Below are 68,763 nucleotides of genomic sequence, written 5' to 3'. Positions count from 1 at the left end.
CAACATATCCTCAGAAACGTCTTTTGAAAGGCAGAGTGATACAGCAGGAGAAACCAAGACCAGAAAAACCAGAGTGAGAGCTTCCATCCCTGGGTTCACTTCTGAAATGGTGTGACAGCTGGGGCCAGGGGCTCCACCTGAGTCCCCGACTTGAGTGTAGGGACCCCAGCACTTGGGCCACAATCCGCAGGTGCCCAGATGCATCAGCAGGGGAGCTAGGTCAGACACACAACGTGTGGGCCTGGACCCGGCACTCCCCCCGCCACCCCAGCCGTGTCCATGGAGTCCTCAGTGGGCTGCTCCTCACAGACCTTGTCTCTGCACCTGTGTGTAAACCAGGCCTCTCCGGCGTGGGAAACCCACCCCACCCGCAGCTCTCCTGCTGGCCACGCCTGTGCATGCTCACTGCCACTGGAACCTGGGGAAAACACAGGGCGCTACTGGCCACTGCGCCCTGGGCACAGCACGCCTGCTAGGCTGCCCTCCATAACCCAGACCTCCACCTTTCCAATGGACTGATTTCCACAAAGAGTAAGATAAAACATGTCAACACAAGCCAAACTGGCAAATTAAGACACACAACCCGGATTCCTTAGAAAACTAGACGGGGGCAAGGACGCACAAGAGACCCACCAGGGCAGCTCCTGTTGCAACTTGGTGACCAAGAGCAGCACGAGCTCTCTGTCCACGAGGACCACGTGACTTCAGAACACAGGACACTGTACCTTAAGGAAAGACCCCCATGTTGTGGAAAGACAAACACGGAGGTGGGCGCTGGGCCTCACGCCCACATTCCGCACAGATGCCTGGCACCAGGGCCTGGCTCCTCCCCAAGCCCAGCTTCGTGTTAACATCACCCACCCTGGAAGGCCGCAGGTGATGGCTCACGCACTTGGGCCCAGGCACGTGGGAGACCCCAATGCAATTCCCACCTCCTGTCTTGGGCCTGCCTTGGGCCTGCCTTGGCCCTTGCTTGCTGATTAATGTCTTTCCAAAGTCAAGGGAAATGGAGACTCTATGGGGAAGACACCAACGTAGAAACAGCAAACGTCAGAGGCTCGTCCGGCGAGGCACGGACAAACCGCCTAGGGCTGACCATGAAACAGATCCCCGGCTCAGCAAAGTGGCGAGAGGCCACACCAGGTGGGAAACGTGAGACGAGAGGAAACCTGCCTGGTCAGCTGTGCGGCCCACTCACCCCCACGGATAGAGATCCTTGGCAGGTGAGGCACCGGCCACCCTCCCAGGGCTCACCCCTGGACCAGCAGGCAAAGCACGTGCACATCAGGTTCTCCCTGGGCGGCAGGCCCTGGGCTGCTGTGAGCCGCACGGAGGCGCCTGTGGCAAGGACGCCACGGCTCCTACTGCACAAAGTCACAGGCCACTTCACTGGCTCCCGCCCAGAAACACTTCCAGGAACGTGGCAACAGGGAAAACCCACCAACAACAAGAAGTCCCTCAGGCACCCCGTGACCCCTGCCTGCATGCAAAGGTGACCCAGGGCTCTCAGCTCACCCACCCTCTGCAGGGAAGGTGTGTTTCACGTGATCAGGAGCTTCATCTTTCTTCAGAGTGGGAGCAAACACACAGCACACGGCAACTCACCTGCGATCGGCTCATTTTCGGAGGCTTCTGGGTCAGCGTGGGGCCGGCTGACGGTGGAGCTAGGGGAGAGGAGGAGGCAGGCACTGAGCTCGGGGGCCTGGCGGCCTGTGCAGGCAGACATGCCCGGCACACGGAGGCCCGCTGTGGACACTCGGCTGGGGCTCCCAGGGTGACTGTGGGCACACACACCTGCCCCTGCAGGCCCCCACACCATCAGGTGCTGACAAGCCGCACGAGCCTCTCTCTCTCTCTGGTCAGGACTGACCAGGGCACCTGTCACAAACAGATGTCCTCGTGCAGTACAAGAAGCAAATGGGAAGGGTCTGGGTCTGTGGCACGACAGCTCTGGCCCGCCACCTGCTGTGCCCACATCCCACCTGCTCACTGGCTGCAGTCCCAATGCCCCACTGCCAACGCAGCTCCCTGCGCCTGGGAAAGCAGCGGGAAACGGACCAAGGAACTCAACCCCTGACCTCCATGTAGGAGACCCTGAGGGACCTCCAGGCTCCTGCCTCCTGGCTCCAGCCTCGCCCAGCACCCCAGCTGGTCCTGGGGACAGATGGGGTGGGCCTGGCAGCCTGCAACATGGGCGTCCCACATCTGAGCTGCATGGAGTCCCAGATGCTATGGTTCAGAACCAGCTCCCAGCTGATGCACCAGGGAAGATGGCCCGAGTCCCAGGGTCCTTGCCATCTACCGGGGAGACCGCAACGGAGCTCCTGGCTCGGGCTTGGACCAGCCCCAGCCGTGGCAGCCGCGTGCCAAGTGAAGCAGCACATGGAAGCTTCTCTCTGCCTCTTGTTGTCACTCTGCTTTTCAGGGAAATGGGGGTCGGGGAGGGGGAAGAGAACCAAGGGGGACATGGTGGGCAGGACGCTGGCGAGGTTAGACTCCGCAGTGGCACCATGAGCCAAGCCACACACACACACTCAGTGCCCTCTGCCAAGTCACCCCAATTCTCAGCACCCCTCACCTTCGTCCAGCAGGAGGCAGCCTGCCACTCCGCCCCGCACAATCACTTCCACAAGCTGACACAGGACACTGCCAAGGGTGCCTGTCGCCTTCTTCCTAACCTGCTTTGCCACTAAGCCATTAAAGCCGCTACCTGTTTCCCCTAATTCTAACGTGGAATGCCATCAAGGCGGACCCGAGGGGCACCCGGGCACGGAAGCACGTTTAGGGACACCGAGGACCCGACAGTGAAGGGAGGAGTGGGAACGACCTTGCAGGGGCAGCTGGTCCAGAAGCGACCCCAACCCTACTGTGCACTCCCAGCCGGTACCCAATACCTGCCCCGTAGGGGGCTCCGGGCCAGAAGCACACCTACCCAACAGGGGGCTCCAGGCCATACCCACCACAGGGGGCTCCGGGCAGTGCCCATCAGCTACCACACAGTGGGCTCCGGGCAGTGCCCACCACCTGCCCTGTAGGGGGCTCCGGGCAGTGCCCACCACTTACCCCGCAGGGGCTCCGGGCCTCTCCGAGGGGCCGGGTCTGCACCTCCGGGGCTCAGCTGGGGCAGGCGGCGCTCGGCCGCCCGCAGGGGACTTACTGTCCACTCACCGTCCCAAGCCGTGCGCGCCCGGAGCTCACGCTCCCGGTTCCCCGTCCGACTTCGGCCAGTGCAGGCCAGGCATCCGGCCAACTAGCCACTCAACCCCGCAGGGGCTCTCGGGACTCATCCACGCAAGGAAAGCCCGGGAGATGGAGCCTGCAACACCACAGGGACAGCACAGCAAGCCTGGGCAGTGCGGCTGTGCTGCGCAGGCGTGGACACCTCGAACGCGTTGAGGGCGTGCACATGCGCGACGGGGCACCGGAAGCTGCCTCCCAGGGCTCATCCTGAGGGCCCAGGGCAAGTCCCAGGACTACATTTCCCAAAAGGCAACGCGCCACGCCTGAAGCAACCACTGAACTGGCTGTTGCTACTTAACCGTTAAGGATGTTCATGCTGCAAGTACTGGCCCCTCTAACTGTAAAGTCGAGTGTCTCGTTAGTGGGGAGTATTCCCATCCAGATGTCTGCTAGTGTTCCTGGAAAGGTGGCCGAGGAAGGTAGAAGTGGCGGGACCCCAGCCGCTCAAGTCCCGAACAGAAAGACTGGCTTCTGGCTCTAAACAGGCCCAGACATGGCCTGGAGCTTTAGGGACCAAAAGAGGAGGTGACTCTCCTTGTCCCTATCATCTAACCTACAGGCACCTGCCAGGTTTGCACCCTGGGTCCCTGCACTCCATGCAGGCCAGGCCTCCTGCTCCAAGGCCCTTTGCAGGTGAAGAGTCAGTCACCATTAATGCTCCTGGTCCAGCGAGGGAGTCAAGGGCCCACCACCCCATGGCACACCAAGACCACGTGACAGCACGCCAGATGGGACAGAAAAGCCAGCATGCATGGTGGAGGTAAGAAGACTGTTTTATTACATGTCCCCAAGAGGTATAATTCACATTCTCCCTTCACATAGAGACAGACCACGGTCCTCATGCAAGTTCAAGGTGTCAAGGCCAGATGAACCTGACAATGGAATCTTGGCAAAAGTCACTAACAAACACCCATATCTCCACAAACAATCAGGAAATTGCAGGATTTGGTATCTAGTGGACTATATAATCATAAGATGTAAAAATTTCTTATGTAAAACTAAATTATATGTATATACATATAAACTAACAGTCAAAATGCCAACAAAACTATACAAGCAGTGTTTCCACAACAGTGGCAATTTCAGAACTCTGTGCAATAAATTCAATAACTTATCCCTAAAAATAGATTTTATAAATATTTTCCTAAAAAATACATTATAATATGTATACATGATATGAGAGCTACGTATAGAATATGCACTCCATTAGAAATATGACTAAAATTGGAGTGCAATTCATCCCTATGATGAGTCCAAATGCTAGTCCCTTCTGATGGTTTTCGACCGTGGGGACCAGACAGATGAAAATGAACTCATGAAATAAATAAATGGATAGGGCTGCAGCTGCTGTCTCAGGGGAGGAGATCAATTGTGCCAATTTGTTGGAGTCTCGGGCCAGATGGAACTGGATAGGATGCCTGTCCCACCGCACAGCCCCGAGAGTACCCACAGCACCCAGAAGTGCTTGGGGGAGATGCTGATCTAGAAGAGTCTGGGTTGTTTTAGACTGCCACCCAGCAGGCCTCTCCCCTGTCTCGCAGTGGCCCTTGGTGTCTTGGCTGTTGCTGCTGCTGCTGCTGCTGAAGAACGTGTCCCCTTGGCTCACCGACCTGGAAGCAGGAGAGACCCAGTCAGACGTGACTCTCACCCAGTTCTGTCTGAACTCTGGTCCTTAGCCATGCTGGGCCTGTCCGTGGGGGTCCCTGACCCTGGGTCTGAGGTGGGGCCACTCGCCAGCCTGAGAGCCCATGCCCAATCCCGGATATTGGTCTGTAGTTCTCTTTTGGTCTGTAGTTCTATTGGTCTGTTGTTTCTCTATGCGACTTTGGAGTTAAGGTAATAGTGGCTTCCTGGAAAGTGTTGGGAAGAATTGCTTCTCTGTCTATTGTTTGGAAAAGCTTGTGGAGGACTGGGGCTAGTTCCTCTTGAAATGTTTGGTAGAATCCAGCAGTCGATCCAAGTGGTCCAGGACTTTTCTTGTTTAGGAGTTCTTTAAGTACTGATTCAATCTCAGTACATGTTATAGGTCTATTTAGATTGTTAATTGCTTCTTGATTCAGTCTTGCTGGATTGCATGTATCCAAAACTCTATCCATGTCTTCTAGCTCTTGTGATTTGTTGCTGTATAGTTGCTTGTGATAGTTCGTACTAATTCTCTGTGTCTGTCTGAGGTATCAGTTGTTATATTTCAATCCCAAAAGGTCAGATACCACATGTTTGCGTTAATTTAAGAGGATATGATGTTATGTAAAACATGTTACTTTATGTATATTATGTTGTATGTTGTGTATAAACTAAAACTGAATTGACAATGAGGTGATCACAGAAGATGGTTAAGAAATCGCAATTGTTTTTAACATAGTGGTTACTCAATACTAGAACTATTAATTACACAACGAAGTTAATTGTTGCTGAGGATATGTTGGAGCCTTTAATTGATCGAGTTGATAATCTGATGATTCTGCCCTCGGACCGGACAGGGTCTCCCCAAGAAGCTGAGGAACTAGACTGGACTATAAGATGTTGGACTCTATGTTTAGTTTATGCTTGCAAAGAGGGAATTTCAACAGTACTTGATCAGTGGATATGCAACAAGGTGGAATATTCCACATGGGGGGAGTGTGGGGGGAAGGGTGGGGTGATTCCCAGTTCCAACGAAACTGTATCACATAATACAATGTAATCAATGAATAAAAAAAAAAGAAACTGTATTATAAAATACTAATAAAAAAGAAGCCCCAGCACAACATCAACAACAATTTCCAACTTGATGGAATTGATTGACATGATATTGAATAATCAATATGCTAAAACAATGCAAGTCCTTAACCACATCCTGTGACTACTTCATTGACATTTCCATTTGTGTTTATGCACTGAACTGGCTGCTATACACCTTTAAGTGGCCATCGGGTACTATTCAGCTGTCTCGTGTCTATATTTTCATTTGAGTATTTAGCAGTTTATAGTGTTGAAGCATAATTTTGCTGAACTTGGCAGATTTTAGGATAGTCTAAACTGGCTTATAACTCTAACAAGGCCTCTGTCAACAGTTGAGGTGCAGAACAGTTTTAGGAGGGGTGTGCTGAGAAATCTGCAATACCCTAGTGAGGAGTAACTAATCATTTGTGTCCTACCTAGTAAGGTCCATGTGGATCCACGGTGACCGTTTCCTGTCTGGTTCTAAGCTTTCCTTGTACTTCTGTGTCTATCTATTCTAGTTTTCTTTTGTGGGGGTTGTGTGGGGGGAATCTGGAGCGACCCTGATGGTCCTTGCAAGAGAGGGTGGGGATCCAAGCTGGAACTAAGTAAGGACCAGAAAACGCTCCTCTGCCTAGTCCCGAAGGCAGTTTAGTGTTCTTCTGTTTCTGCAGACCGCTCAGGGGTCTGGCTGTTGTTGCGAGGACCTTGGATCCTGCAAGGAAGGAAGGATTTGTGCATCTTCGATCCCATGTAGTAGATCCCAACGGGGCTGGGTGACCTCGGAGTTCTCGGCCTCCAAAGGCACTCCAATTCCCCGTGTTCTCCTTGGCTGTTGGGATGAGGGCCACATGTACCTATTTTAACGCGTGCAATGCCAAAGTCGGTATTCTTTCCCTGTGGGACCAGTGCAATGCACTGAGCTCAGTGAGTTCACCCCAGTTCAGCACATGCACAGCTCACTCTTGTCCCTACAGTCTTAAAGTCTTTCCACACTGGACAAAGTGGCACGTGATGTGCCACGTTCTTGATCTGCTGGCTATCAGGTTGAGGATTACCTGTACCTATCTTTTGATGGCACTTTGTTGCAGTTCACTCAACAAATGAGCCAGAAATGAGTTCACTCCCAGCTCAGTGCATGCACAGTCCTGTCCCATAGCCTTTGCCTCCCTATATAAAATGACACCTGACTCGGCTTTATGGGGCAAACTGGGCTGTTAAATCCACCCTGTTCCCTCACTGTCCATCTGGGATGTACTGCTCTGTCTCTGCTCCTGGTCAAACCAAAGAGGCCAAACAGGCCAGCAGAACGGGCAGTTGTTTGTGTGGGTTCACCTTCTGAGCTCCTGGTGAAAGTCCCTCCCACCTTGTTGCTGGTGGGGTCTGCCAGTGGTGTTCTGAAAGCAGCTGGGATATCGGTCTCTGCAACACCACACCGTTGTGTCTGCTGCTTTCCTGTGTGTGACAGTCTCTGGGTGCCCCTCTGCTGTGATTCAGTCCTCTCCCATTTGCTGGAATGTGCCCTCTCTGCTTCACACTGGCTAATGTTTCTCCATCTGTTTCAACGTGTCCTTACCCTATTCCACCATCATTCCCCCCCTTTAATGTACATATAGCATCTGCCTTTTATGTTTGCTTTGCTTAACAGTATGACCTATAGATTCTTCTACAGACGTTTGTTTCTCATTGCTTTTTTGTGAGCTTTGAGTTTTCCACTGTATGCATGTACCATGATCCATCGATAGGTTACATGGCAATGTCACGTAGAACAAACAGTGCTTTTGAAAGTCACGTGGTGCACGGACTCCCTTGAATTGTGTGAATGGCTATATATTCATTCTGCAGTGACCACACAGCCAGAACCAAGCCAATCAGAACCAAGGGCTGGAAGCTTTGTCCAGGTCACCCACAGAGGTGCAGAGGTGTGGGAGCCTGTCCCTGAGGGAGGGGTGGCCGTGTCTTCCCTGAGCACAGGTGAGTGTCCCCACTGCCCGGTGCTGCCTACAGAGGTGTCAGCCTCCCGCGTGTTCCTGTGGCCCAGCCCTGGTGGCTGTGGAGCTTTGGGCACTAAACCAGGTGCTGACTTTTCTTGTCCCTATCATCTAACCTACAGGCACCTGCCAGGTTTGCACCCTGGGTCTCTCTGCACTCCAGTGCAGGCCACACCTCCTGCTCCAAGGCCCTTTACAGGTGAAGACTCAGTCACCATTAGTGCTCAGAGTCCAGTAAGGGAGTCAAGGGACCACCACCCCATGGTGCACCAAGACCACGTGACAGCACGCCAGATGGGACAGAAAAGCCAGCATGCATGGTGGAGGTAAGAAGACTGTTTTATTACATGTCCCCAAGAGGTATAATTCACATTCTCCCTTCACATAGAGACAGACCACGGTCCTCAGCAAATTCAAGGTGTCAAGGCCAGATGAACCTGACAATGGAATCTTGGCAAAAGTCACTAACAAACACCCATATCTCCACAAACACTCCATCAGGAAATTGCAGGATTTACTATCTCGTAGATTATATAAGCATTAGAGTTTTAAGAAATTTCTTTTTTTTTTTTTATAATTTACTTTATTGTGTTGTTGTGAGTTTTAAAAAATTTCTAAACTGGAACAAAATTATATGTATGTATCATGTATGTAAGAATTAAAATGCTGGGCCCGGCAGCGTGGCCTAGCGGCTAAAGTCCTCGCCTTGAAAGCCCCGGGATCCCATATGGGCGCCGGTTCTAATCCCAGCAGCTCCACTTCCCATCCAGCTCCCTGCTTGTAGCCTGGGAAAGCAGTCGAGGATGGCTCAATGCTTTGGGACACTGCACTCGCGTGGGAGACCCGGAAGAGGTTCCAGGTTCCCGGCTTCGGATTGGCTCAGCTTCAGCTGTTGCGGCCGCTTGGGGAGTGAATCATCGGACGGAGGATCTTCCTCTCTGTCTCTCCTCCTCTCTGTATATCTGGCTGTAATAAAATGAATAAATCTTAAAAAAAAATATTTAAAAGAATTAAAATGCTAACAGAAAGCTATAGAAAAAACATTTTTAACAACAGTGGCTATTTTTTTTTTTGCTAGTAACACTTTTATTACATCATCAAGATGACAGAAACACAAAACACTTAATCTAAGGAACTAAGAAAACATCAGGCAATTGCTAGAGCACTACTACAAATACAACCTTGAGCTACAGTCAAAATGAGGCCATTCAATCATTTTGGTCATCATCCCAGTCTTTCTTCCCCCCAGGAGGCTTGGGTCCACCGGCTGGTTTTGCCATGATGATCTGATGCACTCTAAGCACAGTGACTGCAGCATTTGTGGCCAGTTTGATAGCCCAGTACTTTCCTAGGTAAGTATCTAGAACACCAGCTTCCAACATGTCCTTTACAGCAGGAACTGCTGCCTCAATGTCCAATCCAACATTCTTATTCCCTTCTTGATGTACTGCATAAAGTTTAGAGATTACTTCATTGGCCTTAACAGCGGTGTTTTCTGCCAGTGCCCGGGGAATAGCTTCGAATGCCTCAGCAAACTTCTCATAGCATACTGTTCCAGGCCAGGACATGTCTCTCCATACGATGTGATCTGTTTGGCCAATTCAATTTCTGTTGCTCCACCTCCAGGTACAAGACGTTTATCCCTTGTCAGAACTTTGAAAGTATTAACACCTTCATCTACTGCTCTTTCTATATCGTCCATCAAGTTGTCCGTGGAGCCTCGAAGTACTATGGTGGAAATAGCAACATCTTCCTTTTCATGCTGAAAAACCACCACTTGTGTGTCTCCAACTGCTGAGAGGTAAACACTATCACACTGCCCCATTTCTTCAAGGCCAGGAGGAGTCAGTCTGGGAAGAGCCGCAGCACCAATGTTTTACAAAGTCTTCTGAAATCCCATTTAGAGTTCAGCCTTACCAACATAATATTGTATTTCTTTGCATAATGAAGAGCCATGTCTGCCACTTTGCCACCAGTCACTATTACATTTGCACCAGCAGCAGCAATAGCTTTGACTTGTGTATCCGAGAGATTTTCTTCTCCCTTACTAAAATGCATCAATTCCTCAGCAGTCTTTATCAATACAGTTCCCTTGGTTTCTGTTATCAGGCCATCAAAAGGACAAGAGTATACTGCTATTTTTGAGTCTTGGACAGATGTTACATCACCTTCGGTTTCTTTCTTAAAAACCATGCCATGTAAAACTGAGGAGGAATAGATCCCAGGGCCCAGGATTTTACAAACTCTGATGTTATCAACATTGAAATGGCCAGAATCAGGAAAAAAGCACATGCCTGAGCAATGAGCTTGGCCAGAAACCCTTCATTGCCGTACTGTTTACTCATGATGGAGGTACGAAGTAAAGATGACACTTCATCGACATTGCGAAGGTTTTTAGCAGAACAACACACCAAATCAGGAAGGATCTCATGAGCTTTTTTGCAAGCTATCTCGTAACCTTCTATGACCTCTGAAACCGATAGCCCGTTCCTCAGAAGCTCTTCAGCTAGCTCCAGAAGAGCTCCAGCAAATATAAGAACGAAGTTTGTGCCATCTCCCACCTCTTGCTCTTGCATGTGAGAGGCCATCACAGTCATTTTTGCAGCAGGATGCTGTACTTCTAGTTCTTTTAAAATAGTTGCCGCATCATTTGTCACAAACAATTTCTCTAGATGGTTGATAACCATTTTGTTCTTCCCATCCGGTCCATACGTAGTGCGTCGAGTGTGGGCAAGCTCTTTGCAAGCTTGTATGTTGCTGTACACAGCCTCTTCTAATCCCGAGAAATGTTTGGCTCCTTCCTTGAGCATCTGGGCAAAGCCCGGAGCTTTGGGGACGTGATGCGCCATGACCAGGCTGCAGCAAACCGTTCAGGCACTCGGTCAACAGTGGCTATTTCAAGACTCTGTGCGATAAACTTAATTATCTCTAAAAATAGATTTTATAAATATTTTCTTCATAAAATAGATCATAAATGTATACATTATATAAGAGCTAACTACAGAATATGCACTCCATTAGAAATGCAATTGGAGTGCAATTCATCCCAATGATGAGTTCAAATGCTGGTCCCTTCTGATGGTTTTCGACCGTGGGGACCAGATAGATGAAAACGAACTCATGAAATAAATAAATGGGTAGGGCTGCAGCTGCTGTCTCAGGGGAGGAGATCAATTGTGCCAATTTGTTGGAGTCTCGGGCCAGATGGAACTGGATAGGATGCCTGTCCCACCGCACAGCCCTAGGAGTGCCCACAGCTCCCAGGAGTTCATGGTGGGGATGCTGATGTAAAAGAGTCTGGGTTGTTCTAGACTGCCACCCAGCAGGCCTCTCCGCCATCTCGCAGTGGCCCTTGGTGTCTTGGCTGCTGCTGCTGCTGCTGCTGCTGAAGAACGCCTCCCCTTGGCTCACCGACCTGGAAGCAGGAGAGACCCAGTCAGACGTGACTCTCAGCCAGTTGTGTCCCCATGCACGGGTGGGCTGGGGGACAGACTCCCTGGTGCCCTGGCCCTTGGTCCTGAACTCTGGTCCTCAGCCATCCTGGGCCTGTCCGTGGGAGTCCCTGACTCTGGGCCTGAGGTGGGGCCACTCGCCAGCAGGAGAGTCCATGCCCAATCCCGGACCCTCACCACTCAGCTCACGGCTCAAGGTGCGTCCTTGCCCAGCCCACATCCCTGACGTGGTGGGATGTTCCAGTGCTTACCCTTCCAGCGTTCTGGCAAATTCCATGAGCATAGGAACACTTGGAAAGTAGATAGAGATGTTTAGCTGGTGCCCTCCCCACCCACAAGGAGACTCATGCATGCATGTCCCACATGTGCACTTGCCACAAAAGTGTGCAGATCCAGTGGCCATGCTGGAGGTGTTGCTGGGGTGGAACCTTGCAGGAGGGGCCAAGGCGGCAGAGGTGGGAGTGAGGGGGCAGTGTTGATGCTGGTGTGGCCAACCTGGTGAGGGGTGTTGGAAAGTGACTGTGGGTGACTGCAGAGCACGGCAGAATTGAGTGGCAGGTTTGGACGTGCACACAGTCCCATGTAATGATCTCGCAGTGTGGATGTGGACAAGGTTTTAGAAAGGCGGGGATGACCAAAGGGAGTGCAGCTCAAGGGGCCCCCAGATCTCGCAGACTGGACACAGCCCTCTGCCAGCCCACCTCAAGGACCTGCACGTACCTGCCCTCTGGCCGGTGCCCACTGGTCTCAGTGCAGCCGCTTAGCAAAGGAGGGCCCGGTCTCGCCCCCACACCCAGAGCTCTGGGTCATAGGCTTGGATCTGGAAAGACAAACGCTCCCTCAGAGGCTCCTCCCTGGCCCTTCTGATCTGTCCCCACATCCCAAGCCCGGGCCCTGCAGCCCGGCTCCTGGGCCCTGCTCAAGCCGCCACAGCCTCACCCACCTACCTCCTCACACTCCTCCAGGGTGACCCTGGCCTTCCAGCCCATGCAGCGCATGAACTGCAGGCGCAGTTTGTGGAAGAAGGGCCGCTGGGCGTAGTTCCTGCCATAGAGGAAGGAGAAGATGGCCTGCTTGGGGGCCTCGTCGTCCTCCTCCATGTCATTGGCGAGGTAGCTGTGGAAGAAAGCCCATCTCTTGGCATGCTCCCAGCAGGAAGGCCACTGGCTAGCCCAGCTTCTGGATGGGCGCCCTCACTGCCCCTCTAGCTGGACTTGAACTGGCAGAGAATGCCTCCCACTTGCGCCCTGGGCACTGCATCCATGCCATCCCTGTCCTCCCCACCCCTTCACCGTGATGTAGGTGCACACACCTCCCCAACTGCGCAGACATGCACCCTAGTGCAGACACACCGTGTCCATGCACTCCCATGCACTCCTTCAACATGCAGCTTGTAGCTCCACATTCCCTGTCACACTCTCTGGCCCATGGCATGTAGCAGCCAAGGCCTTGTACTGAGTGAACGATGTGCCAAAAAAGGCAGAAGCTGAGCTGTCATCTTACACTCAGTGCCACATGGATGCCTAGAGATGTGCAAAGTAGGGCCAAGCCTGTAAGAGCCTGTGGGCACTGTGACATGACCCTGCCCCACGGGCCTGGGCCCAGCAGGTCAGGGATAAGAAAGTGTGGCCCCGGAAGCCGGCTGGGCAGCAGCGCTGGGAGGCCAGAGAAGCAGAGGGAGGGTGTGGTGTTAGAGCTGACTCTGCTGTTGCAGGTGTTCGGAGGACTCAGGCCCACAGGGGCCAGGGCAGAGAGTCGGGAAGCAGAATACTCACAGAGCTACAAAGAAATGGATGCGCCTGTACTGCCAGGAGAAGAGGCCGGCTCTGCTGAGGTAGGCGACGACCATGGCCAGCAGGTACTGAGGGAGAGAGGGGAGCCCGACATGAGTCCTGAGTTGACGAGAATCAGGACAGGGTGTTGGGGATTGGGGCTGTGGGCTGTTGCCACCCAGTGTAGCCTTGCAACTGCCAGGGGTCTGTGTGAGGGCAGCTGGGGTTCCCAGGGCTCTGGAGGAGCAGGAAGCAGGGGACGTGGACCCAGATCATCAGGGACGCCCACCAGAGTTGCAACATCCGGGCTGGCCTGACCTGGGGCCTGGCACAGAGGCAGCAGTCTCGGTGGGGAGCAGAGCTGCCACAGGCTCTGTCACACATGCAGGTCCCGTCAGGAAAGGGCAGGCACTGTGTGTGCGTGCTGGGTGGAGGCACGTGCAGGGGCAGATGACTGCAGGGGTGCTATGCCGTGTGTCCCTAACCCAATCTGTCCGCGTGTGTTGGGCCCACTCACCTTGTCAGATAGTCTCAGCTGCTTGTCCCAGGCCAGGAACCGCTTGACCACGGGATCCTCTGGGAAAAAGGGCCAGTGTGTTAGGCTGAGAAGCAGGCGGGCCCTGGCCTCTTCTGGGGAAGTCTCAGGCAGGCACATGGCAGTGGCTGCCCATGTGCCATTGAGCCCTACTTGAGTCTCCATGGGGTGATCAGTGGGAGACACCCCGGCATAACAGTGACCCTGGCATCTCCCCAGCCCCACTGGTGGGCATGGGCAGCAAGAGCTGACATGTGTCAGAGAGCATGGCAGACCCAGGGCTCTCCCTAGGCCCCAGAAAGGTGAGTCTCTCACCTACACACTCTCTCACTACACACTCAAGGCTCCTTCCTGGTCCTCCAGGACCCACCCAAAGACCCCCACCCACCACCCCATCTCATCCCCTACCGAGCAGCCTGTTGAAGACCTTGTGGTGCTCAGGCAGCACCGTGGACACACGCTGCTTCTTCAGCCTCATCTTCGACCCGATGAGCCACTCCACAGCCCAGCTCTCCATGGGGCTTGTGCGCTTGTGTATCAGCACCTTTGGGTTGGGCTCCATAGCCAGCTCGCCCTGCAGCCCTGAGGCCAGGTGCCCTTGCAGCACAAGTGTCACCTCCGTCTCTGAGTCCGACCCTGTTGACACATGCTGCTTCTTCAGCCTCATCTTCAGCCCGAGAAGCCACTCCACAGCCCAGCTCTTCATGGGCTCTGTGCTTTGTCTGCGCCTCTGGCTGGAGTTCTGGGGCGAGCTCGCCCTGCAGCCCTGAGGGCAGGGGCCCTGCATCTCAGTTGCCGCCTCCATCTCCGAGTCCGACCCCGAGTTTGGGAAGGCTGAGGACCAAGGCCTCTTTCTGCTGCAGGCAGAACTCTGGGGTTCGGAGCTGGTGTCCATGCGTGGGGCTGTGGGAAGGAATTGGCTGTGTTGTGATGGGCCATCTCTAGTTTTGGTCCCCACAGAGTAACTGAAGCCGGCCATGCTCCCCAGCCCCAGCCTGGGGCCTGCTCCTGAGGCCGCCTGCTCCTTGACACATGGCACACTTGCCACCACCCCCAACACCCAACAACGCCCAGCCTGTCTCCTACTCTTCCTTAGAAATCCAGGACCACCAATCGTTTCTCTGTCTCAGCACTGCTGCGCCTAGCTCCCTGGGGTTGTGTCCTGGTGGGCATCCTGGTCCCCTCCTCCAGGCCTCTCCTCCAATCCCGGACCCCGAGGCCTGCTTTACCATCACACTTGTCCTCAGCTCCCTAGGACTGCTGCCACCCTCCTCCTCCCCATCAACCTTCTCAGTTCCCACTCCCTCGGGGCCCCTCACCTGATGGTCCTGGGACTTCATCAGCCACCAGCGCCTCCAGGGGACAGTCCTCGATCTGGGAGTCTGCTTCACAGCTGGCCATGGTCTTTCTCCAAGCCCTGGCTCCCTGTCGCGGACCCACACCCTGATCTCTCACAGTCCTTCCCGATCAAGCCTGTCTGGCTCAAGCGCACACCGTGTCTTCCTCAGCCTGGGAGTCAACACTGAAGCCCAGCTCAGAGAAGATGCAGTTAGCCAGTGCTGGCAGGTGCCACCGAGTGTGGCTCCTCCAATCAGGAGGGGCAGAATCCTCTGATGTCATCTGTTATTCCAACCTGGCAACCAGCTCTAATCATCGCAAGAGCAACTGCCATACCTGCCTGACACTTGACCCTGTGTGGACCATTCGTTTGGTTGACCCAGGACCCCATCTCTGACCACACTGTCCACAGCCACACTCCAGGCCTCTGGCCTCCCTGCTCGTTTGCAATGATTTTTATAAAATGATTTTATTTTGATGTTGATTGTGTAGTTGAGATGGATCCATGTCCATGTGTACCACTCTATCCCATGGGAAGGGTCGAGGAATAGGCTCACATGCATGACACCATCGTTTCTGATGTTCATTTTCTTCTCTGTGTTCTTGGGGAAAGGGAAGAAGAAGAGGTGAAGCCATACCCAGCATCCTAAGCGCATGAGTGGCTGGGGATGGAGGACAGCCACCCCATATGATCCCAGGGTCCCAGATGTGGACCAGGCTCTGAGGGTACTGCTTAAGTGGTTTTGATAGTTCTGAAATGGTGTTGGTTTTGTTTCTGCAAGAATGAGGAAATTCTTCTTCTAAGGTCCACTGACTGACATTGTCCACCTTAGAGTGTCTGTTTGCCCAGATGCTTGATGCTAAATCCTGGTTTGTAGAGTTGTCCGAGTTGTTCTGTCTCCCATCGTCTACATGGTACTAAATGTCTGCAGACCTCGGTGAGCTGCCCTATGGCCCAAGTGCATCTGGGCATGCTGTCCACTGCTCAGGCTTAGCAAGTGAGGAGACCCAGTTCTCCAAAATCCATGAGGTAGAGTTTCCGCTGGTTATGTTCATATAGTTTGTTGGTGAGGTATGTTTCCTGTTGGCAAGAGACAGATGTGTGTTTCAGTTTTTGTTTGTTTGTTTTTGTTTTCTTTTCTTTAGTTCTAGTCTGCTAATCTGTGATGTTTGCTTGATGAGTTTCAGCCATTTGTATTGAGGGTTACTAGGAATGGGTGGTAATTTGGTCGTGTCGTTTTAGCAACGGGTTGTTCATTGATTTAGTCTTGTGTTGTTCTTTTCCTGGGATGTTGTTGGTTTTGGTGGGTGCTATTCCTTTACTCTGTCAAGAGATGCTTATAAACAGACAGGAAACGGTCAGTGGGGATGCACTTATAACTCACTGGTGGGACACAAAGTTTAGTTACTCCTCACTGGGGTATGGAAGATTTCTCTGCACACCCCTCCTATACATGCTCACCTAAACTGTTGACATATATCCTGTTAGAATTATAGAGTTAGACCACCTGAAAAACAGCCAGGTTCAGCGAAAATGTGCTTCAATGCTATAAACTGCTAAATACTAAAATTAAAATAGGCATGAGACAGCTGAATAGCAATCTAAGCCATTTTAAGATGTATAGAACATGGTTGAATATAAAGTAAAATTGAAATTCTATGAAGAAGTCACAGGTTGTGGTTGAGAACCTGCATTTTCCTATTAACATATTGGTTAATCAATACCATGTCAATTAATACCACAGTGTTGTAAATGGTTGGAAATATTATGTCGGGGCTTTTAATTGATTGGGATGATACTCTGCCGGCTCTACCTTCAGACTAGAGATGGTCCCACCAAGAAACCATTGAACTTACGAGGACAATAAGATGCTGGCCTTTATGCTTGGTAAATACCTCCAATGAAAGAATGTCACCTGAATTTGAACTTTGGAAATGTAACAAGGTGGAGCAATCCACCGTGGGGGGAAGATTTTGGGAAGGGAGGGGGGAATCCCAATGCATAAAACATGTATCACATAATGCAATGTAATTAATTAAAAAAATGAAATGCAATAAAAAAAAAGAGAACATCTTGAAGTATGCTGTGTTGTGCAGTTTTGGAAGAGGCAAATTCTTTTAACTTTTGTTAACTGTGGAAGAATTTTATGTCATTTTCCAAGACAAAGGGAAATTTTGCTGGGTACGACATCGTGGGCCGACAATGTTTTGGTCTGGGACTCGGGGACTATGTTGCTGCATTGTCTTCTGGCCTGTGGAGTTTCCTGTGCGAGGTCTCCTGTGAGTTTAATTGGCATTGTTTTATTTGTCCGTTCATTTTTTTCACGTAGAATTTAAGGATGTTTTATTGATGTTCAATTGAGGAGAGCTTGCTTATCATGTGTCTTGGTGATGACCACTCTTGGTTAAGCCTGTTGGGAGTTGTGTGCTCTTCCTGGATGTTGTTTCCTAGTTCTTTCACTGGATTAGGGAAACTTTGCCTATGATTTCACTGAAGACACCTTGAATCCCAGCTTCCCTTTCTGCTCCTCCTGGGACACCCATGACTTTTGTTTTCTTTATTTGTGATAATCTTCACATGGTTGATTAGGGCACAAAGGGTCAAGGGCTACAGGACAGCGGATAAGGCTATTATTTGCACAAATGTTTTACGCATAATTCGTTTTTTTATTAATTTTGTTGCATTTTGTGAGACAGTTTCATAGGCTCTGGGATTCCCCCAACTCCTACCCGTGTCCTCCCCCCATGGTGGATTCCTCCACCTTGGTGCAGTATTACAGTTCAAATTCAGTCAAGATTCTTTCATCGCAAGCATATAGCAAGCCTAGAGTGCAGCATCTTTTTGTCCAGATAAATTCAGCAGTTTCTTGGGGAGACCATCTGTGGTCTGAAGGTAGAGCTGGCAGAATATCATCCCGATCAATTGAAAGCCCCAGCACAACATCAACAACAATTTCCAACTTGATGGAATTGATTGACATGGTATTGAGTAATCAATATGCTAAAACAATGCAAGTCCTTAACCACATCCTGTGACTACTTCATTGACATTTCCATTTGTGTTTATGCACAGAACCGGTTGCTATACACCTTTAAGTAGCCATCGGGTACTATTCAGCTGTCTCGTGTCTATATTTTCATTTGAGTATTTAGCAGTTTATAGTGTTGAAGCATAATTTTGCTGATTTTAGGATAGTCTAAACTGGCTTATAAATCTAACAAGGCCTTTGTCAACAGTTGAGGTGCAGAACAGTTTTAGGAGGGGTGTGCTGAGAAATCTGCAGTACCCTAGTGAGGAGTAACTAATCATTTGTGTCCTACCTAGTAAGGTCTATGTGGATCCACGGTGACCGTTTCCTGTCTGGTTCTAAGCTTTCCTTGTACTTCTGTGTCTATCTATTCTAGTTTTCTTTTGTGGGGGTTGTGTGGGGGAATCTGGAGCGACCCTGATGGTCCTTGCAAGAGAGGGTGGGGATCCAAGCTGGAACTAAGTAAGGACCAGTAAAAGCTCCTCTGCCTAGTCCCAAAGGCAGTTTAGTGTTCTGTTTCTGCAGACCACTCAGGGGTCCTGGCTGTTGTTGCGAGGACCTTGGATCCTGCAAGGAAGGAAGGATTTGTGCATCTTCGATCCCATGTAGTAGATCCCAACGGGGCTGGGTGACCTCGGAGTTCTCGGCCTCCAAAGGCACTCCAATTCCCCGTGTTCTCCTTGGCTGTTGGGATGAAGTCCTTGGTGCCCGTACTGATAGTCCTTTGTGAGGATCCGAGAGTCTTCAGGGTTCTCCCTCATAGTCTTGATGTCTTCCTCAGTTGACTGTGAGGTTGACCAAGGCTTTTGCTGCTTTGCAAGGGAGTCTTCAGTAACATTCATTGTGTCTCTGTCTCTTCTTTTCTCTTGGTCAGTGTACTTCAGGTTGTGAGATTCTTCTCCTTGGGGCAGGTTTCTAAGCTGTGTCACCCACAAGTCTACAATTTGATTTTTCTTGTTGTGATTGGGACATGGCTCTTAGTTTGGAATTCCTTGTGCCACTCCCTCCACGAGTTCCAGGTCTGGGTTCTTATGTTAGATTTCCAGGATGGTCTCCGTAGCCCCAGCTCCTGATTCCCCACTCTCCACCTCCTGTGATACCATGCTGAGGCTGCACCAATGTCTATACAACTTTTTTCCCTTTTTGAGTTGGAGCAGGTCCCAGGATTAGTGAGACATCAGGTGTCCTCTATAGCTAGGTTGTTGTTGGTGCTGATCTTGCCAGAGCCTGTTGGCTGTTAGGCCTGAGGGCCACATGTGCCTATTTTGGTCCATCCAGTGCCAAAGTCGGTATTCTTTCCCTGTGGGACCAGTGCAATGCACTGAGCTCAGTGAGTTCATCCCAGTTCAGCACATGCACAGCTCACTCTTGTCCCTACAGTCTTAAAGTCTTTCCACACTGGACAAAGTGGCACGTGATGTGTCAGGTTCTTGATCTGCTGGCTATCAGGTTGAGGATTACCTGTATCTATCTTTTGATGGCACTTTGTTGCAGTTCACTCAACAAATGAGCCAGAAATGAGTTCACTCCCAGCTCAGTGCATGCACAGTCCTGTCCCATAGCCTTTGCCTCCCTATATAAAATGACACCTGACTCGGCTTTATGGGGCAAACTGGGCTGTTAAATCCACCCTGTTCCCTCACTGCCCATCTGGGACGTACTGCTCTGTCTTTGCTCCTGGTCAAATCAAACTAGCCAGCAGAACGGGCAGTTGTTTGTGTGGGTTCACCTTTTGAGCTCCTGGTGAAAGTCCCTCCCACCTTGTTGCTGGTGTAGTTCTGGCTGTCAGTGCTGTTCTGAAAGCAGCTGGGATATCAGTCTCTGCAACACCACACCGTTGTGTCCACTGCTTTCCTGCTTCTGACAGTCTCAGGGTGCCCCTCTGCTGTGATTCAGTCCTCTCCCATTTGCTGGAATGTGCCCTCTCTGCTTCACACTGGCTAATGTTTCTCCATCTGTTTCAACGAGTCTTTACTCTATTCCACCATCATTCCCCCCCTTTAATGTAAATATAGCATCTGCCTTTTATGTTTGCTTCGCTTAACAGTATGACCTAGAGATTCTTCTACAGATGTTTGTTTTTCATTGCTTTTTTGTAAGCTTTGAGTTTTCCACTGTATGCATGTGCCATGATCCATCGATAGGTTACATGGCAATGTCACATAGAACAAACAGTGCTTCTGAGAGTCACGTGGTACACAGACTCCCTTGAATTGTGTGAATGGCTGTATATTCACTCTCCAGTGACCACACAGCCAGAGCCAAGCCAGTCAGAAGCCAGGAGCTAGAAGCTTTGTCCAGGTCACCCACAGAGGTGCAGGGTCCCCAGGCTTTCGGCCATTCTCTGTGTCCTCCAAGACCACAAGTAGAGAGCTAGTTAGGAAATGGAGAAGCAGAAGACAAAGCAGCACCCATATAGAATCTTGGTGCTTACAAGGTTAGGATTATCCAATTGAGCCATCACACCAGGACCAGCATTGATTGATTTATTATTAGTAGTATTAAAAATGTATTTTTATTGCACAGCCAGATATTCAGAGAGTAGGAGAGACAGGGAGGAAAATGTTATGTCCAATGATTCACTCCCCAAGTGAGCGCAACGGCCGGTGCTGCGCCAGTCCGAAGCTAGGAGAGAGGAATTTCCATGAGGTCTCCCATGCAGGTCAGGGTCCCCAGGCTTTGGGCCATTCTTGACTGCTTTCCCAGGCCACAAACAGGGAGCTGGATGGGAAGTGGAGGTGCCGGGATTAGAACAAGTGCCCATATGGGATCCCAGCACATTCAAGGCGAGATCTTTAGCTGCTAGGCCAAATCGCTGTGCCTACATTGATATATATTAAGCAAAAGGAATCATAAAACAAGCTAGGCAACTGCTTTGTGGGGAAATGCTTTGTTCTGAGGGATATTTCATATATGCATGTATTTCTCTTCTTCAGAGGATCTTGAAAGCAGAAATGAGTTAGCAAAAGTCAAAGATGACCAGTGACCAATGGGATATCACTGTTAGTTCTCTGAACTTTTTTTTTTGAGATGGTTAAGATTGAGTGGATAGGACTGAAACATACACATACCCCAATGATGTTATAGGTCTATTGGGATTGTGAATTGCTTCTTGATTCAGTCTTGCTGGATTGTGTGTGTCCAAAAATCTATCCATGTCTACTAGCTCTTCTGATTTGTTGCTGTATAGTTGCTTGTGATAGTTCGTACTAATTCTCTGTGTGTCTGAGGTATCAGTTGTTATGTTTCCTTTCTGATGTCTGAGGCTATTGATGTGTATCTTCTCCCTCCTTGGTTTGACTCGTTGTGCTAGTGGGGAGTGTATGTTGTTGATTTTCTCAGAGAACCAGCTCTTTGATTCATTGATCTGATGAACCGTACTCTTGGTGTCTACTTGGTTTATTTCCTCCCTCGTTTTGCTGATTTCTTTTTGCGTAGTGATCTTGGGATTGCTTGCTGTTGTTGGTCTAGTTTCTCACCTGTGAGGATAGTGGATTTACTTGATGGTTTTCGAGTTTCTGAATGTAAGCATGGATTGAGATGAGTTTTCCTCTTCACACTGGCTTGATTGTGTCTCCTAAGTTTTGATCTGTTGTGTGGATGCCTTCATTGGTTTCAAGCAATGTTTAAATCTCCCCTTTGATTTCCTCTCTAATCCAGTGCTCATGTAGTAATGGATTATTCAGAATGCATGTGTTTGCAAGTCTTCTTGGCTGTTTTAATTGCTTGGTCTGTAGCTCACTCCATGATGCATGGTACAATTTTGATTTTTGAACATTTTTGCTGAGGCTTATTTTGTGGCCTAAACATGGTCAGTGTCTGAGAACGTTCCATTCACTGATGAAAACCAAAAGTGTATTCTGTATCTGTAGGATGAAAAGTTGGGTAGTGAACCAGTACACATCACCCACTTGCGAATCTGAGCAGCAGAACAGAGTGTGGATCAGGCCAGGTTCGGTCACAACACATAGCAGTTCTCCTCCTAGGCTTCTGGTGAACGCCCCTTGCCACCTTGTTGCTGGTGGGGTTCTGACTGCCAGTGCCATGCAGATCGCCACTTGCTGAATGCCGCTGGGATACTGGTCCCTGCAACACCACAGCGTTTTGTCTGCTGCTTTCCTGTGTCTGTCAGTCTCCATTTGCCCCTCTGCTGTCATTCTGTCCTCTCCTAGTTCCTGGAATGTGGCCTTGGGTGCTTCACATGGGCTAACATTTTTCTGTGTGCTGAAATGTGTCCCTCAAGGAGTTATTCCACCAGATCTTATTTCTCCCAAGGCTTCCACTTTCTGAAGCTAAGTGCTACACCCACCCCCATCGGGAGATGCCACCAGTGATTCTGTTCATCACACAGGGACTGTGGAGTTGTTGCCACAGTTTAGCTCAAAGTGCAGGTTGTCCTGCACCCAGTGTGTGCTTTGAACTGACCTAGAATGTCCTGCTCCCAGAGAGAGCTCTTGTGTGTTTCAGCGAGTGCTGAGACCTAAGTCAGTGTGTCATACGCCTACCCTGGTTGTTTTTTTTTTTTAATTTTGATACATTTTCTTAGTTCTTTAGGGCACATACGGTCAGGGGCTACAAGAAATTGGGTAAGACCATTGTTTCCGTATTTTTTTTTCTGTATCTGTTTTAAGAAGGGAAATAAAGGGAGAAGCCCCACCCAGCCTCCCACCCCATCCCAAGTCCCCGACTCAGGAAATGCTCTGAGGCTCCTGCTCAGGACGTTCTGGTGGCTCAACTGTTTAGAATTCCTGCCACTCTCAGCATTACAAGCATGATGGAATCTCTCCAGAATCCACTGGTTGACTTAGTCCACCTTAGAGTCTCCATTTGCCTAGGTTTTCATTGGCAACACATGGTGGGATTGTTGAATGCTTTGTTCTGTCTTCTGTCCTCTGTTGTGGTACCAAGTGTCCTCTGCAGTTTCTGATGGACTGCCATATCTTCCACGTGCACCTGGAAATGCTGTCCACTGCTCCGTCTGAGCCTCTGAGGAGGCTCAGCTTTGACACTTTGACTCCTTGAACAGAGCTTGGAACCTACACTTCTCTTGATGGTTGGGCTTCTGAGATCAGCAGTTCAGTTGGAGGGATCCCCAGCGGAACTTCATGTGAAGTGATCCCAGAACAGATTCTTGTGTGTGCGTGCCAGTGCAGGGTCTGGCACAGTTCGTCACCCAGTCAGCTTGAGCATATGCTGGTGGTTGCAATTGCTGGGTCAGTTCCATTTGCATTTCCAGCCCTGTCTTCCACATGAACCAAAGGGTGTTGCAGTGCATCCTGATTCTGCCCACCACACACTCGGCCCTCAGGCAAAAAAACCATTGGGAGCTGCAGCCTAGCCATAGCAACCCGCAGTAACCCCCACCAGGCACATCCCCTGCCCTGGTGCCCATGCTTGCCCGTATGTCCAGCAAACTGGTCCAGCCTGTCCCACCTCCCATTCAACTCTCATGCATGTTGGTGGGCATTGAAGCGTCGTTCAAGCCAACCAGCCCCACTGTCCAGCCCACACCCATCCTGGGAGGTGATGTTCTGTCCCGCCAGGTCTGCCCCAGTCCTGGTTTTCAGGACTGGTTTTCTAGTGGGAGTGGTAACCCAAGAGGGAGGTGCCCACTATTTCCCTCCTGGGCCCACTCCTGGATCATGCACTTTCCAGGTGGTTCTGCAGTTGAGCTTGACAGAATTAGCCCCCAGTGCCAGCATCTGCCATCTGAAGCTGTGGCAAAGCCCAAGCAACCCTCAGCCATTCTGCTTCATGCGTGCACCAGTAGGGACAGTCAGCCCAGCCTGGCTCTTCCCTGATCTGGCTTCCATGAGGCGCACAGGTGTTGTAGCCTTGCCTGGTTTGGTGTGCCTCCATCCCAACTCACGCTCTTCCAGTGGGACATGGCGGTCCAGCAGGGGAGCCATCCACTTTCCCTGACACAGCTTTGCCCCCACCTCCCCCGGTTCTCACGTGTGCTGATTGGGTATTGCAGTCTAGTGTGGCATAGCCCACCTTGCCTTGGCATTTCCAGTGTGTGCTGTAGCCGGGCCCAGCCGGGCCCAGCCCCCATTCCAGCTGGTGAGGGAGGGTTCCAGTATAGCCCAGCCAGGTAGGCACCTAATCCCAGCTGTAATGTGTACTGGTATGTGTTGTGACCAAATCTGGCCTGACCCACACTCTGTCCTGGTTCTCAGATTCAGCAGTGGGTGATATGTACTGGTTCAGTACACTAATCTGCCACCAACCTGTGGCAAATAGATGTTGCTGGGTACCTTTGCCTGGTCTGGTCTGGAATTCAACTTATTGTGGTTCTTGCGCTCACCTGCCAGGACTATGTCCTGACAGACTAGTATCCCAAACTCCTCCATCAGAATCTCTCCCAAAGCAAATTTCTCACATACTGGTGGGTCAGTGGGCTAACACTACTTAGTCCACCTCCTTAGTCCTGCCAGGAGCAGTGGCCTTTCCTGGCTGGCCTACAAACCATTCCAGCTGTTTTTGTATTTTCAAAAGATGTCTTTGTTTTTATTTCAAAGTCAGATGTACAGAGAGGAGGAGAGACAGAGGGAAATATCTTCCATCCGATGATTCACTCCCCAAGTGACCACAACGGCCGGAGCTGCGCTGATCCCAGTCAGGAGTCCAGATCCTCTTCCAGGTCTACCACGTGAGTGCAGGGTCCCAAGGCTTTGTGCTGTCCTTGACTGCTTTCCCATACCATAAACAGGGAGCTGGATGAGAAGCAGGGCTGTCGGAATCAGACCCTTCGCACTATGGGATCCTGGCACGTTCAAGGCGAGGGTTTTAGCTGTTAGGCCATGGTGCTGGGCCCTCCAGTTTTTATTGCTGCATGTTTCAGCACAGCCAAGACTCATTCATACCCAGACATGGCTCACACAAGACCCAGTTGGGGCTACTCCATCCTACATCTACCCTGGTCCTCCAGAGTACCAGTTCCTACCCTGGCTCTTGAGGGCACTAGTTGGTGTTAGAGCCCAACCTAGTTTGGCACACCCCAGACCAGTCCACAGGCATGCTGAGGGAGACTGCAGTCCTGTCCAGCCCTGTTTGCCACCCCCATTCTGACTCTTGCACTCACCAGTGGGAACCATACCCTTCCCAGGGCATCCTCTTAGCTTCCTGAGAAGACCTGCTCTCAGCCACAGAGCTTGCATGTGCCAGTGGTTGCTGTGACACAGCCTGGCATAGCCCATCACCCATCGTGGCCTTTGCCATCAGCTGCTGCAGCCTAGCCCGGTTTGCCAGCCCAAGGCTTAGTTCTCAAGTAGAGTGGGGGTTGGGTGCCACCTAGACTTGCCAAATTTTCTGCCATCCCCGCCTTTCATGCTAGCAGATGATGGGCAACCCTAATGGCACACATTCCATCTGGGATCCTGCATATGCTAGTGTGCCAAGCTTTTCTCAGGCCCTGACACATCCATCAGCTGCTTCTCCACCAGAAATACTTGACAACAAGGGGATCAGCCTTGCCCGGACTGACCACTAGCCAGGCTTGCCTGATGTGCTCAGCAGTGAGGGTTAGAGCCCAGCTGGGGAGTTCCCCACATTCCCCCACCAGGCCCACTCCCACACCCAGATCTCACTTCTTCCAGAGGTTTCTAGCTCCTAACCCTGCAGTCTGCACCCTCTGTCTAGTCCTTCGTGTGAGCTGATGCATGTTGTTGCCCTTGCCACTACATATCATTTTGTATGTGTGTTCCTACAGGGGCTGCATCCTGGATGAGCTGGGTCTGTTCGCAACCCGAGTTTCCATGAGTGCCAGCAGGTCCCATGGTCATGCTCAGCTCAACCCATGGACGCCATAACTCTTGAGCAATCTAGTGAGTATTGCAATTGCACAGGGGTGAGTCCACATATGCCCCACACAATCTTCCTCAGACATGGTTCCCTAGCGTAGTATTGCGTAGTGTCATAACACAGCCAAACATTACCAGTCCCTCTTCCTATCCTCAGAGGCAGCGGTGCCAGGTTGGGGCCATAGTATTTGTGCCTCAGCTGGCGGCTAGAACGCAGAATGGATGGCACGCTGCTGGGAGCTGAATCGAGGCTCTTGTGCCATCTGGTCCTCCTCAGCCTGCATCCTACCACTCCCGATTAGGGCAGCATGCAAAAAACCAACCTACACCCAAAACAGTGCATCCAAAGGCTGCCGTGCGGGAAATGGAAAGCAATGGCTCTCTCCCTGCTGAGCCTGTGCCTCTAAGCCAGCCCCTCCTCACCCCATTCACCAGGAACAGAGAGAAGACCTCAGAGAGATGTCAGTTCATGTCCCGGCTGCTCTGTGAATACAAGCTGGGAAGCTGCAGCAGGAGATAACGGAATAGTCACCTGATGAAGTCCTGGAATGTGGGCTTCTACCTGGGACAGTCCTGGCTGTTGCAGCCCTCAGGGAAGGAAGGAAGGCAGCAGATGGAAGCTTTCTCTCTGTCTCTCCCTCTCTGTCTCTGTAGCTCTGTCTCTCTGATAAAGCAGTGCATGTTTGGAAGCTCTGGAGTTGGCAGGAGCTCCCCTTTGTCCTTCACCACACCCTGGCAGGCTCCCTGGCCCTGTCGCCTTAGAGAGTGTCTGGTGCATGCTATCAAACACTGTGGCTTCGACATATGTGCACCCGTACCCTGAGTGGGTCAACAGAGAGAGGAAGTCTGCTGAGCCTAGGGGACAGGTGGGGACTGTCACCAAAGAGACTGCAGGCTGCCTGGCCTCCAGCAGGAAGTCTTGAGTGCTGGAGAGACCAGACCTAGCAGGCAAGGAGCAGAACCAACCAGCCAGGGTGTCACGGCCCCTCGGAGTGGCCAGCAGAGTCTTCCTCCAGTTCCCTGCTGACAGGAGGGGAGAGCACATTGGCCTCAGGAGCCCAGGAGGAAGAGGTGCAGCCCCAGGTGTGGGAGCCTGTCCCTGAGGGAGGGGTGGCCGTGTCTTCCCTGAGCACAGGTGAGTGTCCCCACTGCCCGGTGCTGCCTACAGAGGTGTCAGCCTCCCGCGTGTGCCTGTGGCCCAGCCCTGGTGGCTGTGGAGCTTTGGGCACTAAACCAGGTGCTGACTTTTCTTGTCCCTATCATCTAACCTACAGGCACCTGCCAGGTTTGCATCCTGGGTCTCTCTGCACTCCAGTGCAGGCCACGCCTCCTGCTCCAAGGCCCTTTACAGGTGAAGACTCAGTCACCATTAGTGCTCAGAGTCCAGTAAGGGAGTCAAGGGACCACCACCCCATGGTGCACCAAGACCACGTGACAGCACGCCAGATGGGACAGAAAAGCCAGCATGTATGGTGGAGGTAAGAAGACTGTTTTATTACATGTCCCCAAGAGGTATAATTCACATTCTCCCTTCACATAGAGACAGACCACGGTCCTCATGCAAGTTCAAGGTGTCAAGGCCAGATGAACCTGACAATGGAATCTTGGCAAAAGTCACTAACAAACACCCATGTCTCCAAAAAACACTCTATCAGGAAATTGCAGGATTTACTATCTCGTAGATTATATAAGCATTAGAGTTTTTAAAAATTTCTAAACTGGAACAAAATTATATGTATGTATCATGTATGTAAGAATTAAAATGATGGGCCCAGCGGCTGTGTGGCCTAGTGGCTAAAGTCCTCGCCTTGAACACGCCCCAGGATCCCATATGGGCGCTGGTTCTAATCCCAGCAGCTCCACTTCCCATCCAGCTCCCTGCTTGTGGCCTGGGAAAGCAGTCGAGGATGGCCCAATGCTTTGGGACACTGCACCCACGTGGGAGACCCGGAAGAGGTTCCAGGTTCCCGGCTTCAGATCGGTGCGCATCGGCCCGTTGCGGCTCACTTGGGGAGTGAAACATCGGACAGATGATCTTCCTCTCTGTCTCTCCTCCTCTGTGTATATCTGGCTGTAATAAAATGAATAAATCTTTAAAAAATATTTAAAAGAATTGAAATGCTAACAGAAAGCTATAGAAAAAACATTTTTAACAACAGTGGCTATTTTTTTTTTTTTGCTAGTAACACTTTTATTACATCATCAAGAAGACAGAAACACAAAACACTTAATCTAAGGAACTAAGAAAACATGAGGCAATTGCTAGAGCACTACTACAAATACAACCTTGAGCTACAGTCAAAATGAGGCCATTCAATCATTTTGGTCATCATCCCAGTCTTTCTTCCCCCCAGGAGGCTTGGGTCCACCGGCTGGTTTTGCCATGATGATCTGATGCACTCTAAGCACAGTGAGTGCAGCATTTGTGGCCAGTTTGATAGCCCAGTACTTTCCTAGGTAAGTATCTAGAACACCAGCTTCCAGCATGTCCTTTACAGCAGGAACTGCTGCCTCAATGTCCAATCCAACATTCTTATTCCCTTCTTGATGTACTGCATAAAGTTTAGAGATTACTTCATTGGCCTTAACAGCGGTGTTTTCTGCCAGTGCCCGGGGAATAGCTTCGAATGCCTCAGCAAACTTTTTCATAGCATACTGTTCCAGGCCAGGACATGTCTCTCCATACGATGTGATCTGTTTGGCCAATTCAATTTCTGTTGCTCCACCTCCAGGTACAAGACGTTTATCCCTTGTCAGAACTTTGAAAGTATTAACACCACCATCTACTGCTCTTTCTATATTGTCCATCAAGTTGTCCGTGGAGCCTCGAAGTACTATGGTGGAAATAGCAACATCTTCCTTTTCATGACACACAACCACCACTTGTGTGTCTCCAACTGCTGAGAGGTAAACACTATCACACTGCCCCATTTCTTCAAGGCCAGGAGGAGTCAGTCTGGGAAGAGCCGTAGCACCAATGTTTTACAAAGTCTTCTGAAATCCCATTTAGAGTTCAGCCTTACCAACATAATATTGTATTTCTTTGCATAATGAAGAGCCATGTCTGCCACTTTGCCACCAGTCACTATTACATTTGCACCAGCAGCAGCAATAGCTTTGACTTGTGTATCCGAGAGATTTTCTTCTCCCTTACTAAAATGCATCAATTCCTCAGCAGTCTTTATCAATACAGTTCCCTTGGTTTCTGTTATCAGGCCATCAAAAGGACAAGAGTATACTGCTATTTTTGAGTCTTGGACAGATGTTACATCACCTTCGGTTTCTTTCTTAAAAACCATGCCATGTAAAACTGGGGAGGAATAGATCCCAGGGCCCGGGATTTTACAAACTGTGATGTTATCAACATTGAAATGGCCAGAATCAGGAAAAAAGCACATGCCTGAGCAATGAGCTTGGCCAGAAACCCTTCATTGCCGTACTGTTTACTCATGATGGAGGTACGAAGTAAAGATGACACTTCATCGACATTGCGAAGGTTTTTAGCAGAACAACACACCAAATCAGGAAGGATCTCATGAGCTTTTTTGCAAGCTATCTCGTAACCTTCTATGACCTCTGAAACCGATAGCCCGTTCCTCAGAAGCTCTTCAGCTAGCTCCAGGAGAGCTCCAGCAAATATAAGAACGAAGTTTGTGCCATCTCCCACCTCTTGCTCTTGCATGTGAGAGGCCATCACAGTCATTTTTGCAGCAGGATGCTGTACTTCTAGTTCTTTTAAAATAGTTGCCGCATCATTTGTCACAAACAATTTCTCTAGATGGTTGATAACCATTTTGTTCTTCCCATCCGGTCCATACGTAGTGCGTCGAGTGTGGGCAAGCTCTTTGCAAGCTTGTATGTTGCTGTACACAGCCTCTTCTAATCCCGAGAAATGTTTGGCTCCTTCCTTGAGCATCTGGGCAAAGCCCGGAGCTTTGGGGACGTGATGCGCCATGACCAGGCTGCAGCAAACCGTTCAGGCACTCGGTCAACAGTGGCTATTTCAAGACTCTGTGCAATAAACTTAATTATCTCTAAAAATAGATTTTATAAATATTTTCTTCACAAAATAGATCATAAATGTATACATTATATAAGAGCTAACTACAGAATATGCACTCCATTAGAAATGCAATTGGAGTGCAATTCATCCCCATGATGAGTTCAAACACTGGTCCCTTCTGATGGTTTTCGACCGTGGGGACCAGACAGATGAAAACGAACTCATGAAATAAATAAATGGGCAGGGCTGCAGCTGCTGTCTCAGGGGAGGAGATCAATTGTGCCAATTTGTTGGAGTCTCGGGCCAGATGGAACTGGATAGGATGCCTGTCCCACCGCACAGCCCTGGGAGTGCCCACAGCTCCCAGGAGTTCATGGTGGGGATGCTGATGTAAAAGAGTCTGGGTTGTTCTAGACTGCCACCCAGCAGGCCTCTCCGCCATCTCGCAGTGGCCCTTGGTGTCTTGGCTGTTGCTGCTGCTGCTGCTGCTGCTGCTGAAGAACGCCTCCCCTTGGCTCACCGACCTGGAAGCAGGAGAGACCCAGTCAGACGTGACTCTCAGGAAGTTGTGTCCCCATGCACGGGTGGGCTGGGGGACAGACTCCCTGGTGCCCTGGCCCTTGGTCCTGAACTCTGGTCCTCAGCCATCCTGGGCCTGTCCGTGGGGTCCTTGACTCTGGGCCTGAGGTGGGGCCACTCGCCAGCAGGAGAGTCCATGCCCAATCCCGGACCCTCACCACTCAGCTCACGGCTCAAGGTGCGTCCTTGCCCAGCCCACATCCCTGACGTGGTGGGATGTTCCAGTGCTTACCCTTCCAGCGTTCTGGCAAATTCCATGAGCATAGGAACACTTGGAAAGTAGATAGAGATGTTTAGCTGGTGCCCTCCCCACCCACAAGGAGACTCATGCATGCATGTCCCACATGTGCACTTGCCACAAAAGTGTGCAGATCCAGTGGCCATGCTGGAGGTGTTGCTGGGGTGGAACCTTGCAGGAGGGGCCAAGGCGGCAGAGGTGGGAGTGAGGGGGCAGTGTTGATGCTGGTGTGGCCAACCTGGTGAGGGGTGTTGGAAAGTGACTGTGGGTGACTGCAGAGCACGGCAGAATTGAGTGGCAGGTTTGGACGTGCACACAGTCCCATGTAATGATCTCGCAGTGTGGATGTGGACAAGGTTTTAGAAAGGTGGGGATGACCAAAGGGAGTGCAGCTCAAGGGGCCCCCAGATCTCGCAGACTGGACACAGCCCTCTGCCAGCCCACCTCAAGGACCTGCACGTACCTGCCCTCTGGCCGGTGCCCACTGGTCTCAGTGCAGCCGCTTAGCAAAGGAGGGCCCGGTCTCGCCCCCACACCCAGAGCTCTGGGTCATAGGCTTGGATCTGGAAAGACAAACGCTCCCTCAGAGGCTCCTCCCTGGCCCTTCTGATCTGTCCCCACATCCCAAGCCCGGGCCCTGCAGCCCGGCTCCTGGGCCCTGCTCAAGCCGCCACAGCCTCACCCACCTACCTCCTCACACTCCTCCAGGGTGACCCTGGCCTTCCAGCCCATGCAGCGCATGAACTGCAGGCGCAGTTTGTGGAAGAAGGGCCGCTGGGCGTTGTCCTTGCCATAGAGGAAGGAGAAGATGGCCTGCTTGGGGGGCTCGTCGTCCTCTTCGTCCTCCTCCATGTCGTTGGCGAGGTAGCTGTGGAAGAAAGCCCATCTCTTGGCATGCTCCCAGCAGGAAGGCCACTGGCTAGCCCAGCTTCTGGATGGGCGGCCTCACTGCCCCTGTAGCTGGACATGAACTGGCAGAGAATGCCTCCCACTGCGCCCTGGGCACTGCATCCCTGCCCTCCCCACCCCTTCACCGTGATGTAGGTGCACACACCTCCCCAACTGCGCAGACATGCACCCTAGTGCAGACACACCGTGTCCATGCACTCCCATGCACTCCTTCAACATGCAGCTTGTAGCTCCACATTCCCTGTCACACTCTCTGGCCCGTGGCATGTAGCAGCCAAGGCCTTGTACTGAGTGAACGATGTGCCAAAAAAGGCAGAAGCTGAGCTGTCATTTTACACTCAGTGCCACATGGATGCCTAGAGATGTGCAAAGTAGGGCCAAGCCTGTAAGAGCCTGTGGGCACTGTGACATGACCCTGCCCCACGGGCCTGGGCCCAGCAGGTCAGGGATAAGAAAGTGTGGCCCCGGAAGCCGGCTGGGCAGCAGCGCTGGGAGGCCAGAGAAGCAGAGGGAGGGTGTGGTGTTGGAGCTGACTCTGCTGTTGCAGGTGTTCGGAGGACTCAGGCCCACAGGGGCCAGGGCAGAGAGTCGGGAAGCAGAATACTCACAGAGCTACAAAGAAATGGATGCGCCTGTACTGCCAGGAGAAGAGGCCGGCTCTGCTGAGGTAGGCGACGACCATGGCCAGCAGGTACTGAGGGAGAGAGGGGAGCCCGACATGAGTCCTGAGTTGATGAGAATCAGGACAGAGTGTTGGGGATTGGGGCTGTGGGCTGTTGCCACCCAGTGTAGCCTTGCAACTGCCAGGGGTCTGTGTGAGGGCAGCTGGGGTTCCCAGGGCTCTGGAGGAGCAGGAAGCAGGGGACGTGGACCCAGATCATCAGGGATGCCCACCAGAGTTGCAACATCCGGGCTGGCCTGACCTGGGGCCTGGCACAGAGGCAGCAGTCTCGGTGGGGAGCAGAGCTGCCACAGGCTCTGTCACACATGCAGGTCCCGTCAGGAAAGGGCAGGCACTGTGTGTGCGTGCTGGGTGGAGGCACGTACAGGGGCAGATGACTGCAGGGGTGCTATGCCGTGTGTCCCTAACCCAATCTGTCAGCGTGTGTTGGGCCCACTCACCTTGTCAGATACACTCAGCTGCTTGTCCCAGGCCAGGAACCGCTTGACCACGGGATCCTCTGGGAAAAAGGGCCAGTGTGTTAGGCTGAGAAGCACGCGGGCCCTGGCCTCTTCTGGGGAAGTCTCAGGTCAGAGCCAAGGCTCCAGCAGCCATGCAGAGGCTGGGCCCATATGTTTGACAGGGAAGGGGCTAGGCTGCCACAGAGGAAGGGCTTGGTCCAGCATGGATGTGTGTGCTGGGCCTGGGCACATGCCAGTGGCTGCCCATGTGCCATTGAGCCCTACTTGAGTCTCATGGGGTGATCAGTGGGAGACACCCCGGCATAACTGTGACCCTGGCATCCCCCCAGCCCCACTGGTGGGCATGGGCAGCAAGAGCCGACGTGTGTCAGAGAGCATGGCAGATCCAGGGCTATCCCTAGGCCCCCAGTCTCTCTCACTATACCCTGGAAGGCTCCATACTGGTCCTCCAGGACCTCTCCCTACCCACCCAATGACCCCCACCCATCACCCCATCTCATCCCCTACCGAGCAGCCTGTTGAAGACCTTGTGGTGCTCAGGCAGCACCGTGGACACACGCTGCTTCTTCAGCCTCATCTTCAGCCCGAGAAGCCACTCCACTGCCCAGCTCTTCATGGGCTCTGTGCTTTGTCTGCGCCTCTGGCTGGAGCTACGGGGCCAGCTCGCCCTGCAGCCTCGAGGCCAGGTGCCCTGCATCTCAGATAAAACCTCCATGTCTGAGTCCGACCCCGAGTTTGAGAAGGCTGAGGACCAAGGCCTCTTTCTGCTGCAGGCAGAACTCTGGGGTTCGGAGCTGGTGTCCATGCGTGGGGCTGTGGGAAGGAATTGGCTGTGTCGTGATGGGCCGTCTGTAGTTTGGTCCCCACAGAGTAACTGAAGCCGGCCATGCTCCCCAGCCCCAGCCTGGGGCCTGCTCCTGAGGCCGCCTGCTCCTTGACACATGGCACACTTGCCACCACCCCCAACACCCAACAACGCCCAGCCTGTCTACTCCTCTTCCTCAGAAATCCAGGACCACCAATCGTTTCTCTGTCTCAGCACTGCTGTGCCTCGCTCCCTGGGGTTGTGTCCTGGTGGGCATCCTGGTCCCCTCCTCCAGGCCTCTCCTCCAATCCCGGACCCCGAGGCCTGCTTTGCCATCACACTTGTCCTCAGCTCCCTAGGACTGCTGCCACCCTCCTCCTCCCCATCAACCTTCTCAGTTCCCACTCCCTCGGGGCCCCTCACCTGATGGTCCTGGGACTTCATCAGCCACCAGCGCCTCTTGGGGACAGTCCTCGATCTGGGAGTCTGCTTCACAGCTGGCCATGGTCTTCCTCAAAGCCCTGGCTCCCTGTCGCGGACCCACACCCTGATCTCTCACAGTCCTTCCCGATCAAGCCTGTCTGGCTCAAGCGCACACCGTGTCTTCCTCAGCCTGGGAGTCAACACTGAAGCCCAGCTCAGAGAAGATGCAGTTAGCCAGTGCTGGCAGGTGCCACCGAGTGTGGCTCCTCCAATCAGGAGGGGCAGAATCCTCTGATGTCATCTGTTATTCCAACCTGGCAACCAGCTCTAATCATCGCAAGAGCAACTGCCATACCTGCCTGACACTTGACCCTGTGTGGACCATTCGTTTGGTTGACCCAGGACCCCATCTCTGACCACACTGTCCACAGCCACACTCCAGGCCTCTGGCCTCCCTGCTCGTTTGCGATGACTTTTATAAAATGATTTTATTTTGATGTTGATTGTGTAGTTGAGATGGATCCATGTCCATGTGTACCACTCTATCCCATGGGAAGGGTCGAGGAATAGGCTCACATGCATGACACCATCGTTTCTGATGTTCATTTTCTTCTCTGTGTTCTTGGGGAAAGGGAAGAAGAAGAGGTGAAGCCATACCCAGCATCCTAAGCGCATGAGTGGCTGGGGATGGAGGACAGCCACCCCATATGATCCCAGGTCCCAAATGTGGATGAGAGTCTGAGGGTACTGCTTAAGTGGTTTTTTTTTATTTTATTGTATTGTTGTTGACAATCTTTAAATAGTTAATTGTGGTTAGAAAAAAAAAGGTTCAGGGGGTATAGGGAAGTAGGTAATACTATTATGTCCATATTGTTTCCATTATGTATCTGAGGTTAAGGGGGATATTGAGGGAGAAGCCCCACCCGGTTTCCCGCCCACCTCAAGTCCTGGATGTGGGGCATGTTCTGAGATATTTGCTCAAGTGGTTTTAATAGTTCTCCAGTTAAGAATCGCTGCCAGTTTCGCTCGATGAGGTCGTCCACTGATTGATATGGTCCATCATAAAGTCTCCGTTTGCCCCATATTTCGCTGCCAACATATAGCTGAGATGAATGATTGACCTGTTCTGTCTTTTCTTTTTTTTTTTTTTTTAAGATTTTATTCATTTTATTACAGCCAGATATACACAGAGGAGGAGAGACAGAGAGGAAGATCTTCCGTCCGATGATTCACTCCCCAAGTGAGCTGCAACGGGCCGGTGCGCGCCGATCCAATGCCGGGAACCAGGAACCTCTTCCGGGTCTCCCACGCGGATGCAGTGTCCCAATGCATTGGGCCGTCCTCGACTGCTTTCCCAGGCCACAAGCAGGGAGCTGGATGGGAAGTGGAGCTGCTGGGATTAGAACCGGCGCCCATATGGGATCCCGGGGCTTTCAAGGCGAGGACTTTAGCCGCTAGGCCATGCCGCCGGGCCCTGTCTTCTGTCTTTTCTTGGTTAGAGTTCTGAGTCCAGCAGTTCGATTGGGGAGATCTCCAAAGAAACCTTGAGGTATTCCCAGACCAGATCCTTGCATGTTCTAGCAAGCACAGGGCCCGGCACAGTCCATCACCACGATCAGCTGTTGGTTTCAATTGCTGGGTTGGTTCTGTTTTCAGTCCCGAGTTGCACTGGAACCAATGGGTGTTGCAGTCTAGTCTGGTTCTGCCCAGCACATACTCGGCCCTTACATCAACCAGTGGGAGCTGCAGCCTAGTCGGGGCGACCCACAATATCCCCCATCAGGCCCACCCCCTACCCTGGTTTGCCAGTATGTGTAGCAGAAGACCAGTCTGTCCCCCATCCCATTTGGCTCTTGTACTTGTCAATGGGTATTAAAGCTTAGTTCCATCTAACTAACTCAACTATCCAGCCCTCATGGATGTTGTTGAGTGCCTCTCTGTCTAGCCACCCCAGCCCCGTCCTAGTTTTCATGCCCTCCTGAGGGAGTAGTGACCCAGGAAGGGGGAACCCACTTTTTCCCTCCCAGGTCTCTCTCAGTCCTGGTTTATGCACTCTTTAGGTGGTTCTGTGATTTGACTTGACAGAATTAGTCCCCAGTGCCAACTTCTGCCAGCTGATGATGCGGCCAAGCCCAAACATCCCTCACCCACTCTAATTTATGCTTGCACCCACAGGAATAATCAGCCCAGCCTGGCTTTTCCCTGATGTAGTCCACATGCGGCACACAGGTGTTGCAGCCTTGCTTAGTCTGGTCTGTCCTCATCCCACCCCACACTCTCCAGTGGGAGTAGCTGTCTGGTGAGGGGACCAGCCCCTTAATCCCCCTGCTGGCTCTGTCCCTCCCTTCCTGGATCTCACATGTGCTGGTTGGGTGCTGCAGTCAAATCCAGTACAGGCAACCTCACCCTGGCATTCCATAATGTGTACTGGTTTTGTCGCAACCAAACCCGGCTCAACCCACACTCTGTTCTGGTGTTCAGATTTGCCAGTGGATGACATGAACTGATTCAGCCTGGTCTGCCCCTGACCCATGCTGAATGTATGCCAGTGGGAAACTTTCCATGGCCTATTCTGGGCTGTTTCCTATCATGCTTCTTGCGCTTACCTGCAGGGACTGTGTCCTGCCAGAGGAGTTGCCCAGGCTCCTCCATCAGAACCCCTCCCAATGCCAGATTTTGCGCATACCAGGGGGTCCTTGAGCCAGCCCTACTCAGTTCACTTCCTGTCCTAGCAGGAACAGTGGCTCTTCCCGGCTGGCTTTCACCCCATTCTGGTTCTTGTTGTTGGATGTTTCAGCCCAGCCATGGCTCGTCCATACCCACACACAGCTCACACATGGCTCAGCAGGGCGTTGAGACCCAGCCTAGTCAGTCCTACGTCTACCCTGGTTCTCCAGGACACCAGATGGTGTTGGGGTCTGGCCTGGCCTGGTGCTTCCAATCCCAGCCCACACTAGTGCCACGGGTGACTGCAACTGTTTCCTAGTTAGAACGCAGCCCCCATTCCAGGCCAGGCGCCCCTTGGTGGGAACCTCAACCCTGTTAGGGTGTCCAACTAGGGGAACTTGTATTTCCACAGGGTTGGGCCCACACAACCCCATAGAGTCTACCCCCAGACCAAGTTCTCTCGCATGCTGGATACAGTCTTGACCCTGCCAAATGTGGCCATTCTACCACTCCACCGAACAGTTGGGTAATGGTACCCATCACTGCCAAACAGGCCCCCATCCATAGTATTGGTGTGGGCTAGTGTGTGATGATCAGTGATGTTCTAGGCAAACAGGCCATTTCTGTATTCCGAATTGGGTTGATGTTTCTGACTAACCGTAATTGTCTCCTGGGTACTTCCCTCCAAACCACCAGGTCTCAGTCCCCACGCATGCCTAAACCTTCCATGACCCTGTCACTGGGAATCACCCAAGATTCACTACTCACCTACGCTAAAATTGGACTTAGTCATGGGTGTCCCCAGGCAGCAAACATATCTTAAAAAACCCCAGAGCAGGCCGCCGGGTGGCCAACAGGCAAAGCCTGGCACCACATGGTGCACTGGCCGCCCTGGGTGAGGCCGAGGACTCGTTCACTGCCTTGCGGCAGTGTCTTTGGCATGAGCCCCCAGCATTGGGTCCGACCCGGCAGGGACACCCCCCACAGCCCTCAAGTGGTTTTGATAGTTCTGAAATGGTGTTGCTTTTGTTTCTGCAAGAATGAGGAACTTCTTCCAAGGTCCACTGGCTGACATTGTCCACCTTAGAGTGTCCGTTTGCCCAGAAGCTTGATGCTAAATCCTGGTTTGGAGAGTTGTCCGAGTTGTTCTGTCTCCCATCATCACATGGTACTAAATGTCGTCTGCAGACCTCGGTGAGCTGCCCTATGCCCCAAGTGCATCTGGGCATGCTGTCCACTGCTCAGGCTTAGCAAGTGAGGAGACCCAGGTCTGATGCAGTCATGTCATTCCGAGACCTTAGATCCTGTTCTTTCCCCTCCTTTAGAGTTCAATGTCCTTTGGTTCATTTGGGAATTTAGCCAAAGAAACATTACCAGGGATGATCCCAGATTTGACTCCTGTGTGTGCCTGCTAGTTAAGGGTCTGGCTTCTCTGTCACCCAAATCAGCGTACAGGAATTGGTGATTCAGTTGCTGGCTCAGTTCTGTCTCCAACCCCATGTCGTATGCAAACCCATGGTTGCTTCAGCACAGCCTAAAACTGCCCTCCACACATGCAGCCCTCACACACTACAGAAAGCTGCAGCCCACATGGAGCAGCCCCCAATTACCCCCTGCCCCGCCCCCAGCCCTTGTTCCTGCACATGACAGTGTGTAGAGCAGGCTGCTCAGGCCTGGCCCACACCACATTAGGTTTGTGTGCACCTATGTGTGTTGGAGCCTAGCTCAGCCCAGTCTACTCAGCTATCTGGCCTGGACCTAGTCTGGTGGTCAGTGCGCCTGTCCGGCCAGGTCCACCAGCAGCCTTGGATCTCATGCTCACTACAGCCCCTCAGAGGAGTGCCCACACTTGCCCTCCTAGGCCCATTCCCAGCCCTGGATGATGCCCTTTGCAGGTGGCTTTGCAGTCTAGCTCAACAGGACGTGTCCCCATTCCTAGCACTTGCCAACTGACGCAGTGACAGACCACCCAGCCTGCACTGACTCTTACTTTGGCGTGCAAGAGTGGGTTGCATTGCCCAGGTTTGCACTCGCCCTCACCCAGCTCACATGCACTCAATGGGTGTTATGAACGCTTCCACCTTCTTTTCTTCTTTAATGGTGTGCTCTTTAAAGAAGAATATATTCTTGTAAAAGTACTTTTATTATTATTATTATTCTCAATTAGGATACATTTCCATTGGCCCTGGGATTTTCCTTATCCTTTTCCAAATTCCCTCTCCCCCCCCACTGAGTTCCCCTATATTATTACTATAGTGTAGTTCTTCATAAACAATCCTGTGTCCATCATTGAGGGAATGGACAATGGCAAAGAGTCCAGGATGCTGTTGTCAGTATATAGTGAACAGCTTCATTGGGAGTCCATCTTTGTCTGGAAGTAGAGATGCATACTGCATTGTATCCTCACATCTGGATATGATAGTCTCCATTACACGCATACTATACATCCCCTCCAGTGCAATGCCACAATACAAAATCAACAACAGGAAGAAAAATAGGAATTGACGATGCCATGAAGTGAATAACGTGATACCGTATATGATAGTCTGCATTGCACAGTTACTGCACATCCTCTCACATGAAAAGCCACAGAAGCCAACCAAGAACAGGAAGAAAGGAAGAAATTAAAAGTGCTGTGAAGTTCACTGACATGCCACTGACTGAGTAATGTGTCGCTGAAGAAATGCAAAAGGAACCCAAGAACCTTCATGAAGAAAATGCTGGTACTCTATGATCTATGAGTCAGTGAAGAATTTAATGAGAAAGAAAGTGTTTTGAAGAGATGAACCTAAGTATGAAAACCAAAATCCATGAGATCGAGATTGTGTTGGTCCTTGTTGGCGAGATATGTCTTCTGTAGGCAAAATATGGATGGTGTCATTTTGTTTAAAGATTTATTGATTTTTATTGGAAAGGCGGGTATACAGAGAGAAGGAGAAACAGAGAGGAAGATCTTCTTTCTGATGGTTCACTCCCCAAGCGACCGCAACGGCTGGAGCTGAGCCAATCCGAAGCCAGGAGCCAGGAGCTTCTTCCAGGTCTCCCACGCGGGTGCAGGGTCCCAAGGCTTTGGGCCGTCCTCGACTGCATTCCCAGGCCACAGGCAGGGAGCCGGATGGGAAGTGGGACTGCCGGGAATTAGAACCAGTGCCCATATGGGATCCCGGCACATTCAAGGCAAGGACTTTAACCATTATGCTGTTGCGCTGGGCCCAGATGGTGTTTTTTTTTTTTAAAGATTTATTCATCTTTTTTTTTTTTATTACAGCTAGATATACACAGAGCAGGAGAGACAGAGAGGAAGATCTTCCGTCCGATGATTCACTCCCCAAGTGAGCCGCAACGGGCCGGTGCACGCCGATCCGAAGCCGGGAACCAGGAACCTCTTCCAGGTCTCCCACGCGGGTGCAGGGTCCCAAAGCTTTGGGCCGTCCTCGACTGCTTTCCCAGGCCACAAGCAGGGAGCTGGATGGGATTAGAACCGGCACCCATATGGGATCCCGGTACTTTCAAGGCGAGGACTTTTAGCCACTAGGCCACGCCGCCGGGCCCCCAGATGGTGTTTTTTTTAAATCCAGTCTACTAATCTATGACGTTTCATTGAGGAGTTTAAGCCATTTCTATTCAGGGTTCATATGAATGGGTGGTAATTTGGTCCTGTCCTTTTAGCAATGGGTTGTTCATTGGTTTAGTCTTCTGTTGTTCTTTTCCTGGGATGTTCTTCACATTTGCCTTTGGTTTTGGTGGGTGCTATTCCTCTTCTCTGTCAAGAGAACATGTTTAGATATCCTGTGTAGTGCAGTTTTGGAAGAGTCATATTCTTTTAACTTTTCTTTACTGTGGAAGAATTTTATTTCATTTTCCAAGACAAAGGGAAATTTTGCTGGGTACGACATCGTGGGCCGACAATGTTTTGGTTTGGGACTCGGGGACTATGTTGCTCCATTCTCTTCTGGCCTGTAGAGTTTCCTGTGAGAGGTCTCCTGTGAGTTTATATGTCAATTGATTTTTTTCACGTGCACGTTTAAGGATGTTTTATTGATGTTTAATTGAGGAGAGCTTGCTTATCATGTGTCTTGGTGAAGATCACTTTTGGTTAAGCCTGTTGGGAGTTGTGCTCTTCCTGGATGTTGTTTCCTAGTTCTTTCTCTAGTTTAGGGGAATTTCCCTCATTGTTTTATTTTTTTTTCTTTATTTTTGACAATCTTTACATACTTGTCAAGGGCTACAGGAGAGTGGGTAAGACTATTGTTTCCACATTATTCCTTTTTTTTTTTCTGTATCTGGGGTAAATGGGGAGATAAAGGGAGAAGCCCCATCCAGCCTCCCACCCACCCCAGGTCCCCGATGTGGGGAATGCTTCGAGGGTCCTGCTCAAGTGGTTTGATGATTCAGCAGTTCTGAATTGCTGCCAGTCTTGCCATTCCCAGTATGAAGAGGTCGCTGCAGAATCCACTGGCTGACATAGCCCACCTTAGAGTCTCCGTGTGCCCAGATTTTCACTGCCAACACATGCTGGGGTGGTTGGATAATTTGGTCTGTCCTCCGTCCTCTGTTGTGGTACCAAGTGTCCTCTGCAGTTTCTGATGGACTGCCATATCCTCCACGTGCACCTGGAAATGCTGTCCACTGCTCCGTCTGAGCCTCTGAGGAGGCTCAGCTTTGACACTTTGACTCCTTGAACAGAGCTTGGAACCTACACTTCTCTTGATGGTTGGGCTTCTGAGATCAGCAGTTCAGTTGGAGGGATCCCCAGCGAAACTTCATGTGAGGTGATCCCAGATCAGATTCTTGTGTGTATGTGTAAGTACAGGAGGGCCCGGTACAGTCCTTCGCCCCCAATCAGCTGGTGGTTGCAATTGCTGGGTCAGTTCTATTTGCGTTTCCAGCCCTGTCTTCCACATGAACCAAAGGGTGTTGCAGTGCATCCTGACTCTGCCCACCACACACTCAGCACTCACACAAACCAGTGGGAGCTGCAGCCTAGTCAGAGCGACCCGCAATAACCCCCACCAGGCCCATCCCCTGCCCTGGTGCCCATGCTTGCCCGTATGTACAGCATACTAGCCCGGTCTGTCCCACATCTCATGCAGCTCTTCTACGTGTCAGTGGGCATTGAAGCCTAGTTCAACCCAACCAGCCCCACTGTCCAGCCCACACACATGCTGGTGGGTGCCATTCTGTCCAGCCAGGTCTGCCCCAGTCCTGGTTTTCATGCTGTCCAGTGGGAGTGGTAACCCAAGAGGGAGGTGCCCACTATTTCCCTCCTGGGCCCACTCTCGGATCAGCTTTGCTCCCACCTCCCCCGGTTCTCACGTGTGCTGATTGGGTATTGCTGCCCAGTCTGGCATAGCCCACCTTGCCTTGGCATTTCCAGTGTGTGCTGTAGCCGGGCCCAGCCGGGCCCAGCCCCCATTCCAGCTGGTGAGGGAGGGTTCCAGTCTAGCCCAGCCAGGTAGGCACCCAATCCCAGCTGTAATGTGTACTGGTATGTGTTGTGACCAAATCTGGCCTGACCCATACTCTGTCCTGGTACTCAGATTCACCAGTGGGTGATGTGCATTTTTCTACCAAGCAGCCTGGCGAAGGGAAGGCAGTGGAAGACGGGCCAAAGCCTTGGGACCCTGCACCCGCGTGGGAGACCCAGAAGAAGCTCCTGGCTCCGAATCAGCTCAGCTGCCGGCCAGCCTGAGTGACCCAGCAGATAGAACATCTCTGTCTCTCTTCTTCTCTCCATGAATCTTTTCTGCCTTTCCAAGTAAAAGCCCTTTTTTATTAAAAAGAAAAAATCTTTTAAAAGTTTCTGTATTTATTGAAAAGGTAGAGTTATATATAGAGAGGTACATGAGAAAGATCTTCCACACACTGGTTCATTCTCTAAATGGCTAGGGTTGGGCTGGTCTGAAACCTGGAGCCAGGAGCTTCTTCTAAGTTTCCCACGTTTGTGCTGGGACCCAAGGATTTAGAAGACATGCTTTCCAGGCACCTTAGCAGGGGGCTGGATTGAAAGTGGAGCATCTGGGACTCGAACCCATTCCCACACGGGATGCCAGCGCTTACAAGGTGAGGATTTAGCCGGTGAGCCATAGTGCTATTCCCCCCGGCAGGTTTTTAAAACCACTCACAAAAGACCTTCAGGTAAAGCTCAATAGTCTTAAATCCTGAAACTCCCCAACTTAGTCTTGTGTTTCCTCAGGTACTTAAGTGCCTGATGCCCAGTGCCACGGCCACATCCTGAAGAAGCTGCAACCAGGCCAGGCAACACTAATGAACACTACCCAGGCCCTGAGCACTGTGCTGACCCAGGAATTCCGAGATTGAGCTGGGACCTTGATGTTGGTTAGGGTTATTTGCGTCTTTAAATTAGCCCGGCCACATTTTCTAAGAGGCTAGCGTTGGTAGGATGAGCTGACACCATGGAGCCGTGGTTCCCTTCTTGTGAGGGTGAGCATGGAGCTGATTCTAGTGGGAACCGGCGGTTCAGGGCACGGCAAGTGCAGGACCAAGACCATGCCAGGCCCAACTCTCTGTAGCAGGGTTCCAGGCTTTGGCCCCCTGGAATTCCAAGCCAGGAGCCGCAGAAGGCTGCCCACCTGCGGCGTCCTCACGGGTCTGCTCGCGCCCCTGGAGCCGCTAAGTCAGACGTGGCCTGCGTGGTCGTGGGCGGGAAGGGGGCGCGGTGTGGCGTTGGACGAGCTGACGTGGGTCAGGGTCGCGCGGAGGCAGCGGCGACGCGCAGCGACACCGCGGACCCAGGCGAGGACGTGCAAGCCGCGGCGCCCGCACCTAGCGCATCAGAGCGGCCGCCGAGCCCGGAGCCTGCTCGCTGGGGGTCCCGCCATGGCCCCAGCCGTGTGGTCGCGCCTCGGCCACCTGCTGTGGCTCACCTGCATGCTGTGCTCAGCCCCCGCGAGGGTAGCCGCAGGTAAGGCACTGTGCGGGCCCGTCCTGGGCTGCGGAGGTGGCGCCGGGTGCCCTGGCGCGCCTCCCACGTTCCCAGGGGCGCCTCATCGGCCTCACTTCCTCCCTCTTCGGAGTTACCCCGCCCTGGAACTGCGGGCGGGGAGCCTCCCCGGGGGTTCCACTTCCACGCTGGAGCATCCTACCCTTGGGGAGCACGGGGGTGATGGGCAGGAGGAGGAAAGACACGCATACCTCCTGGGTCCCGGGGAGAGCCTGGCAAGGCCGGGGATGAGGGTGGGGGTGAAAGGTGCCTAGGCAAGTGATGACGCCACAGGCCCCTCCCCCTCCAGGTTCACTCACGGAGTCATGTTTTCTCCCCAAAACGTCGCGGAGAGATCCCGTTTACGGTGGACAGAGCTGGAATGGGGAGGGGGGATGTTACAGTGTCGACCGAGGAGGCCTCTGGGCCATTTCTTCTCCTCTGGGAGTGATTTCTAAAATGGATCCTGAACGGTCGGGTTCTTCAGAGCGCCCACCTCCCCCTCAGCCCACCTTGCTGGCGCACTGGAAGGGAGGGACTGGGCAGGTGGGCAGCAGCGCCCAGCTTTCTCCCTTCCCCCAAAGGGAATGATGGAGAGAGGAGTGCACCCTCACAGGCTCATGCAGGTCTGACCAAGGCAAGCCATCCGTAAGAGGGACTGGGTCGCCCTCCCAGGAGGCCCTCCGCACCCCAGAATCTCATACAGAAAGGTGGGGGTCTGTAGTCTGCAGGTTTGGAATGTGCCCAGAAAGGAGTAGTCTTAAGACGGAAAACAAATTAAAAGAGTGGTTCCCTTCTCAGCAGGGGCTGTGACACACAGAAGGGTGCAGTGCACCCTTGACACCCAGAAATTTGGAGTGCTCAAAAACCCCACAGGCCTCCTGGGCGCCTCCCACTGCAGGGGTTGGCATGTCCAGGCCACAAACTGCACCATTGGGTCATCATAGAAACACGCCAACTCAAAGACTGGAGAACTGGAGTAGTGGCTTTCTAGAACATTCATTTGCTGTGTCTAGAACTCCATTGGCTGTGTTGCTGGTCAGTGTTAGAACCGTGGAAGCCCTGGAAGCATGAGAGAGTTTGTTCCTGTGCCAGGTTGAGGGGAGGGAAAGTGGCCCCTTCCCTGTTTGCTTTGGTCCCCTCAGCTTTGGGATGCCTGGGGTCACCTGTGGAGTCTGCTCCCCACTCCCTTCCCTGGCCCTAGGCCCTGCCTTTGCTGCTACAGAGGCCTGGGAACATGAATTTGCATGAGGACAGCAACAGGCTGGGCTTGCTTCCTTCAGCTGGGCCACGGAGCTCCCAGGGCTCCCAGAGACCATAGTCAAAGCCAGTGTGGGGGGGGGGGACGCAAGTGACTTGGGAGCTGGCAACTGGCAGCTGGCTGGGTCGGTTAAAGGGGGTGGGGCTCCCCAGAGCTGGCCGGAGCCTGCAGCTGCTGTGCCCCGACCCTCCCTCCAGGCAGCCCCAGCTGGCTGCCCACCTGGTCCCATTCCCTTGGCAACGGATCGACCTGGAACTGACACGCCCCAGCTCGCTGTGGATGCTGGGTGGCCATTAGCGTGCAGCTGAACATCCCTGCCACCTGCCAGCCTCGCTCTGGCCCACGCTTCCTGACTTGAGGGGAGGAAGGATGGGAGAAGGCTAGGAGCCCAGGGAGAAGGGAGGAGGCAGCCTGCCCAGACACTGCCTTCCTGACAGAAAGGGGAAAACTGCAGCCGGGGGTGGGAGCTGGGTGGCCCCTGCTGGCCTTGGGTCCCCCAGTGAGACACACGCATTTCCTTGGAAAAGCCTCCTCCACTGTTCCAGGGGTGGGGCGTTCCGGGGGTGATGACTGCACTGGCACTTGGCATCTGGGTTCCAGTGACTGTGTAAGTCACGTCCCTGAAGCAAAGAGATTCCAAACGGACATGTATGACATGGACACGAGGACTGGCCAGACCCTGAGTCCCAGCTGCTGTGGGCCAGGGGGACACGTATGACATGGACACGAGGACTGGCCAGAGCCCGAGTCCCAGCTGCTGTGGGCCAGGGGGACACGTATGACATGGACACGAGGACTGGCCAGAGCCCGAGTCCCAGCTGCTGTGGGCCAGGGGGACACGTATGACATGGACACGAGGACTGGCCAGAGCCCGAGTCCCAGCTGCTGTGGGCCAGGGGGACACGTATGACATGGACACGAGGACTGGCCAGAGCCCGAGTCCCAGCTGCTGTGGGCCAGAGGGACACGTATGACATGGACACGAGGACTGGCCAGACCCTGAGTCCCAGCTGCTGTGAGCCAGGGGGACACGTATGACATGGACACGAGGACTGGCCAGACCCTGAGTCCCAGCTGCTGTGAGCCAGGGGGACACGTATGACATGGACACGAGGACTGGCCAGAGCCCTGAGTCCCAGCTGCTGTGGGCCAGGGGGACACGTATGACATGGACACGAGGACTGGCCAGAGCCCGAGTCCCAGCTGCTGTGGGCCAGGGGGACACGTATGACATGGACACGAGGACTGGCCAGAGCCCGAGTCCCAGCTGCTGTGGGCCAGGGGGACACGTATGACATGGACACGAGGACTGGCCAGAGCCCGAGTCCCAGCTGCTGTGGGCCAGGGGGACACGTATGACATGGACACGAGGACTGGCCAGAGCCCGAGTCCCAGCTGCTGTGGGCCAGGGGGACACGTATGACATGGACACGAGGACTGGCCAGAGCCCGAGTCCCAGCTGCTGTGGGCCAGAGGGACACGTATGACATGGACACGAGGACTGGCCAGACCCTGAGTCCCAGCTGCTGTGAGCCAGGGGGACACGTATGACATGGACACGAGGACTGGCCAGAGCCCTGAGTCCCAGCTGCTGTGGGCCAGGGGGACACGTATGACATGGACACGAGGACTGGCCAGAGCCCGAGTCCCAGCTGCTGTGGGCCAGGGGGACACGTATGACATGGACACGAGGACTGGCCAGAGCCCGAGTCCCAGCTGCTGTGGGCCAGGGGGACACGTATGACATGGACACGAGGACTGGCCAGAGCCCGAGTCCCAGCTGCTGTGGGCCAGGGGGACACGTATGACATGGACACGAGGACTGGCCAGAGCCCGAGTCCCAGCTGCTGTGGGCCAGAGGGACACGTATGACATGGACACGAGGACTGGCCAGACCCTGAGTCCCAGCTGCTGTGAGCCAGGGGGACACGTATGACATGGACACGAGGACTGGCCAGAGCCCTGAGTCCCAGCTGCTGTGGGCCAGGGGGACACGTATGACATGGACACGAGGACTGGCCAGAGCCCGAGTCCCAGCTGCTGTGGGCCAGGGGGACACGTATGACATGGACACGAGGACTGGCCAGAGCCCGAGTCCCAGCTGCTGTGGGCCAGGGGGACACGTATGACATGGACACGAGGACTGGCCAGAGCCTGAGTCCCAGCTGCTGTGGGCCAGAGGGACACGTATGACATGGACACGAGGACTGGCCAGAGCCCGAGTCCCAGCTGCTGTGGGCCAGGGGGACACGTATGACATGGACACGAGGACTGGCCAGAGCCCAAGTCCCAGCTGCTGTGGGCCAGGGGGACACGTATGACATGGACACGAGGACTGGCCAGAGCCCAAGTCCCAGCTGCTGTGGGCCAGGGGGACACGTATGACATGGACACAAGGACTGGCCAGAGCCCTGAGTCCCAGCTGCTGTGGGCCAGAGGAGCCATCGCTGACCTCCTGTTTTTGCTGAAAGTCGAGCATGTGTCCTGTGAGCTCCTTCTGGGCAGGAGTCTGGGAATTCTACCCCCACACCCTGGCAGCGGTAGGGTCAATAGCAACTGAGCGGGTGGGTGAGCTCCTGGGGCAGTGCCTGACGCCTCAGCAACAGCCAACATGGCAAACCTGCTGGTCCACGGGGGACCCAGAAGTGAGCCCGGCCCTCAAGGAGCTCCAGACAATGCGAGGGGAGATGTGGAAACTTTGGGTTCCCCGTGGATTAATGATGGTGGTATGTTCGGGCTGTTAGGTGAGAGGAACCAGGAAGGCTTCCTGGAAGAGGTGCTCCCCACAGACTAGCAGGTGGGAAGGGTGTTGTGGGGCAGTATATGCAAAGGACGGAACCTGTGGGGGCAACTGCGTGCAAGATAGAGAGCTCTTCCATCTGTGGGTTTACTCCTGATCAACGGCCAGAGCTGAGCCAATCCAAAGCCAGGAGCCAGGAGCCAGGAGCTTCTCCTGGGTCTCCCATGTGGGTGCAGAGGCCCGGGGACATGGACCAGCTTTCACTGTCCTCGACACAGCTGTAGGGAGCTAGATGGGAAGTGGAGCAGCCAGGACTCAAACCGGTGCCCATTTGGGATGCCAGCACCACAGGTAGAAGCCTAAACTATTATGCCGTGACACCAACTCCTTCCACAGACTTTTCGAAGATTCTTTGTATTACTGTTATAGTGGGAATGAATTTATTTAGTTATGCATGTATGCATGTATTTGAAAGGCAGAGTTATAGAGAGAAGGAGGGAGAGAGATCTTCCATCCACTGGTTCACTCCTAAATGGCTACAAGAGTTAGAGCTAGACCAGGCTGAAGCCAAAATCTTGGCCGTGATGGACTTGGAAATGCAACCCAGGGAGAAAGGGACCAGAGGGGACCAAAGGGCCCTCACGGGCTCTGCTTGGAAGGCCACAGATCTTAGTTGCTGATCCACAGCTGCCTACAGCAGGGAGGGCTAAGGCAGCTGTGTTTTCCCTCCCATTCCATGTACAGAATTTGAACCCTCTGCCATAGGGGAGTGAGTGGTGGCACTTCCTTGATAATAGTTGTCCAGCAGGGTCAGCTCCAGCTCCCTACCCCCAGGGGACCACAGGTCACTTTCCTAAGTCCAGGCGTGAGTCTGGTCATGTCTGAGCCACACAGGTGGCCTGTAAGGCTTAGCCCGCCTGATGTCAGGAGAAAGCACAGCGCGAGTGGGGGAGGGGAGACAGCGCCACGGCTCACAGGTTAATCCTCCACCTTCAAGCATTGGCATCCCATATGAGTGGCAGTTCTTCTCCCTGCTGCTCCACTTCCCATCCAGCTCCCTGCCTGTGGCCTGGGAAAGCAGTGGAGGACAGCCCAAAGCCTTGGGACCCTGCACCCGTGTGGGAGACCTGGAAGAGGCTCCTGGTTCCTGACTTTGCATCAGCTCAACTCAGCTCCGGCCATTGTAGCCATCTAGGGAGCTCTTTCTCAGTCTCTCCTTCTCTCTATAAATCTGCCTTTCCAATAAAAATAAATACCTTTTAAAAAAAATACAACGTGGTAATAGTTAAGAAGCTGTCATTTAGAGCCAGGTTTGACAGTCATTAGCCTTAGTATGACCTTTAAGGCCTGTCCCCTGAGCTGCCCAGGGCTCAGTCTACCTGGAAGATGGCCCCTTGCTAAGACAGGCTGTGTTTCTGGACTCTAGGCCTGTATGAGCTCAACCTGACCACCGACGGCCAGGCCACCACAGGAACAGAGATGACCATCTCAGCCAGCCTGGTGGCCAAGGACAATGGCAGCCTGGCTATGACCCCCGACACTCACCTGTACCGCTTCCACTGGATCCACACTCCGTTGATGCTCACCGGCAAGATGGAGAAGGACCTCACCTCCACCATTCGCCTGGTGGGCCACCTGCCCGGCAACTTCCCCATCTCCGTGTGGGTCACCGCCACCGACTGCTGGATGTGCCAGCCGGTGACCAGGAGCTTCGCCGTGGTCTCCATCACAGGTACAGGTGCAGCTGTCCCGTTGGCTGATCTGCCCCCAACAGCACACTGTAGCAGGGAGCACTCAGCCTGCTGTGAATCAAGTGAAGGCGAATTAGGCAGCCCCCCACCCCACTCCTGCCAGGGCTCTTTCTCTGTGATCAGAACATCCATTGCTGGAGAGGTTGTGCTGATTCGGACAGCACACGTGGCTGCCAGGGGAACAGACTACGCAGCGTCTTGGAGAGGAGCTGATCAGTATGTATTCGTGGGTGTGAATTACTCTAGACTTTGGTCCACGCTTTCATGCACGGCTGCTTTCTCCTGTCTCCCCGTCTCTCTCTGTATGTTTTATCTGGCACCTGTATCTACCTTTATCTGTCTTTTCTATCCTGTATCTTCTTTATCTTCTGTCAATTGTCTCTCTTATTCTAACAGCTCTCTCTCCTCCTAGCCTTGTAGAATTGACAACTCAATCAAGAATTTATCTTCAGGAAATAAACTTCTGCTTAGAGGATGCTTTAATGTGCTCAGGTGTTCATACTAGAAAAACGAAAGATTCACAAACTAAGTATGGAGCCTTTAGGGGACTGGTTGAATGTGTCGTGATAATTTGTGCACCTTGTAATAAGTGCCTTGTTGTCTGTAGTGTCTCGGGCATTACCCGTGTGTACTTGTGAAATAAAACAAAACACGGATTTGTAGAATAAATTTGATAAATCACGTTTGCCATAGATATATGTGAAGCACAGAGAAATACTCAAAGTTCCTCACCATGTCAGGGCTGGCAGTGTTTGAATGGTAGGCCATTTCTTTCCTTAAAAAAAAAAAATTCCTACGTTTGAATATACCCAATGAGGCTCTACTGAGCATGCCTCACTTTTGGCTCTGGTAGGGGGAGAAAAAAATCAGCATTGAGTGTTGTTTTCTTGGTGGACTCAGAAAACGTTCTCAGCTGTTTCCCTCAAGTTCCCTTCAACTGAGCCTGTCCTCAGGTCCTCACAGTGACCGAAGGCTCAGGGTCCTAGTGAAAGGAGGATGTGCTGGGAGCGGAAGCCACACCCGTGCTGTGCACCGTGGTTCTTCACCCGCATCCCTCAGCGGAGAGGGACATGTGGGGTCCCCTGTCCCCCACCCCGCTCTGCCCACAAGCTCCCTGGCCGCCTGTGCCTGCCTGGACTCACCCTTCCCTGTTTCTCACAGACTCCCTGGTGGGGAACCTCATGGTCACCCAGAACAGCTCCCTGCCCTGGCCCAGCTCCTACCTCACCAAGACGGTCCTCAAAGCCTCCTTCGTGCTGCACGACCCCAGCGACTTCTTCAAGCACGCCTCGTTCCTCTACAGCTGGGACTTTGGAGACGGGTATGTCCTTGGCCCCTTGGCCCCTGCAGGGGCCCTGTTCTGGTCTCTCCTCCTCCTTTCTCCCCACCACCTCCCCAGACATTCTTCCTCCAGTACCTGCTGAACGCCAGGCCCCCAGATCCCTGAATGCCAGGCCTCGGGGTCCCTGGGTGAACCTGCCCAGGAGGGTCATGGCCTGCTAAAGGAGGCAGCCCCCTGAGGGAAGGCCAGGGTCAGGAGGGGTTTTGCCCAGCAGCCACCACAGATGCTTCATTTCCTTGACCTTTGACCCTACCTACAAAACTGGTGGTATGCTACCAAGACCACACTGAAGGTCAGCTAAAGGCTAGAGAACTTTCCAGAACCACTGAAAGCTGCTGTAGTTATAGCTTACTTCTTCTTCTTATTATTATTATTAATGTATTGAGAGGCTCTGAGAACTACAGAAACAGACAGGAAGCTCCTATCTGGTGTTTTACAGTCGCACATGCCTGCAATGGCTCCAGACCAGGGGCTGAGGCCAGGGTCCAAAGCCAGGATCCAGGAACTCATGCTGTGTGGGCAGCAGGAGTCCAGTTCTCACTGGACTAGCAGGGTCTGCGTTTGTCAGAACCCCAGAAGCTGGGGTTAGGAACCAGGGATGTGGGACGACAGTACCACCGCATCACAGATGATTGCCAATCTGGTGGTTGGGGGGAGGGAGAGGAGCCAGCAGAGCCTGTTGAGTTAAGGTCCTGCCCTTGTGATTTCATTTAAACTTTAAGGGTCTATCCCCAGATACAGTCACCTTGGGGCCTAGGGATTCAGAGCATTGTATTTGGAGCTGCATCAAATAAGCACAGGTAACTGCCTGTGTGTTGAAGCTTAGGCCAAGAGACAGCAGGTGACCTAAGGCCCTTTAGGCAAACAAGGACATCCTACCAAGTCAGGATTTTAAAATAAGACTCTTGGGCCTGGCGCAGTAGCCTAATGGCTAAAATCCTCGCCTTGCATGTGCCAGAATCCCATATGGGTGCTGGTTTGTGTCCTGGTGGCCCCACTTCCCATCCTGTTCCCTGCTTGCTGGGAAAGCAGCGGTGGATGGCCCAAGGCCTTGGGACCCTGCACCTGCAAGGGAGACCTGGAAGAGGCTTCTGGCTCCTGGCTTTGGAGTGGCGCAGCTCTGGCTGTTGCAGCCAATTGGAGAGTGAATCAACGGACAGAAGATCTTCCTCTCTGTCTCTTCTCCTTTATGAATATCTGACTTTCCAATAAAAAAAAAAAGTCTTAAAAAAATAAGACCCTTAAAAGCAAATTTTGGGGGCAAAAGTCACTTAAAACTATAATGTACATAAAGCTGTGGAGAGTGAGTCCAAAGCTGTCACCAGAGTCCGATTTGTCCCTTTCAGTGTTTTAGTTATTAAGAAAGAATGAAAAGCCCTCAAGGAGTGAGAAGAAGGAAAAAAGATCCCATGCATCAGAATTTGGATGAAAAAATTAATAAATTCCAAAGCATGAATTAGAAAATAGAAAATCAGAACTGACAAGTTCAAAACTGTGTTTTAGAAATAAAGTATAAAATCCTCAAGCTAGTATTAACTTCTTCAGATGAGAAAATGCACATGCATACACACATTAAAAATCATTTAGAAAGTGGTAAACACTGTAAAGGTTTTTAAAATTATAATGCTTTGTACAGTTCAAAACATCATGCTTCATTTTTGAAAATGTCACTGAATGGAATTGACTTTCTTGGAAAATGTAAATTGCCAGAATTGAAGGGAAAGAAGAACATGTGGTAAGAAAATTATCTCCTTTTTTTAAAAAAAAAATTATGTGTTTGAAAGGCAGAGTGAGAGAAAATGAGAGATCTCCCAGTCACTGGTTCATTCCCTAATGCGACAAGAGACGGGGCTGTACCAAGTAGAAGCTAGGAGCCTGATGAGCTTTTCCAGGTCCCCTCATGCGTGTGGGGGCCCAGGCACTTGGGTCATTCTCCACTGCTTTCCCAGGCGCATCAGCACGGAGCCAGATCAGAAGTGGAGCAGCCAAGATTCGAACCCATGCCCTTATGGGATACTGGCATTGCAGATGGCGGTTTAACGCACTGTGCTACAGTGCCTGCCCCTAATTTTGCACTTTCAAAGACCCTGTAATTTGGGGCAGGCATTTGACAGTGGTCAGGATGTTGTTGGGAATGCCCATGGCAGAATGCTGGGTTCAAGTTCCACCTCCGCTTCCAGGCCCAACTTCCTGCTGATACCCATCCTGGGAGGCAGCAGCCATGGTCCTGGTATTTTAGGACTACGATATGTCACACACACGCACACACAAAGATTCACAGCTTTGGAGCTATGAGCAAAGCTCTTAGGGCAGTTAGAAAAAGTAAGAATAAAGGCTAAGAATTTAGGCTAAAGTTGCAGGATCCACAGACTCTGCTGAGACCTTATAATAATAATAAAAAAGGAGAATTTCTCGATATTATAAGTAGAGGCAAAGGGACCGTAAAGCAGGATGATGAAGGCCGGGTGGAGACTGGAGCTGAGAATGCGTTCATCCACAGATGTGAGAAGCGGTTCCTGGAGTGGGCAGTTAGCCTGAAGTGCCAGTCGTATTCAGAGGGAGAAGTCCACTTCCCTCCCTGGTTCCGACTTCCTGCCCCTGCGGTCCTCAGGAGGCAGCAGGTGATGAAGCAAGCGGATGGGTTCCTGCCTTCCATGTGGGACACCTAGATTGTGTGTCTGACTCTGGTCCCAGCCCCGGCCTGTGGATGGGATCTAGGATTGATTTATTCAAAAGGTATAGTTACAGAGAGATTCCATCCACTGGTTCACTCTCAGAATAGCCACGATGGTCCTGGACTGTGCCAAGCAGAAACCACGAGCCCGGAGCATGTTCCTGGTCTCCCACGTGGGTGCAGCGGTCCAAGCACTTGGCCATCCTCTGCTGCTTTCCCAGATGCCTGGCAGGGAGCGGGATCATAAGTGGAGCAGCGGGTCTGGCACGGTAACCTAATGGCTCAGTTGCACGTGCTGGGATCCCATGTGGGCGCCGGTTCTAATCCCAGCAGCTCCACTTCCCATCCAGCTCCCTGCTTGTGGCCTGGGAAGGCAGTGGAGGACGGCCCAAAGCTTTGGGACCCTGTGCCCATGTGGGTGACTGTTGCTGTCCCACAGCAATGGACTTGGTGCACGGAGCCGATAATAACACGCGTGGACTTGACTGACGGTCAAAGCCGAAGTTTATTAGTGGCATCGACTTTATACACTGAGGGTCATGTGGGGGTGAGGGAGGAGGTATTGAGCTTATTGACAAAACCCATCAACAGTTTCTATAATTTTGTTTAAAACTCCTTTTGTTTTGTATATTCTACCAAGTGTTCTCACACACATGCTGTCCACTCAACTGTTCTTATACAAATGATATCCAATCAGGTATACAAAACGTAGCCATTCAGTTGTTCTCATGCAAATCCAATCAACTGTAATCCTGTGCTCGCTGACCTGCTAGGGTCACAATGTCCTCCTACAGGAGACCTGGCTCCTGGCTTCGGATCGGCACAACTCTGGCCGTTGCAGCTGCTTGGGGAGTGAATCAACGGATGGAAGATCTTCCTTTCTGTCTCTCCTCCCCTCTGTATATCTGATTAAAAAGGGAAAAAAAGTGGAGCAGCTGGGACTCAAACTGGCACCCCTATGGGATGCTGGCTCTATAGCACCAGTCCCCCGTCACCTGTTGATATACATTAGTCCATGCTAACAGTGGCATGTACAGCTAGTTAAACAAAAACTATTTAATAAATGGTACTGGGGCAGTTATTTAAGTATTTGGGAGGAAAAACAACCCAATCCCTAATAAGGGTCATTTTACAGGGGTTAAAAAAATTAGACATAATTTCTCATAGATTGAAATGCAGGGGATCAGCTGTGTTTGAACAATCTGACAGTGATAAAAGAATTTTTAGAATCAAAGCAAAAATAGACACTTGGACAATTTGCCAGATTCAGGTATCACCGGAATTAAACATTTCAGCACATAGGGAAGTAAGTCAGAGCGGGCGTTTACACTGGGAACGAGAAGTTCTGACAACCCCATCCTATGCAAAGAGCATCAGTCTGTCAACATGTTCCTATTGGAGTGACTCAGCGACTCGTGGGGAGGAGCTTGGTGCTGTGCACCTGCTGTGCTCTGTCATCCCCAGGGAGGGAGGGAGGGAGCTGAGATTCATGCCTGGGTGTGTCCTCACTCTCCTCCCACAAACACCAGGCTTTATCCAGACTCCTGGCTGGAGTGCTGAGTGCTTCCCGAGCAGGTTACAGGCACCTGTTGCCAGCAGCTCTCCCACCTGCCACTTAGAGACATGAAGGATTTGCAGGTGCGGGCATTGGAGGAGGTACTGACCGTTGGCCTGTCAGACCCATGGGCGGGCGGCTGGGGTTAAGGCGCCACATGGCACAGCCACATCCCCTATCAGTGCCTGGGTCTGGATTCAATTTCTGGCTTCAGCTTCTTTCTGGTATGTTCCTGGGAAGGCAGCAGGTGATGGCTCAAGTGCTTGAGTCCCTACAACCACGCTCCCCTGGGAGATCTGGATCTGTTCTCACCTCCTGGAATCAGCCTGGTTTAGCAATCAACTGTCCTGGGCATCTGGAGTGTGAACCAGCAGCTGCAAGATCTCTCTGTCTTTTTTAAAATGCATTTATTATTTTTATTTGAAGAGCAGAGTTATAGAGCGGGAAAGAGAGACAAAGAGAGTCTTCCATTCACTGTTCCACTACCCAAATAGCCACAGTGGTTGGAGCTGAACCGATCCAAAGCCAGGAGCAAGGGGGCTCTTCTGGATCTCCCACATGGTTGTAGGGGCCCAAACATTTGGGCCGTCTTCTTCTGCTTTCCTAGGAACATTAACGTGGAGATAAATCAGAAGTGGAGCAACTGGGACTTGAACTGGCATTCCTGGGGATGCCAGTGCCACAAGCGGAAGCTTCATGCGCTACGGCATGGTGCCGGTGCCAAGATCTCTTTTGGCTTGTCTCTTTGTCTTTCAAATGAATAAATGAATACATAAACTGTGGGTGATTCTGCTGACCTGCCATGCTGAGTACCTTATCAGCTGCCCCTGGCTGAGGCCGGTGGGCTGTCACCGCTGCTGTCTGGGGACTGCAGAATCTGCCATCCATAGCAGAGCCTGAACTGCCCTCCCTGGTTTCAGTTTGTTCATCTGTGAAATGGGCCAGCCATGCTGGTGTCCTGACTGGCTCTGTGGGTGGAGCGTGCTGCCACCATGACAGTTGTACAAATTACTAGCCTACATGTCTCTATCTGGCCATGCCAGACTCTCAGAGGTCCCAGGTGTCCCTTCTGAGCATAAGAAGGGGACACAGTCCTGTCCTCTGTCTCTTCCCTCCACCCTCTCGCAGGACCCTGATGGTGACGGAGGACCCTGTGGTCTATTATAACTATTCGATTATCGGGACCTTCACAGTGAAGCTCAACGTGGTGGCCGAGTGGGAACAAGCAAGACTGGATGCCACCAAGGGCATCGTCCAGAAGACCGGCGACTTCTCTGCCTCACTGAAGCTGCAGGGTGGGCTCCCCACCCTCTTGAGCAGCCCAGGGTGGGCTCCCCACCCCCTTGAGGAGCCCTGGACCCTGCCTGTCAAGGTGGCAGGAGTCCTCCAGGCCAGTAGCAGCCCCAGCTCAGGTGTACTGGCTGCCCTCTTGGGCCCGTAGTTGTCTGAGCAGTGCTGGCCACCGTCCCTACTTAAAAGGGAGTCCGAGGGGTGGAGCTGGCATTTGAATCCAGACCTGCCCACTCTCAGAGCCCAAGCATGGTTTCACATCTGCCCTGCCCACCCCCGGCAGGAGGCCTCAGTCCCTGCTCAGGCAGTGAGCACCTGAGCCCATTGCACTCCAGCTTGGGCAAGGGGAGCCTCTGGTTCTTGCCAAAAGTCGTAGTGATCTTTGCAAGGCATGGCTCATTGCTCGGTGCCTGTGGCCATGGCTCTGAAGTTGTCTCTGCCCGCCCCTCCAGCTTCCTCCTTGTGAGCTGGCTCCAAGCCCACTAGTGACTGTGATGGCTGGGCTCCACGGGTGCCGTAGCCTCCCTTGAGTAGAAGTTACATGGCCCAGGTCCTAGGAACCTCCTCTGTGGTGGCAGCAGCCCTCAGCTACTGACCAGGTCTGACCAAGTCCTCTCTGCTTTGCCAGAAACCCTTCAGGGCATCCAGGTGCTGGGGCCCACACTGATTCAGACCTTCCAAAAGGTTACACTGACCTTAAACTTCCTGGGGAGGTGAGTGAGCCGCCGTGTGCCCCGTCGGTTCCCCCTCCCCATATCCCGCCCCACCATCTCTCTCTCTGTGACAGGTGTCCCAGACATGCCTCATGCCACAACATGGGCCCTCAGCCTAGCAGCTCATGGGAGGAAGGTACCCCCTGTCCTGTGGCTGTGCTGTGGGCAGCACTCAGCCATCATAGCTTGGGTCTCAGGCTCTGTGTCAAGGCTGCAGGGACCTCTGCTGGAAAAGGCCCTCCACGGAGGGGCACGCCAGCAGAGCACAGTGCCCGGGGCTCGGGCTGCACACCACTCGCTCTAGGAGCTGGAACAAGCGGGTGGAAGGCAAGAACCACTGCTTCCCAGGGTCACGTGCAGGGAGGGTAAGGTGGGGTGGCGCAGCAGAGTGGGCACTGCCACTTGGTTGGCAGGAGCAGCCCAGGCTCTGGGCGAGGTTTGAGGCTGGGTTCTCTTCCCTCGGAGACACCCATTCGAGGTAGGCAGTCGGGGCCCAGCTCTCGTCCCACCCACCTCTGCACACAGGAGAGGGATGTGAGGCTACAGCAGAGAGGAAGGAGGGCAGGCCAGGGGACTGAGCTTGGAGGAGGGGGTGTATTTTCCAGCCTGGGAGCCTGTGTTTGCAGAGAGCCAGTGTCCAACGCCTGTGTCCTTCCAGAGCCTGTGTGAATGCCCCCTTCTCAGGGAAGCCCCCCAATTTACTCCTCAAGAATGTGCCCCTGGTACCCCGAGGGGTGTTTCCGTTGGCCTCGCAAGCCTGGGATCCTCCTGGGTGTTTGGGTGGGGCCAGAACACCTGCGCCTCTATGTGGTTTGCTGGTCTGGAACGTGGGGTGTTGAGCACAGCATGGCATCCCCTCCTGGGATGATCTGCTGCCCCGCCGGCCTGCCTCAGCCGGGGTCCATGCCCTTCTCTGATCTGTTTCTGAAGCCTGTCCCCATGCCCCACAGCCCACCCCTGACCGTGTGCTGGCGCCTCAAGGCCGAGTGCCTGCCACTGGAGGAAGGGGAGTGCCAGCCAGTGTCCGTGGCCAGCATGGCCTACAACCTGACCCACAGCTTCCGGGACCCCGGCGACTACTGCTTCAGCATCCGGGCTGAGAACGTCATCAGCAAGACGCACCAGTACCACCGAGTCCAGGTGTGGCCCTCCAGTAAGTGACGGCTGGCTTGCTGTCTGCCGCTCAGTCCTGCTGCCAGCACCAGGCGCCGCTCGGCCAACCCTGCTGGAGCCCACGGCCAACCCCGCCAACATGAACACGTTGAGCAACCTGACTGACCAAGCCACCACCCCATCAACGACCCACACTGCCCACACCATCACCACCAAACTCTGCCAATGGCCAGAACCACCAAGCCTACAGGCACCACCAGCACACGCTCACCGCCACTCAGCTCCCATTATGACCACACACCCGCCAAGCTTACAGACACCACTCCTCAGGCCCACCTCTCGTCACCATCAGGGTCTCCTCTACAAATTCCTAAGACCATGCCCACTGCTCATGCCAACACCCCATGCCAAAGCAGCCACCAGGAGGAACACGATATTGATGCTGTCATCACCATCAGCCTCACTCCCCTCCTGTTGCCACTGTTAAAACAAGCATTGCCAGTGCACCATGGCCCAACTGTCGGGGGCGTGTCAGGAGCCCAGGCGCCACCATCGGGCTGGCCACTCGGGACTGCATTGTGGCCTTCCCCTTATTTCCCTGGGGAACTCTGGGGTTCACAAAAGCGTGTCCTTACACCGAGGAGAAAGATCCCGGAACCCTACGTGGTGGTCTTTCCGTGCCCAGCCTGGTGCCGAAAAGGGGGAAACTAAGGCACAGGGAGGCCACAGGACTGGAGACCAGCTGAGTTCAAAGGCAGGCTTCCGGACACCCAGTCTAGCGTTCTTGTCCAGGCTGAGCAGTCTCTGTGCTGCCTGTGAGCTCATGCTAAAGCCTCCCCACTGCACCTGCCCTCCAGAGGGCACCCAACACTGTTCTTATCTGCTCCACTCTCTGCAGTGCCTGAGCCGATGCCATGTTCCATTCGGGGACCTGGGTGATGTGGCGGGCCTCACTGGTAGCTGGTCGGGAGGCCTTGGGCCCTGAGAGCTCCAGTGCCGCTGGGCATGGAGTACCTGGGCCCCCTAAATTCTGCAGAGGAGACAGGCGGAAAGCTCACTAGTGCCACTTTTCTTCTAAGCAACAGCCTCATGGCAGGAGAGCTGGCCCTGTCCTTCCGGCTGTCACCTCTGCCCTGGGAGCTGACCACTAAGTCCCCGCACCCCAGGGTCGCAGAAGTGACTAATGCTAACTGGGAGACATGCTGGTTTTCCAAGTCCTGGACCTAACCTGTGGTGGCTGCCTAGTTGAGAGGCACCCTGGCGGGGGCGAGGTATCCTCAAGGATCTGAGAACCAGGGTCTGTGCACCAGCTCCCCAGTGTCTTGACTTGCCCTGTCTCGCTCCCAGGCCTGCAGCCGGCCGTCTTTGCCTTCCCATGCGCCACGCTCATCACCGTGATGTTGGCCTTTATCATGTACATGACCCTGCGTAATGCCACCCAGCAGAAGGACATGGTGGAGGTGGGTGTTTGCCAGGGTAGGGGCTGGACCACCAGTTGAGGGTTTGGGGCCCAGTCCAGAATGCCTGGGGTGGGGGTGAGTTGGCAGGGGGTATGTGCCTTGATGTTCTAGTGAGGTATGGGGGAGATGTTTCCGCAAAGGCATCATGACTTACCTCTGTGCACACAGGTGGGGCCAGCCGGACCAGTGAGTTCACCAGGCCTCCTCCCACGGGGCTCCCTGTGGGCAGCTCATTGACGCATGCATGGGGTTTTGTTCACCATAGGTGGCTGATTTTGACTTTTCCCCCATGTCTGACAAGAACCCGGAGCCGCCCTCTGGGGTCAGGTGCTGCTGCCAGGTGTGCTGCGGGCCCTTCCTGCTGGAGACCCATTCCGAGTACCTGGAGGTCGTGCGCGAGAACCATGGGCTGCTCCCACCCCTCTACAAGTCCGTCAAAACTTACACCGTGTGAGTGCCGCCCTCCCACCACGCGAGCTCCATCTCAGCGTGAACTTGACTGCCCACCTGGAGTTGGGGGCAGGGTGTGTGTGTGTATGTGAATGAGGCAGACCCTCCATCTGCACAGCTGCTTGCTGCTGCTGCTGCAGGCTCCTCTTGCCATCCCCCAAGCCCACCTGACCAGTGTAGCCCCAGCCTGCAAGCCCGTCTGTCACCCTCGCCCTGCCGGCCTGCCTAGGAAGAAGATGCCACTGCCGGGGCATGGTTCCTGGTCCTGTCCCTGGGTGGGCATGAGTGCCATCTGTTGGGAGTCACACTTCTCTCCCCTGAGGATGAGTTCATCGAAGACCATTCCCACGGATGGACGAGCCCGCCCGTGAAAGTATCCTGTGGGCCTCTTGTTGTGTATCTGCTGGGTCACCGGCTGCAGCGCACCTGAGTTAGAACTCACATGCAGTTTGGCCCTCTCCCTTTGCCTCTATACCCAGCCCCTCCCTCTGCACAGTGTCCCCAGGGCCACTACCCTCCCTGCCTGTTGGGGGCTGGGTGTGGATGTGGGGCTCCCTATGGGGTAGGGGAGGGAAACCTTGACTCCAAGTGCACAGAGCTGTGTGAGTGTCCTTGTTTTGTGGATAGTTGTAAACTCAACTTCCATTGGGGGAAAAGAGATCCAGCCCCCGGGGAAACTTGGTTCTTGTGTCAGGGGAGCAGGTGGCAGTGTGTGGCATTCCCCAGGGGAAGGGAACAGCACGGGTGATGCTGTCTGAGCAGGGCAGCCAGTGCACCGCTCAGCCTCTCCCCGGCCCAGTGTGCTGGGGGGCAGGCAGTGGAGTGACTTCCAGGAGCAAGGATCCACCCAGGCAGGCAGCTGCACATGCTGGAGGGGATGGGCAGGGCCCCGGGGGACAGGGCCCTGTCACCATCACCATTTGCCCTCAGACATGGAACTGTGCTAGAATCCATCATCGTCATGAACTGCTGCCATTCCTGCCAAATAAAGTTCATGTGCTTTGAATATCACCAGCCACCTGCCTCGTGGCCAGGGTCTCTGTCACCTATGGACCCTGGGTTCTCACAGCCAGCAAGGTCATACCTGGATGCAGCGGGGACCTGCGTGACCTCCTATGTGCGAGCCTGGGGCAGCATCTCCAGTCATCGTGAGGACATGGGCCGCCCCAGGAAGCCGTGGGATAGCAGATGCTTGGGGTCCTGAAGCAGCACCTCGGGCCGGGGAGCGGTTACCCACTCTGCCATCGGTTGTCATCAGCTCTGTCATGTCCACCTGCGGCTTCCTTCCATGTGACAGGCAGGCTGCAGGTGGTACCGATGCAGCCCAAGAGCCTGGAGCTGGCTTGCCAGAGCCTGGATCCGGCGCCCACTCTGGCTCTGATCCTGTGGGAGATTGAGGACCCACTCTACCCTGCGGGTGTCCCCAGCCTCACAGAGCTCCAAGACCCTGGGTCTGAAATGCCCACGGTGGCTAGAATCAGGCCACCTGTGGACCACATTGCAGCCCTTCCGTGTGGGTCTCAGAAACCCAACTGCTTGACCCATTGCCGGGGTCACTCCCAGATGTGCCTGAGCAGGGAGTTGAGGTTGGGAGCCAGGCCAGAGCCACTCTGGGGCTGGGGGATTGCACCTCAGTCCCCTGCTGCCTACAGTTGGAGCTGTGTCTGGTGTGGAGGGGAGGTCTGGGTGCCCCCTGGGTGTCAGCAGGGCCTTGTGACTGTGCAGTGGCCTCCCGTGGGAGCAGGATGCTCTGTTCTGACATGGTGTCAGCCCCCCTCCTCAGCGAGCACCAGCAATCACCATGTCGGGGAGGCCACCTTGGACATGATGCCCGGGGACACGGGCACTGCGGGACAGAGGCAGATCACTCCCAGGCCTAAACATCCAACATTGCCACACAAGCAGAAATGGCTATCTTAGAGCAAGGGCAAGCTGCTACCAAGCACTGTGGTCCCCCAACCTCAGCATCACCAGCATGTGGAGACATGGGCTGCCACTCCCAGGCTAGGACAGGGACAGGAAGGGTCCAGGACATTGCCAAGGACCTGCAGGCCTTGGGTCACTGTGTACAAGTTGGGAAGGGGTGATGTTCTTGCTTTGAGCTTTTTTACATGGTCTTAGGAACAGAGTCTGCTTCCTGCTTGGAATGGCACACAGCTCCCTGTGCTCCCATTCCTGGCCTTTGGGAAGACCAAGAATAAGAAGACCCATCAATTTCTCTAGCTTGTTCACACTGTACAGGGAGCTACAGCTTTGCCAAAAGTTATTAATTAACAACTTGGGTCATCCGTTGTTCATGCTACACAAAGTTTGTTTGAAAGTTGTATCTGTGTCTGGTTATTGGAAAGACAGAGCAACAGAGAAAGGAGAGCTGGAGAGGGAGGTGTTGCACCTGCTGGCTCACTCCCAACGTGGCCTCAACAGCCAGATCTGGGCCAGACTGAAGCCAGGAGCCAGGAACTCCACCTGGGTCTCCCACGTGGGTGCAGGAGCCCAAAAATGTCAACATTTTCTGTTGCTTCCCTAGAGGCATGGTCAGAGAGCTGGGTCAGAAGTGGAGCACCTTGGACTCAAACCAGTGCTCTAATGGCTTACTTCATAGGACCACAGTGCTCCATACGGCTCCATGTGGCTCCCCAGAGCTCCCCAGAGCCACGTGTGGCTCCGTACGGGAGGCCTTATGGGGGCGGGGTGTGGTTGCAGGGTTAAGCTGCAGCTTTGGGATGTGCAAGTGCCACAGCAGAGTGCGTGGTCTCAAGTTCCGGCTCTGCTTCCAGTTCTAGTTTCCCGTTAACGTACATCCCGAGAGGCAACAGATGATGGCTTTAGTCTTTGGGTCGATGCCACACACCCGAGAGACCCAGAGTGGGTTCTGCGTCCTTGGCCCAGCCCTTGGCAGCTGTGGGCACTTGGGAGAGTGGAACAGCAGATGGAAGACCTGCTCCTCTCATTGCCTTTCATATCAATAGAAAAGTAAAGAAGTCAATCTTGGGACGACACAGTGGTGTGGTAGATGAAGCCTCTGCCTGCAATGTCTGCACTCTATGTGGGTGCCAACTGGAGTCCCAGCTGCTCCAGGCCCAAGGCCTTGAGCCCTTGAATCTACACAGGAGACCAGAAGGAAGTCCCTGGTTCCTAACATCAGACCCCGCCATTGCTGCTTCCTCCTGAAATAGCCATTGCACTGGCACCCTCCCCTCGCCCCAGGGGCCACGAAAGACAGACAAGCCCGCCCCTCCCCACCACCACATGCATCTGACGGCACTGCCCAGTTCATCCGGCAGGTGGCAGTCTCTGTCCAGCCATGCCCCCAGCCTTGTCAGATGCACCTGTGGGCAGGAGGAGGCTTGGATGATGCTTCCCTCCTGGCTGTTCTGAGATCTGCCCCGTGGCGCCCTGGCCGACAGCTCAGCCACAAAGCAGTCCTCTTGGACCTCAGTGAGGAGTTGGAGGGCCCAGGGTTTCAGCTATTCTCTGCTGCACTCAAGAGAGCCAACAGCTCCGCACGCAAGCCAAGAGGGAGGAAGCAAGTCATGCTGTGTTCTCAGGAGAGGATCTACCAACTACGTCCAATGTGCTGCACCTAATAAATGTTTTAAAAAGTACAAATAAAGAAGATGTGCAAAGAAAGGAGGGGCCAGCCTTGTGACATAATGAGCTAAGCCACCACCTACAAAGCTGCATCCCAAAGAGAAACACTGGTTCAAGTCCTGGCTGCTGCACCTCCTGCTCCAGCTCCAGGCCAGTGTGCCTGGGAGCGCAGCAGAGGACGGCTCAAGAGCTTACGCCCTGCACCCACAGGGGACACCCGAATGAAGCTCCTGGCTCCTGTCTGGAATGCCACTGGGAGGTCTACCAAATGATTTTTCTCTTTCTCTGCCTCTCTCTGTCACTCTTTCAAATAAAGAGAAAATATATTAAAAAATGAACAATGTGGCATAGTGGGTAAACCTGCTGCCTGAGATGCTGGCATTCCTTATTGGCATCAGTTCTAGTCCTGGCCTTGCTGTTCCACTTCATACCCATCTCCCTGCTAATATGCCTGAGAAAGCAGCAGAAGTTGGTCCAGGTGCATAGATCCCTGCCCCCACATGGGAGACCCCGGAGACTCGCCTGCCTCCTGCCTTCAGCCTGATCCAGCCCTGGTTATTACTGCCATGTGGGAGAGTGGATCAGGGCATGGAAGATCTCTCTCCTCCCCTCAGCCCTCATTCTCTGCCTTTCAAATAAATAATATATTTTATTTTAAAAATTTCCGGAGTTGAATTGATGTTTCCCCACAGAGGATAAACTCCCGGCCCCAAAGCACATGAATCAATGTGCAGCATTATTGATCACCAGGAAGCACAAAGACAAACCACAACGCAACACCCTGTCACGCCCACCGGCACGGCCAGGATGACTCACACAGCAGCAAGTGGCTGGGCGTCAATGCTGGCCATGGCGGGGAGAAGCTGCAGCGCCCAGCCGCTGCTGGCAGGGCAGGGCAATGGCGCAGGCACTGTGGAACACGGGAGGTGGCTCCTCGCACAGTGAGACGAAAGGTCCAAGGGCCCAGCACCTCTGCTCCTAGGAACACACCTGAGAGGCACTGACACCTGTGCGTGGGTGTTCGGAGCCACACGCTGCCATAGCCAAAATGCAGACCCACCCAATTGCCCACCAGCAGGTGAATGGATTTACGCGCGGCAACAGCCATACGAGGAAATAATATGCAGCTATGACGGAGCGTGGAGGACTCATGTCTATACCAGGACGGGCCTCAAAATCAGGATGCCCACGGCAGGGGCTTGGTCCAGTCGTTGGGATGCCCACATTTACCTCACAGCATCTGGGTTTGCTGCCATCTTCTGCTGCTTTCCAAGGCATGTTAGTGGGAAACTGGTTGGGAAGTGGAGCAGCCAAGACACGCAGGCAGAGGATTAGCCTACTGTGCCATGGTGCCAGTCCCTCAAAACGCAGTCTCTGTAAGGGCACATCCTGAGCTTCTGGGTGGACATGGTTTTTCAAGGGACAAACCTGAGCTTGTTGAAGCATGTGGTGCCCCCAGGATGCCACTCCCCGCCTCCCTGCTGTGACCCCGGAGCTGAGGTGTGCAGAATCGTGTGCAGGGAGAGCCAGGCTGTTCAAAGGGGAGCTGTGGTCTGGATGTGCCATGTACACACCCTGAGACGGGCACCAGGGGGCGCCCCAGGACCTTCAGTGCCAAAGCTCCCAGAAAAGCAGGGTCAGCTTGAGCACAGCCCAGGCCATGCTGGCTGCAGGTGGCTCCTGGGGCAGAGAACCCCCAGGCTGCACAGGCTGAACCACCTTGGCTCACACTCCCTCCCCAGCTCAGGATGGTAGGGGCAGCCACCGAGTGTCATTGCCACCACCTCCATAGCAGTAGGCAGAGCGCAGCAGCCTTACCTGGTCTTGGTTCGAGGATCAGGGGAGTCTCCTACGTAGCGGGGCTGAGAGCTGGGGTGGGCTGGCCCAGGTGAGGTTTGGGTCTGACAGTGTGAGCAGCCACGTGGCTGTGGGATTGGGCCTAGGGGCTGCTCCTGGGCCTCTCCATGCAACCTGCCTTCCCCTCAGGGCCCGGGGCAGGACCCTCAGAGCTGCAGTCCAACCTCAGAGCTCTGGGGCAGCTGTGGTCCAGCAAGGCTGTTCTGGACCCTGACAGAATGTGACGCTTGTGAGGCAAATGCCTGCTCCATGTCTCCTTTGTCACACTGCCTGAGGCTTCCCCGCTGCTGCCTGAGCAAGCCAGTCAGCCTCAGCCCTCACGTCTGCATGCTGGCTCTTGCCCATCTTGGCTCGCCACTTGCTAGCAGAAAAAAGAAAAATCGCCAGTCCTTGTGCTTCTCATATCTGCCCTAATGCTCCCCCTCCACCCCTAGCCCTGGCGAGAGTTTGGAAACAAGTCCTCTCTGTTACCAGTCCGGGTTTGTTTGGTTCGACGTTCCAGAGGGGGCCACCAGAGACTTTCATTAGGCCCAGCTGGCGACTTCGGAAGCCCACCCTGTTCCTTCGCCCAGCTCCTCAGGGCTTCCTTGTCCCAGGTCCACCTGGGTTGGGAGTCCAGAGGTGGAAACTGGACTGGGAGGATGGAGGCAGAACCTGCAGGGGCTGCTCTGTGCACCAGGGGACGCCGAGGCCCCGGCGGTGGGGAGGGTGCATGGAGGGTCTTAGGGCAGATATAGCCCTGTGAAGTGTGGCTGCCAGGGCTGCAGGGGCTAAATCCTTGCAACACCCATGGTTTCTCTGGCTCTCATACTCCTGGCCTCCATGGCAGGGAGGGAAGGGGGAGAAATAAGACACCTGCTTAGGGGACTCTGTGCCAAACACCGCATGGCAAAGACTTGGCAAATGTTAAACTACGACTGTTACTATGGCAGCCCAGAGAGCCAGGGCTACCTGCACAGGAAAACGAGAGGCAGCCCTCCCCTCTCCCACACAGTGGGCAGCCTAGCCCAGGCATGCCCTCTTGCCAAGTTCCAGAATCTTCCAAGTCCCTGCAAGCAGACATCACTAGTAGGATGGGGAACGCCACTGGGAGCAGAAGAACAGGGCTTGAGCCACAGCCAGGCCACACAAACACCTTCTCCAGCCTCAGATTCTAGGAAGTGACTGTTGGGGGCTGGGGGAGGGATATGTCAGCGGTGGGGAACGGGTTGTGTTCCCAGCGGGTTCCAACCTGGGACCCGCAAAGGGCAGGCCCAGGGCTGGTGGGCAGCATTCGGAGAGGGGTCAAGGAAAGGAGTGATGGACGAAGTACAAGCCACCTCTGCCTTCTTTTGTTTGTTATACTTTTTATTTATTTCACAGACAGTGAGATCTCCATTAGCTGATGTGATCCCCAAAGAACCTGCAACATTGGGGGCTGGGCAGGCACAAGCCGGGAACCTGAAGCCCAGGGTTGGGTCTGGGTTGGGTCTTACCACTGTCTCCCAGGGTGCACCCAGAAAGCTGGGTGGGCAGGGCCAGGACTGGAACCCCTGAGTTGTCTGGGATGGGCCGCAGCTTCTACCCCCTGCCGTTGCCTTTTGGGACACTCTGAAGTCTGTGACCTTCAGGAGTCCCTCCACAGCCCAGCCTGCAGCTCCCACTTTAAAAGTTGGTGCAGAAAAGCCCATTGCTTATTCAATGAGCTCTTTTTTTTTTCATGCCCTGCAGCTTCTGTTTGTTAAGTTCATAAAAGGCCCAGTGTGATTGTCATAGACCAGCAGCTCATTAGGGCTCATTAAAGGAAGACCCAGCCAGGGGCAGGAGAGAGGCTGCTGGCCTGGGGAGGTGTGGGACCCGTGGCACAGACCTGTGATGCCAGGCCACCTCTGATGCGTCCCTTTTCTCTGCAGTAGGGAGCAGTAGCACTAATATCGTTGGCAGGTGCTTGGTGTGGCAGCTAAGACATTGTCCTCCCAAGCCGGAGTAGCTGCTTCAAGTCCCAGGTGCTCCACTTCCTTGTGCTGCTCCTGCACTGTGGGGTGGGAAGGGAAGCGGCAGGTGATGGCTCAAGCCCTTGGCTCCCTGCCACCGCATGGGACAGCCAGGTTCCACGCTCCTGCACTGACCTGGCCCAGATCACAGTCTCTGAGTTTAGCTGCTAGCTCTGGCTCCTGAGCTCACTGCCCAAGGGGCAGCCCACCAAGGGCTCCAGTCATCACAGTCCCGGCCAGCTCCTGGCTGCTGTGGGTGGCTGAGGAGGGAAGCAGTGGCTGCCAGACCTGTCTGTGTCTGCTTCACAAATGCAACAAATAAGCAAAGGAAAACTTACATAGAAGGGTGCTGGGTGCTCCCTGCTCCCTGACCCCCAATTCAACATCTGGAACACCGACTTGGTCATGTTCATCTCGTTTGGCACCTGCATAGTGGGCACCTTGCACATGTCCGTGCGCATGCTGGTGCTGGGTCCTCTTCCCCGAGGGTGCCATTCGGGGATCTGGGCCATGTCACCTGCTCACCCACCCTTCCACCACCCGACCCCAGTGAGGTCACCTTCCTCAGCCCCATCTCTGTGCCTAGAGCCACCGCACAACACCCAGCTCTCCCCAGGGGACTCAGAGCTGGAACCCTGGCATTGGCTTCCTGGGCTGTCTGTTGCTGGGTGAGGGAGCCCTCGGAGCACTGGCGGCACCTCCTAATGATCGTGTTAAAAATACCAGACACAAACTGGATGATGTTAACAATGCGTTCTCTCCCCAAATAACGTCTCACCATGAGAGCTACATGCACTTTATTAATGAGGTCCTTTGCCTGTGTGTGTATGTGCGCGCGCACCAGCGTGCGCCATCATTGCCATCTGCTGGGAACTGGCTCTGGGTTTAGAGTCTATAAAATGTGCCGCCCAAGACAGGTGCCCGTGACTGAGAGATTGCTTGCACGGAATTCTTCCCATGGCCGAAGGCAGGACGCTCTTAGAAATCTGAAGTCAAGCAAAGACAGTGGGATATGAAGCAAAAATATAGATCCACGTCTTCAACGTGCACTTGAATTTCAGTAACCTTCCGTGGCTACGCTGCTGGGCCGTTGGAAATCTTGTTGCCGGGAGCTTCTCTCCTGCTCCCGGATGTATCTAGTTGTCTGGACCAAGGTTTGGCCCCCAGCCACACCTGCAACTCAAGCTCTTCCAGCTCTTCGGACCTGACCTGCCATGGGAGGAGTATTGGGTATTGAGACCCGGGACACCCAGCTTTCACAGAGAAGAGTGCTTGAAAAAAAAAAAGTTCATAGGGTAAAAAAAAAAAGGAACTAAACATACTTTTAATTGTGGTTGAAAAAAGCAAAGTTCAAGAATGCTTTTCCTTACTGCAGGTTTTCTGCAAACTTTCTGAAGCTCGCTGTCTGCCCGGGAAATGGCTCA

The 68,763-nt window shown here is 53.3% G+C and overlaps 6 protein-coding genes across 7 annotated transcripts in view; 1 reads left to right on the top strand and 5 right to left on the bottom strand.

Annotated features, from left to right (window-relative positions):
• RBAK (RB associated KRAB zinc finger) overlaps positions 1-3,179 on the bottom strand; it is a 12,918-nt gene extending 9,739 nt beyond the window's left edge. The window contains exons 1-2 of one of the 2 annotated variants that reach the window (XM_058680293.1): positions 3,169-3,179; positions 1,606-1,664 (exon numbers count right to left, since the gene is read on the bottom strand). In XM_058680293.1, coding sequence (XP_058536276.1) covers positions 1,606-1,620 — 15 coding nt within the window. In that variant the 5' untranslated portion in view covers positions 1,621-1,664; positions 3,169-3,179. Of the gene's footprint in view, positions 1-1,605; positions 1,665-3,105; positions 3,129-3,168 lie in introns of those variants that run through there. The other variant, XM_058680294.1, reaches the window with a different exon arrangement.
• Positions 3,180-8,993: 5,814 nt separating this feature from the next.
• LOC131483142 (T-complex protein 1 subunit theta-like) lies at positions 8,994-10,809 on the bottom strand. The gene is given in 4 exon segments (XM_058680299.1): positions 8,994-9,474; positions 9,477-9,803; positions 9,806-10,219; positions 10,222-10,809. Coding segments are annotated over 4 exon segments (1,635 nt in total). The 5' UTR covers positions 10,781-10,809; the 3' UTR covers positions 8,994-9,139.
• Positions 10,810-12,071: 1,262 nt separating this feature from the next.
• Positions 12,072-15,091, bottom strand: LOC131483269 (speedy protein E4-like). The gene is made up of 6 exons (XM_058681036.1): positions 15,010-15,091; positions 14,099-14,593; positions 13,673-13,731; positions 13,159-13,244; positions 12,331-12,499; positions 12,072-12,203 (listed from the first exon to the last, which is right to left on the bottom strand). Exons 1-6 carry the CDS (start codon positions 15,089-15,091, stop codon positions 12,144-12,146), a joined length of 951 nt encoding a protein of 316 aa, XP_058537019.1. The 3' UTR covers positions 12,072-12,143.
• A 13,029-nt stretch (positions 15,092-28,120) lies between these two features.
• On the bottom strand, positions 28,121-29,843 carry LOC131483143 (T-complex protein 1 subunit theta-like). The gene is given in 3 exon segments (XM_058680300.1): positions 28,121-28,837; positions 28,840-29,253; positions 29,256-29,843. Coding segments are annotated over 3 exon segments (1,638 nt in total). The 5' UTR covers positions 29,815-29,843; the 3' UTR covers positions 28,121-28,172.
• Positions 29,844-31,062: 1,219 nt separating this feature from the next.
• On the bottom strand, positions 31,063-34,041 carry LOC131483268 (speedy protein E4A-like). The gene is made up of 6 exons (XM_058681035.1): positions 33,960-34,041; positions 33,239-33,448; positions 32,711-32,769; positions 32,197-32,282; positions 31,370-31,547; positions 31,063-31,242 (listed from the first exon to the last, which is right to left on the bottom strand). The coding sequence occupies exons 1-6, from the start codon at positions 34,039-34,041 to the stop codon at positions 31,183-31,185; spliced, it is 675 nt and encodes a 224-aa protein (XP_058537018.1). The 3' UTR covers positions 31,063-31,182.
• Positions 34,042-43,449: 9,408 nt separating this feature from the next.
• On the top strand, positions 43,450-60,047 carry TMEM130 (transmembrane protein 130). Its single transcript, XM_004599283.2, has 8 exons — positions 43,450-43,551; positions 48,997-49,302; positions 50,483-50,642; positions 56,021-56,187; positions 56,811-56,895; positions 57,846-58,048; positions 59,356-59,468; positions 59,770-60,047. Exons 1-8 carry the CDS (start codon positions 43,467-43,469, stop codon positions 59,920-59,922), a joined length of 1,272 nt encoding a protein of 423 aa, XP_004599340.2. The 5' UTR covers positions 43,450-43,466; the 3' UTR covers positions 59,923-60,047.
• The last annotated feature ends 8,716 nt before the right edge of the window (positions 60,048-68,763 follow it).

This window comes from Ochotona princeps, chromosome 24 (assembly GCF_030435755.1).
Source record: "Ochotona princeps isolate mOchPri1 chromosome 24, mOchPri1.hap1, whole genome shotgun sequence".
Lineage (NCBI taxonomy): Eukaryota > Metazoa > Chordata > Mammalia > Lagomorpha > Ochotonidae > Ochotona > Ochotona princeps.
The sequence above is the reverse complement of the archived record's forward strand: the minus strand, read 5'-3'. Positions and strand labels throughout refer to the sequence as shown.

Excerpts from the sequence above, each read along its gene's own strand:
- LOC131483269 (XM_058681036.1), bottom strand. The coding sequence starts at position 15,091 with ATGGCCAGCTGTGAAGCAGACTCCCAGATCGAGGACTGTCCCCTGGAG. Across the intron at positions 13,732-14,098 it reads GGTCTTCAACAGGCTGCTCG|AGGATCCCGTGGTCAAGCGG; the intron begins GTAGGGGATGAG and ends CCTTTTTCCCAG. Across the intron at positions 12,204-12,330 it reads CCCTGGAGGAGTGTGAGGAG|ATCCAAGCCTATGACCCAGA; the intron begins GTAGGTGGGTGA and ends TTGTCTTTCCAG.
- LOC131483268 (XM_058681035.1), bottom strand. The coding sequence starts at position 34,041 with ATGGCCAGCTGTGAAGCAGACTCCCAGATCGAGGACTGTCCCCAAGAG. Across the intron at positions 33,449-33,959 it reads TGAAGTCCCAGGACCATCAG|ACATGGAGGTTTTATCTGAG; the intron begins GTGAGGGGCCCC and ends GGTCGGACTCAG. Across the intron at positions 32,283-32,710 it reads AGCTGAGTGTATCTGACAAG|TACCTGCTGGCCATGGTCGT; the intron begins GTGAGTGGGCCC and ends TCTCTCCCTCAG.
- TMEM130 (XM_004599283.2), top strand. The coding sequence starts at position 43,467 with ATGGCCCCAGCCGTGTGGTCGCGCCTCGGCCACCTGCTGTGGCTCACC. Across the intron at positions 49,303-50,482 it reads CGCCGTGGTCTCCATCACAG|ACTCCCTGGTGGGGAACCTC; the intron begins GTACAGGTGCAG and ends TGTTTCTCACAG. Across the intron at positions 59,469-59,769 it reads AGCAGAAGGACATGGTGGAG|AACCCGGAGCCGCCCTCTGG; the intron begins GTGGGTGTTTGC and ends ATGTCTGACAAG.